This window comes from Nuphar pumila, chromosome 6 (genome assembly GCF_984573655.1).
Source record: "Nuphar pumila chromosome 6, dmNupPumi1.hap1.1, whole genome shotgun sequence".
NCBI classification, from domain to species: Eukaryota; Viridiplantae; Streptophyta; class Magnoliopsida; order Nymphaeales; family Nymphaeaceae; genus Nuphar; species Nuphar pumila.
The window spans coordinates 9,804,415-9,876,503 of record NC_143254.1 but is presented as its reverse complement, the minus strand read 5'-3'; the positions used below and the strand labels follow the sequence as shown (position 1 = coordinate 9,876,503).

The 72,089-nt window shown below is 37.3% G+C and overlaps 4 protein-coding genes across 4 annotated transcripts; 1 reads left to right on the top strand and 3 right to left on the bottom strand.

Annotated features, from left to right (window-relative positions):
• Positions 1-3,850: 3,850 nt before the first annotated feature.
• LOC149833902 (F-box/kelch-repeat protein At1g51550-like) lies at positions 3,851-7,624 on the bottom strand. Its single transcript, XM_090009891.1, has 2 exons — positions 7,150-7,624; positions 3,851-4,879 (listed from the first exon to the last, which is right to left on the bottom strand). The coding sequence occupies exons 1-2, from the start codon at positions 7,601-7,603 to the stop codon at positions 3,912-3,914; spliced, it is 1,422 nt and encodes a 473-aa protein (XP_089866017.1). The 5' UTR covers positions 7,604-7,624; the 3' UTR covers positions 3,851-3,911.
• Positions 7,625-19,986: 12,362 nt separating this feature from the next.
• LOC149833901 (protein PHR1-LIKE 3-like) lies at positions 19,987-23,792 on the top strand. The gene is made up of 6 exons (XM_090009231.1): positions 19,987-20,173; positions 21,084-21,160; positions 21,752-21,812; positions 21,934-22,018; positions 22,121-22,190; positions 23,119-23,792. The coding sequence occupies exons 1-6, from the start codon at positions 19,987-19,989 to the stop codon at positions 23,524-23,526; spliced, it is 888 nt and encodes a 295-aa protein (XP_089865357.1). The 3' UTR covers positions 23,527-23,792.
• Positions 23,793-27,888: 4,096 nt separating this feature from the next.
• Positions 27,889-41,499, bottom strand: LOC149833900 (mitotic checkpoint protein PRCC-carboxy-term protein). Its single transcript, XM_090011092.1, has 2 exons — positions 40,565-41,499; positions 27,889-28,405 (listed from the first exon to the last, which is right to left on the bottom strand). Exons 1-2 carry the CDS (start codon positions 41,456-41,458, stop codon positions 28,247-28,249), a joined length of 1,053 nt encoding a protein of 350 aa, XP_089867218.1. The 5' UTR covers positions 41,459-41,499; the 3' UTR covers positions 27,889-28,246.
• Positions 41,500-45,342: 3,843 nt separating this feature from the next.
• On the bottom strand, positions 45,343-62,999 carry LOC149833899 (vesicle transport v-SNARE 13-like). The gene is made up of 7 exons (XM_090011091.1): positions 62,800-62,999; positions 62,519-62,581; positions 61,250-61,418; positions 49,965-50,023; positions 49,678-49,863; positions 49,260-49,430; positions 45,343-45,666 (listed from the first exon to the last, which is right to left on the bottom strand). The coding sequence occupies exons 3-7, from the start codon at positions 61,341-61,343 to the stop codon at positions 45,514-45,516; spliced, it is 663 nt and encodes a 220-aa protein (XP_089867217.1). The 5' UTR covers positions 61,344-61,418; positions 62,519-62,581; positions 62,800-62,999; the 3' UTR covers positions 45,343-45,513.
• Between the last annotated feature and the right edge of the window lie 9,090 nt (positions 63,000-72,089).

Sequence of the window (72,089 nt, the reverse complement as noted above, 5' to 3'; positions counted from 1 at the left end):
TCCAAAAATATGTTATTCGTGATAATTCTGAAAGCGGACAATCACAGAGCTCCATTATCTAAACCAATGCTGTGGATCCATAAGGATATTGAATATTTGGTGGTTTTGAATTTGAGATCGTTCTTAATTTTACTTTCACTGTTGGTGGCTCTATTGAATGTGTTTTTCTCCTTTTTCTTCTATTTATTTATTATTATTATTTCTTTTTTCTTATTTGATGATGTCTGGAGCATGTGATATTCCTAATGAGCATAGATGTAACCATTGCATTGATTTAAACTTCTTTCTTTTGGCATTGAATATTCAGTATGTGATGATTATACTGAATGGAAGTGCGCCCATCGCACTTGGTGGAAATGAAGAGCCAGCTGCGTATGGGGAATTGATTTCCATTGGGGCCTTGGTCCAATTGTTAATGAAAAGCTCAGTTCAGTTGTCGCAGAAATTCTTGAAACTAAATTATCTATTGATGGTTCAAGATTTTATATAAAATTCTCTGACGGGAAGGTAAATATTAGGATTTTGTGTTTAATTCATTTTGTCATGTGCGGGAATCAATGACATAAAGGCGAAGGTTATTATATAAAGTATTTAGTGGTAAATGCTTTATAAAATAAACAGCAGATTGTTATGCAAAAAAGGCCCTTATGATCTTGTTTTTGGATAGACTTAATAGATGGTCTAGAAACACCATTAAAACAGCACTAGAGAGTTTTACATCTGACACAAGTTTTGTGCTACAGCTGCAATGACATTAGATGTGCTTAGAGCTATAACCAGGATACGTGTTTCATTATGCATCCATAGGAAATTGTTGAATGAATTAAATGTGGACAAAATTGTTTGATGGAACTAACAAAAAAATCAGATATATGCTCATGGTATCCTCATGGGAGAATGTTAAGAACTTAAGAATCCACTATCTTTTCGACCTTTCAGTGAGATACTTTCACGCAAATGTAGAATTACTTTGTTATAGAACGTGTTCAGATATGAACTAACCACCAGATAGATGATTATATTAGAATATTTAGTTTAGCAGTTCTTTTTTTGGAAATTTGTTTGGAAGAGACAGAAATCTAAGAGGACTCGGGTGCTCTTTTTTAGGCAAGATGGCACCATACATCGAAATTAGAGGTACATGAAGGTAGACATAGTATGAGCTCAAGGGAGGGAGCAACTGACAAGTTACAAATGCTGTGTTGCATTTGGAGATAGAACAGTTGTTGCTCACAGTAATATTCAATATTTCTGCAAACCTAATGGTATATCTATTGCCAATCTTAGAAATTGTTGTTAGGATGATGCATATTTATTACTGGTTATGCATTTACAGGGATAACCTAATCCTTACACGGGTAAGCATCATGAATAGAGGAAACTAACTTCACTGCATATGCAATTACAAATAAGCAAATTTTGGTCCTCTGCTACATGCACACTCAGCAAAAATCCTAGTGCCTATTTCCAGCTTTCACTGCTATTTATGTGCATCTTGTGTAGGTGGCATGTGTGACAAGGCCCTAGAGGATCTCTATAAAACCTATATGAGCGGCCTGTTAATTGGGAAGATAGGAGCCTTGTTATGCTTAGTTTTCCTGAGAGTGAGCCAGCCGAGCAATTCTCTGTGGGTGGCTCCCTAGACAACCTGGAGTTATAAGTTGAGTTCCTATATGTAGCTAATTTTTTCCTCTAGTACAATCCTACTTTTCATGCCAAAATCTGATGAACATGCAATTGGGCTAATTCATAACTCACCAATCTTCTTTTCTCTTCGTTTTAAAAAATAGGTGAGTTATTTGAGTACTAGTCCAGCTACCAGATTTTAGTTTCATGAATAAAATACAATTATAGAGCTGATTTAAATTGACTTATGAGTTCAGACAATGAACTTGGTGACTTGTGACAACCAAATGTCTGTATATGCCATGTTGCCCAAACATTTTGCTTGTTGATTCTATTGAAGTTGTCCAGATATCTTGCAAAGACTGTATTGATACGTTCAGGCCTTTGAATGCCTTCCAAATTGCAGTCCTCTTTGTGAAGACAGAAACTTAAGCAGAGTGTTCCGGCATGAACTGCCAAAACAGAGTAAGATCATGGTCTTATTTTTCAGTTCTCGGGGAGCTGAGATCAGTCTTAGTAGTTTCAGTAGATTTACAGATGACATTGACCAACTCAGTGCAGGTCTGAGCTTAGTGTTAGCTTAAGCTTGAAATCTCAAACAAAAAGCAATACTTCAATTAAAGCTCTGGACATGTAAGCCTTACATTGAATCCAATTTCTGAACAGCGTGATGTTGTAAGCTGAAAGATGGTTTTTAATATGGAAAGGGCAAGCCATAGTTATAATAATCTAACTGATTTTAGATGTTTCTTAAGCTCTGCATGCTTCACGAATAATTGCTCTCATGAGCACTGGTACTACTTCACCATTTCCTGGAAACACTCTTATTCCATGTATTTCTTGGCATTGCTTAGTGTTCTTTTATTTTTTCCTGTCATAAGTTTCTTGAAGGGAAGCTTCTTTGGATTCAATGGCTCCACATTTTAAGCATTTTGCTGGATGCACCCATCTGACCAATTTTCTAAAGATCTTCTTGTATATAACACCCAAATGAATTAATGTCCTTGTATTCTCTTTCTTGGATTAATCAGCTTGTATTCCCTTGGTAAACCATATCATATAAATCTGACAAGTATAACAGAATTCATTAGATTGTATCTAGTTTTCCATGTGCTTGGCAACTTCAGGTTTCTAAGGAATTTATCTCATATACTGACATTACCAAGATAATTAGTGATGGCAGTGATCAAACCACAAAATCTATTATTATAGGAAAATCAGTGTTGTGAAAAGCGTTGAGGCATAGCGAGGCACTCCACCAAAAACTGAAGTGAGGTGTACGCCTCAAATTTTTTTAAACTTAAAAAAAAAACTTTAAAAAATATCTAAAAATACAAATAAATAAAAGAAATACTTTATATTTTTGCAAGAAAAATAGTATAGAATCTATTATTTTTTTATTTATTATTATTTGAATTCTTTTTTCAAATTTTAATATTGTTGCTGACTAGGGTATAAGTATAAAAATCACTTTAACATGAGATATATTGTTACTAATGTTGCTCATAATTAGGAAACTCCTTTTCACGTTCACGAATTATGGCCTTCATATAAATGTTCATGTAGGAACAAAAAAATGCAATCTTACTCAAACAAAAGAGAGTACAGATAATAAGAACAACACTCCTTGTGTTGGCAGAAACCAAAAAAAAAAAAGAATGGCTAATATGAAAAAAAAAGACTAGCATGAAAAAAAGAATGGCAAAAAAAACTAGAACCAACTAGAGACGGAGAGAGAGAGAGAGAGAGAGAGAGAGAGAGAGAGAGAGAGAGAGAGAGAGCCAAAGTCTAGAGAGGGAGAGGGAGAGCGAGAGAAACAACAAAAGGGAGAGGCAGAGAGAGAGAGAAACGAGAGAGAGATAGGGAGAGAGAGACAGCGAGAGGGAGAGGCAGAGCGAGAGATGAGAGAGAGAGAGAAGGAGAGGCAGAGACGAGAGGGAAAGAGGGGAGAGTGCCCTAAGTATCGGGCCTCCCCTCATATTTAGGGTCAAATGGGGGCTTTGACCCCCATTTGACTGGGGCGCATGCCTAGCCCCTGAGGTGTACTCCTGGACCTACAGAAAAATATCAATAGATAGTCTTCTTGACAGCGGCATTAAAAATGGAATTAACGCTGTTACTGTAAAGTTGACCTGGGGAATATGCAAGATTTGGAATTAGTCATTCTTGTTAAGTTGGAAAGCAAGGGCATGATATAGCTTCACTCGACACATCAAATATTTTGAACAAGGCCGCAATACAGCTTCACTTGACACGTCAAATATTTTGAGTCTACAAAATTTTTTCTACAACTGAAGCACAAGCTCTGCAAGGTACAGGTCTGCGTCAAACCTCAATCCAGATGACTCTGCTGGATGAATAACACCATCCACCATGCCACCAAAAATGTAGATCCTGCATCTAGACCTGTCTGCACATGTCCTATGAAATGATCTGCTGTTTGGGAGATGACCCTCCACATTCAGTCTCTTCCACATTTTTCTTGATACCCTCTTTGCTTTTGATGATACTTCAGACTGAACACCTACAGTTGAGGCTGCACCAGGATCAAGAATCCAAAAGTCATTTTTTCTGTACCTGTATGAATCTTCACCTCCAAAAATCAGCACTCTTCCTCCTAGTAACCGGGTTGCGGAGTGACCAACTCGAGGAAGTGGCACATCATGTATGTTAGAAGGCACAGTCAGCTCAACCCAAACTGGATGTTCACTGGTCATATCTAAGAGCCACACATCATTCAGCACCTCATAACCCAACCCCCTTCCTCCAAACAGAACCATAAGAGAACCGCCAATGTATGTTAACGTGTGCCCTGAGCGAGCCAAAGGAGAAAGGGGCGCCACTACTTCTTGCCATGTCCCAGATCTACAATTATCAGATAGCTCCAGCAGCCAGGTATCTTTTAACCGGACTCCATCCAGACCAATCCCGCCATGGATCACCATCCTCCTTTTGCCTGCATAGCATCCTGCATGGGCTCCACGAAGTGGAGGCAAGGTGAGACCCGCTTCCAATGGACTCCAAGAGATTTTGAGGCCATGCAGTTCATCATGCATGACATGCCCGACCCACGTATCATTTTGGCGGATTCCATTGTCATTTATGCCACCAAAGAGGACTAGCACATCTGCAACAACAATGCAAGTCTGTCCAAATCGCCCGCTTGGGGTGCCTGAGCCAAGGTACTGCCACTTGACACCCCTACTTATTTCTTTTCCAGGGCAAGCAACCCATGTATCATCAAGATGGCATCCTACAAAGATAATACATACTCGACAAAGTTACATAAGATGCAGACTTTAAATTCAATGACCAGTTCAGTAGATTCATAAGACTTTTAGGTGCTAACAACTAACAAATTTTGGATTTATAAAGTTCCCCAACAACAATGAACACCACTTCAATACAACGAAGTTTCTCTGTTTTTTGCAGAATACTGGTTGTACCATGCTGGCAGTTGAGGTATTAAGTGTTTAATGCATCAAGGAAGACTGCTTTCATATGATGCAAATAGTAATGCCATCTGCTGCTAAAAAAATGAAAATGCTCATAAAAATGCTAGAAATTCCTAATGCAGACTAAGAAACAGAAACTGTCAACCATAAATATTTGGTGCTTTCAAGTTCGAACACGGAAACATGTGACATAGAATGACTCATTTAGGGAATCTAGAAGACTCTTCCTCATGATGATAAATGAAACAGCAGAGGCACACATTTGCAGTTGCAGTCACATCCTCAATGTGAAATTAGTTTAAATTCTATCGCCAAATAAATGGCATAGGACCTGGGAAAGAAGGTAGTAACCAAACCAAGCTACTGTAGACCTCCAGTACCATTATGCATTTTCATTTACCATGTAAAAGGAAGAGTAACCAAGAAAGGCATTGTAAGATGATGAACAAAGGTGATCAGTTATAGGAGATCTACAATTGTAAAAGTGTGTAATAATTGATAGGCATAAAGTCTGCCTTTCTCACAAGTAGTTCCTATGGTATTATCATCTTAGAAAGTTGGAATCATACTTTTGTCTGAAAAACAAGAAACCATAAAGGGTGTGAAGGGGAACACTAAACCACTAGTTTATTGTCTCTTTTGAAATAAGGGAAGAAATTTGAAGCCCCTTTTTGTAGTTATTGATAAAAAACAACTTAACCTCCAAATAGCAAGATAAACAACTAAAAGATAATTAATTATCATATACAAATCCAAACGTAATCATACCATATGAAGAAACCAGTCATGGCTGTTGTTGAACGGTTGAACCAGTGAATATTTGGTCAATGGTTTAATGATTAGCTTATCAAGCCAATCGTGGATGCTTAGTTGAGTCTATACAAAGAAAAACAAAGGCAGCCACAAGTATATCTCCTCAACAAAAGCACCTAGAGAAGAGACTTCCAAATTCATTACTTGGGTCCATTTCTAAGTGGAAGACTACAATAAAGGTAAAAGCACAAGTTGCATTTCTCTGTCATGATATCCTGTTCTCAACTAAAGGACCTATAACACACCAAGACACAGATGGGTAATGTTCCTGTGAAAGTGTGAAGTTTAACCCTTTGGATTAAGGATTTGGGACAATCAACCATGAGTAGTACTTGCACAATTTCGACTAACATTGTTTGTCCTGTAGGTTCTGCACACTTTTGGCTTTTGCTTCTTAAGATGGTAAAAGCAATCATCGGTTTCCAATTGTCTTGCTATATTTCAGGATCCACTACATTCCTAAAGGATAAATGCACGTCATTGCTAACCAACTTAATTAGTAACTCCATATAAATTTAAAATTGAGAAGCCGAATTGCAACCAGAAGGAATACCGTTCGTAACCCCCACTAAGGAAAAAGAGAAAAATCAAATCCTGACTTTCAATAATAAATAAATAAATAAAATAGATAAACAGAGAAGTTTGTAATTCTATTACATAAATTATAATTTAGGTCATCAGAACCAGTTTTGCAATAGTAAATCTTAGTTATTGTCACACAAACATAACTAAAGAGAAAAGACGAAGAAAAAGAAAAAGAAAAAAATCTATCTAAAAACCTCCAGTACTAATGATCATTATAGCACCAACAATTATTGGAATCATTATTAGTGCTACTGCTCTTATTCGTACCACTAATAGCTGTATCTGCAGCATTGTTTTTGTCAATACCACCATCATCACCATACTGCCACTACTGCTGCTGCTGCTACTACCACTCCTACGACTACTGTTGCTATTACTATTATTACGGTAATGAAATTTCTAGAGACAGATGAACATCAAGACAGAATAAGCTCAGCCCAAAAGATAAAGGTGGAAGCAGCCAAACCGAGAGTTTGTTAACAAACAACAGATAAGCATGGAAGAACAATAATAACGGCACCAATCTGAAACATAAAAGGAACCCATCAAAAAAGCAACACCAGCACTTTCAATTGTTCTTCAGAGAGAGAGAGAGAGAGAGAAAGAGAGAGAGAGAGAGAGAGAGAGAGAGAGAGAGAGAGAGAGAGAGAGAGAGAGAGAGAGGTCTGACCTCCTTCACATCCGCCTCCAAAGAGAACAAGAGAATTGCAGATGAAATTGAGGGAGTGGGAGGCCCTGGGGTGAGGGGCGGCTCCCCTCTGCGTCAACCTCATGGAAGAGAGGCAACTCATCTGCTGCACCTGCCCGTAAGCCCTCTTCCACGACCACCCACTCTTCCTCTTCTGCTCCCCTTCCGACGATGATGGCGGCGACGAAGACGACGATGATGGCAACGAAGAAGAAGAAGAAGAAGAAGAAGGACAAGAGTTGGTGAGCATGCCGTCCACGACGACGTTGCCCCAATCCCTCCTGCAGATGGACTCCCAGAGCCTGTCGGAGTAGCAGATGTCCCTGAACCTCCTGCACGTCATCCCAAATGCAAGCAGGGAGTCGAGAGGCAGCAGCTGCGATATGCTGATAACCTGGTCCGCATCCAAGAATGATATCCAGCAGCTCTTGTCCATCTCTCTCTCTCTCTCTCTCCAAGTTTCTTTGGTGGGGTGGCTATCAAAGTTTCTAATGGTTTTCACAGAGAGAGATTGGTGAGGATGGCTATCAAAGTTTAATGGTTTTCAGAGAGAGAGAGAGGGTTTGGTGAGGCTTCTCTGTAATTCTCTTTCTTGTCACGCAGGTAGTGGATTTGAGGAAGGGTGGGAATGAGACAGGTGAGGATGGGCCCCAACACCCAGGCCCTCTTAATGAGGGGTGACTTGACTCCCTTGTGTTCGGACCCATATCCTAGGATGAGACTTTGAGAGACCTACGACATGCGGGCCTGATAAGTAAACCTGTAGTTTGTGATAGGATCCAGATTGAATATCCAGTGAACTGATATACCGATAAGCTTTGATGATCCCCAACTCACCTGTCTTGTGTTGGGCCCTATCCCAAAACCATTCCATAGGATGCCAACATCTGGACATATTGCTTGGATTTTATGGGACTTGGATGTCCCAAACAAGGACCCTTAAAATAATTTGGCATGTGTTAAATTTTTTTTATTTTGGATTCAAATAAACGGTAGTATAAGAATCATTACTGAACATTCCTCTTGCACTCTTGCAATACTCCAAGAAGGCTTGTGTGCCAAAATTAAGAATAAAAGACAAGTGACGCCAGTTATAGTGGCAAGTTAGAAATTTTAATAAGACATATGACCTGGATCCGATCCATACTAAACCCTATAGGGTCAGGGTTTCGTGATAAATAAGAAGGCCCAATCAAAATCGGGTTGGACTTGAAAGGTCCGATTAATATAGAGCCGAGTACTGTTTATGAAATTTCATACCAGACCTGGGCCCGACCTGAGTTTCAATTAAGATCCATAATTTTTCAATCTAAAAATGGGAAAAAATTTATTTTACCGATCATGGATCGGGTCCAGTTCATGTAATCCTTATAGGATCCGAGTATGGTTTCTCTTATGATGAGTATGATTACACCCGATACCACCTGGCTCTTATGAAGAAATTGAGGTTGAATTAAGTGCATGATTAGACAAAAGGCAGCCACATAACTATAAAAGAGAATAAAGTGCTTATATAGGAAGTTATCTGTAAGCTACTTTAATTTGCCATTCTATATCAGTAAGATGTGATTATGAAGTCACAAAAGGCCCTGAATTTCTGTTTAAAGGTTGTTTTGGATGCACCCACTCACCGAGAAAAGTCGGCTGTGGACTCCTGCATGTTTTGCGCGTATTGAGGCAGAGGTTTGAGATGTTTGTTCTGACACTCGATGCTTGAGGAAATGATTGTACCAGTCCTGACAATTTGAAATTTTCTCAAACATCCAAAGATACCGTTGAATTTGATGGATTTGGTATTCAAAACCAAGCTTTTATTTGCTTTTCATTGCTACCCAAAGGGCACGTTTGGAAGGGAGAAAGAGGTAGGAAAAGTGATGCAAAATGAAAAATCCTTATGGATTTTCCAACCCTTCCAAAACAAGAGACTTTTTCTCTGAGAGTTTTTCCAAAAAATACACTTTTTGATAGAAAACATTCTTCCATAAAGGAGGAAGGAGGTGTAGGAATAATTCTTACCAAGAAAAAATTTATTTTTATACTTTCCACCACCCATCTCACCACCACCACCCTCCTCTTCCTTTCTCTCATTTTTTCATATTTTTCTCATGCTACACAACAAGAAAAAACTTAATTTTGGAAAACTTCTAGTATAAAAAACTCTCATAGCCAAAGCTTTTTTTTTTCTTACGAGAGTTTTTTCTCTCTTCCAAACATGCCCTAAGAAAACTCTCTCTCTCTCTCTCATATCCAGTGATCCCCCATTGCACAGTAAGCTGCTCCACTAAGCTCAACATCGGCTGTTGTGCGCCACATCTGGCAGGTTGTACCTCAAATATGATGGCACTCAAGTCCAACTGCGCACTAAAAGTGGACTCTGTGAATCTGTGATTCTGCCCACAGTGACAAACGTTTTAAACCGCAATTTCTCGTTTTTCAAAAACTCGCGAGAAATTGAAAATTTTTCATAAATCTCGTATTTTTTTGGGCAAAATCTCGGCAATAAAAAAAGAAATTAAAAAATATAAAATTTATTTTTTATAAGAAAATATTAATAAAAATTATTTAAAAATAAAAATACACATTTTTTGTGATAAATAGCCGTTTAAAACAGCGTTTAAATCACGGTATTTATGTTTTTTCATAAATCTCACGAGATTTTGAAAATCTCGGCAATAAAAAAAGAAATTAAAAAATATAAAATTTATTTTTTATAAGAAAATATTAATAAAAATTATTTAAAAATAAAAATACACATTTTTTGTGATAAATAGCCGTTTAAAACAGCGTTTAAATCACGGTATTTATGTTTTTTCATAAATCTCACGAGATTTTGAAAATCTCGCAAGAAATTGCCGTTTTTAACTTTCAGGCAATTTCTCGCGCTAGATTTTCATAAATCTCGCTATATTTGTCACTATGATTCTGCCCTCCAAAGTTTCAAATCATTCGCTAGGTTTTATCAAGTCGATCAGGTGGCTACAATCTAGTGAGTGGAACTTTTCTCAACCAAAAACAGAAAATGAGCGACGCAGTGATCTGCAGGATCACTCCTGAACCCCGTAAAATAGATACCCTAGCTAAAACCTTATTTTTTATGAAAGCATGAATTAATAAAAAATAAATCATTCATCAAGCTTTTATTCTCTTCTTTACAATATATATATATATATATACTACTACAGATTTGAGATAAATCAAATCCTAAACGATGATCTAAATATGACTCAAAACCAAATGTAGTTCTGAAATAGATCCTATATCAAATAATATCCAAAACATGATCCAAAGAATAATATCCAACAAAATAATGATAAAAAACACAAATAATGAATATGGACCAGATAGTGTCTCGGTCCCGCTCCTGTATCAATGAGATTCCCAAATATTTCTGGAAATTAAACTATAGAAAGTTGTTAATAACCTTAAGCTTTTGAAGCACTTTGTATTATGGATCAGCCTGTAAATATATGTTATAGGCCCGGCCCGATTACGCCCACAGGCCTAACGTGCAGGTTGTGCGCTGAGGTTTTCCCAACGGGCCAGCCTAAACCGAGTTCTTGGCCTGGCTCATCAATTGGCAGGCCGGGCATTGCCCACCCCTATTTAGAGGATTTATTACCAAGGTATTCCTTTTCTCTAATCAAAATAATGGAAGTCAGATATTTCAAACGACCTTCACAGTTTTTGGATGCATCCAATTATCCAGCAAAGTGAGATAAATTGGGATATAGCTATTTTATTTAAAAAAAATATATAGGTTATTGTTGGCATTGAAGAATTAGATCTACCGATGTTTTTTTTCTATTTTTCTTTTTCTTTTTTCTTGTTTGGTGGGATAGACAAGCTGGGGTTAGGCATAGGGGTGAAAGTGGGTCGGATATCTATCATAATCCAACCCAATCAAAGGAAATTTGAGCATATATTTTTTTTTTAAAGGCAAGCTAGGGTGAGGCAGACCCTACCAGTTAAATAACTATACCATTGGGTTTTGAACCTGCAGCTTCCCAACACAAGGTGACGTGCACTAACTGCTCCTACCAAATAAGCCAAGCCCCCGTTGGTATGGTCCATGAAAAATGGGCTCCATCCAGAACAAATGATTTCAGGTTCAGTGAGATCCAGGTCAGAATGAGATAAATAGGGATGGCAGTGGGGCGGGGCGGGGCTGGGGACAAGGTCTCCACCCCCGCCCCGCCTCAAGATTTTATCCTCCACCCTCGCCTTCATCCCCGTTTAATGTCCTCCATCCCCGGTTCAAACGGGGATGAGGCGGGGCGGGGATATTGTGGGGAAAAGTGGTCGGGGGCGGGGCGGGGAAAAGTGCACGTCCATCCCCGCCTCCACCCCGGACGGGGATGGATTTTAACCTTCGTCCCTGCCTCCATCCCCGTTTCACACCCTTCATCCCCGGTCCAAACGGGGCGAGGCGGGGCGGGGCCCCGCTTTCCCCCGGTCCACTGCCATCCCTAGATATAAATAAATAGAAAGCCTATATAGTTGACCTGTTTTCTGCGGATCCAGTCTCAGAGCAGGTTGGATGATATCTGGATCTGGAACACCGCCATGTGTTTTCAGTAAGATCCGAATCCGGAACAACACCCACTAATGGAAAGTCAGATCAAACATCAGGTCAGCCCCGATCCAACCTGTTTGCAGACCCCTAGCAATTACCTGTTTTCAGGCCCATAGCCCGAGATGTGTACAATTTTTTTTTTCAAAGTTTTATTGGAAAAGACATTTTTTAAACAACAAAGTTTTGCTAACTATTGTTACAAACTAAAATTTTTGAAGTTCAGAAATTTTCATAGGTTTACTAGTGTACGGATCCTTGGAAATTTAAAGTGAATCCCTCAAATTTATCCTTAGAGAATCCTCACAGTGGACCCCAACCCTCAAAATGAACGTCAACACTAATCAGACACAACAACAAAATCATAAATTTATAAGAATATTCCTCATCATTTCACTGTCCAGCACCTTTTTCTAATTTTTTTTTAAAGGATTTTTGGCAATAATGTGCACGAATTGAACCTAAGAATCTATGGTGAAGATGCCCCCCATCTCCATCATCCAACCATCATATTCAGCCCTACCGGGAAGAGCTCTCTCTCTCTCTCTCATACCTTTTTTTGGTTTTATAGTCATCTCTCTCATACCATTAATGCTTCCTATTATTTGATTAACCGGACCTCACGGATGTGTTTTAACTGTTTACCATGGTTCATTTAGTAGAAAATGCACTTTGAATTAAAAAAGGATTACTGTAAAAGCATGTTTTATAATATATATATATATATATATATATATATATATATATATATATTCAACAGAGAAAGCTGGGGCTAGGCAGACCCCTACCAGTTATACAACCAGAGCATTTGGGTTCGAACTTGCAAGTGAAGTTCACTAACTGTTCCTGCCAAGCGGAGCCCCCATTGGTGTATATATATATGTATATGGGGAAATTATTTAATACTAATGAAGGTAAGGAACTAATAAACTAGAAATCATAGGTGCAAGTTGTATCAACTCAATCTAACCACCGATGTGTTCAGCATGGTTTGTTTGTTGACGAATAGACCTTGGATGGTACTTTTCTGATGTAAAAATGTGATATTTTGAGTTGTGAAATTTTGGCACATTGTGGGCCATTGATTTTTTGACTACTTTAAAAACCTAATTACTTGTCATAAACACATGATTCAAAACAAGTTTCCTATTAAACAAACCATGCAGATCACATTAAAAAACATCTGATCTACAAAAAAATGATTTTTTTTGAAGAAAAGAGTGATTTCTACTCATTTGTTCCTCACATTCTTAGTAGCCAATATTTACCTGTATCATATGTATGTAATAGAGCTGCACTATAGAGAACTCTCTCTAGATGAAACTCATAGGTGCAAGTTTTCTTTATCGATTTGACCCTTTAGATGTATTCAGCATGATCCTCTTACTAAAGCATGTACTTTTGTTAGAGTAGTATCATAAAAACATAAAAGTTTCAGTAGTGAAATTTTTACACATTAATGTAGACCATTGAATTTTGATTCATTTAAAGAATCTGCTTATACAATGTGATAGGGAGATCTAACACATGTTTTTAATTAAAACAAATCATATAGATCATCTCTGTAGGGCTTCATCTACAAAAAAAAATTAAGAAAATATGATGAAACGTATGGAAAATATTGGCTATCGTTGAATTTATTGTACTTTCTAACCATATGAATCATATCTGTAGGGCTTCTTCATATTTTCTTGATTTTTTTTTTTTTTGAAGATGAAGCGCTGCATATATGATTTATAAGATTTCTTTAGTCAAAACATATTTTAGATCGTCTCTAGCTAGGGCCTCATCACCAACTACAAATAGGCAGGTCTCTAGTTCGTAAAACTTTTGAGGTCCCGGCCCATACCCAAGGGGGCGTCACACTGTTGACTATTTATAATTCTTAAGCATATCCAAATAACAAATTGCCTAATAAAAAAACATTTACATTACTAAATCAAAATCAGATTTGAAGGGTTCCATCCATAGTGACAAATATTGCAAGATTTACCAAAATCTCACGATAATATCGTGAGAAATTGCCTGAATTAAAGTTTAAAACGATAATTTCTCGTGAGATTTTCAAAATATCGTGAGATTTTCAAAATATCGCAAGATTTATGAAAAAAACATAAATACCATGATTTAAATGCGATATTTAGGTTTTAAATCGCTATTTATCACAAAAAAATCATATATTTTTCTTTTTAAATAATTTTTATTAATATTTTCTTATAAAAAATATTTTTTATATTTTTTAATTTATTTTTTTATTGTCAAGATTTTGCTCAAAAAAATGAGAGATTTATGGAATTTTTTCAATTTCTCACAAGTTTTTAAAAAATGAGAAATTGCCGATAAAAACGTTTGTCACTATGGTTCCATTGATAAGATATCAATACATTCTTAGAAAATTGATAAGATTTACCAGATGGGAACTTGCCATAGTTGGTGCTAACATGCATTTTGTTATGGTGATTTACAAATGTTGGAGTCTTTCACATATCCATAGTCAATATATTTATATGATAAAAGTTTGTATCTCTAATGTTTTTCCCTTCTTTTTTGTGTGTATCTATGACTCTTCAATAATAACAATTCAGTCCCCGGGGCAGGGGTACTAGCCTGAGAGTTTTATGCTGCCGGCATGACGACAGTAGCTATGGCAGGCTGAGCCCAGTGCAACTAGGTCTTAGTGCCGGTTACGGTTTCTTTGGGTTATTAACAGAATCTTCTTCTGCCCGAAGAAATGAAATAAAAAAAAAACATAATTCATAGTAATCCTTTCTCTCAGAATGAATTAATTCGACCTCTTTTCGTTGTATTATTTATTTTTTTAATAATGTTGATTGACTTCATTTCTCCATTTAGAGATGTTAGTATAGATCACTCGGTGCAGAGTAAATTAAATTGGACATAGCTCCTTAAAACATGCACATGCACACACACACACACAGCATTTATACCATATGGTATAAGTTGCATCTTTTCAATCAGACCACATGGATGTACTCAACTTATACCAAATTCTCAAGTCTGTATAAAATATTTGGGATCAGATTGGATCGCCCCAAATTGGGTGTGTGACCTCTAAAGATCCGTGTCTGGATCTTGGTCTGAATCCAACTGGGGTTCATGTTCTGATAGTGCCTTGTGGTCTGAAATTAGGCATATCCACAAGTAGAGGTCTAGTTTGAGAGTCCCCGTGCTGCTCTGCTTACCCGGACTTATAAGCTTAGTGGATCCACCGGTCAGATCTAGGTCCAACTAGTTAGGGACGCATCTTCCATACGATTGGCACTCACGTTTGGGAGAGAAAAACTCTCATAGGAAAAGAAGGTTTTGCCTATGAGAGTTTTTGATATGAGAAGTTTTCTAAATATTGAACATGGTCTAGATGAACAGATCACGACAAATGGAGATTTATGGGAAGCCTCCTCAATCTGATCGACCTCCTTGAATCAAGGACAAGAAGAGTTAGTTTTCCATTTGAGTATTCTTGTTATCTTTGTTATTTTTCTATTCCTTTTTGGATCCCTACAATCAAGTGAACAAGCCTGTCGTTGTAACTAGGGGTGGCAATCGGGTCGGGTTGGTGGGTCGTGTCGGCTGGTCAGCATACCTCAACACGAACCTGACCCGTTTATTAAATGGGTTGGTTGTGGCAAACACTAACCCGACCCAATATTTATTAAACGGGTAACCCGACACAACACGGTTAAGCCGTTTAATAAACGGGTCGGGTCGGGTAAATGGGTTGGCGGGCGGGTCGGGTAAATGGGTTGGAGGGCGGGTTGACGGGTCGGGTTAGGGTAAACGGGTTGACCCACCCGCCTAACCTGTTTATTAAACGGGTCAGCCGGGTTGGCGGGTTGGCATATCCCTAACACGAACCTGACCCGTTTAATAAACAGGTTAGGCAGGTCGACCCGTTTACGACACGAACCCGTTTAAGCCAAACCCGAACCCGGCTAAGAAGCGGGTTGGCAGGTCGTGTCAGATTTTGCCACCCCTAGTTGTAACCTTCATATACTCATTTGTACGTTTGTAACAAAATAAGATTTTACCTCGTACTTTTCTATCTCCTCAACACTAAAAGAAAGTTTTTTGCTTGTTTGTGTAGCATGCGAAAAATAAAGTGGAAAAATATAAAAAAATTAGAGAAGAAGAGGAGGGTGGTGGTGGGTGGTGGCGAGATGGATGGTGGTGAGATGTGCTGAGATGGGTGGTGGGGAGTGTAAAAATAAATTTTCTCTTTGTAGGAAACATTCCTCCGCTCTCACCAATGGGGGCTCAGCTTGTCTTGCAGGAGCAGTTAGTGCACGTCACCTTGTGTTGGAAGGTCGCAAGTTTGAACCCCAAATGGTTGGTTGTATAACTGGTAGGGGTCTGCCTAACCCCAGCTTTCTATGTGGGAAAAAACATTTCTCTACTCCCCTCATGAAGGAATGTTTCCTGTAATTTAAAAAAAAAGTGTTCTTTTTAGAAAAACTCTCTCAGCCAAAAAGTTTCTCTTGTTTGGAATGGTCTTAAATCCCTAGGGATTTTTCATTTTGCATCATTGTCCCTACATCTCTCTCGCTTCCAAACGTGCCCTGCTAGGGGAAAGTGTTTCAACCTCCAAATAAATGACACAGTGTATGCTTCTAGTGTAGTGTGAAATTGGGAATACACTTACTTTCCTCCAATTAATTTTGTGTGTAGATGAAGCCATGGGCCCACACAGCGAAGTTGACAGGCCATGAGAATATTCCTTTAAAAAACAAATCTGAGTCGTGAGGAAGAATCCTCCATCCTCCACTAGAAAAGAAATTCCACTTTTTTCTTCATTATCTTTTTCCTTTATTCTTTGTGTTCCCTTTGGTGTGTGGCCAAATATTTGAGCAATAATTGAAAAAAAAAAACAAATTCACATTTGATATTGATGATACTACTATAAAATTAGGTATGCCCTTTAAGATTGTTTTCACTCCTTAAGAGCATTTTTTTTAAATGGAGGGCTTAAACTAAACCGGGCTAAGCCTAGAAGCCAGTCACAAATTTTAAGCCATCTAGGCACCTCTCTACCTAAGTCCATGCTTGGACCTAAGATATCTTGAATTGGTGTAAACTTCAAACATATTAATATTCTAAAAAATATACAATTAAAGAAAAATGAAATAACATGAGTTCTACCAAAGTTGGTCAAAACATATACAGATGCATGTGCCCGCCTGCACATATCCCAACAAGAATACCTGAAAATGAGTCTAAGGATGATGCTAACTTCAAGTAGCAAGCTAGAAGGCATTATTCTCCTGCACTTTTCATGGTCTGACAAGTTCCCAATATTTGTTTAGATCCCAGATGACTGCAGGTTGAGATTTGTGAATGGCATTGACAGGTTGAGAAGGCCATTAGGTATTGTACCAATCTTTTGGCAGACCAAGAGCATCAGCCTGGCAAAGTGGGCTGGCCTAGTCCAGAGTCCATCATTACCTTGCTTTGATGGGCATGCTAGGCGCTCGCGAAAAGAGAAAAAGCACCAGCGTTATGTCGTGCCGCTCCTGTGAAGCAAATGAAGGGATGCTCGAAGCTAGGTATGGTGACATGTTGGGTGTAAGAAGAGGAGGTGAGAGAATTCAAATAAAGAAAACGTGGGCACTTTTTCTTTTTAGAATAAGTTTGGAATTGATGATGTAGAATAGTCCCATATTGATGAGTTTCAAGGATGTTATAGGCTTTATAACATATATGAAAACTCTTATACTTGTTTCTAAGAACAAGAGGATGAGATGACTACCACATGCGCATGTGCACTGGCCTGTTGAGCCGGTTCGGGTAATTGGCCCTTTAGGGCCATATCCAATCAAGACCAATGGTCTTTTTGCCACGATTTTTTGTGCTATTTGGATAAAATAATGGGTTATGAGAAATGGATAATGGGTCACGACTCCTCGTAGTCCGTGTCCATTAACAGGTCTTGACTCCTCGAATTCCATAATGGGTCTCTTCCACGTTTTTGTAACGGTTCGTGGGTTATAAAAACGTGGTTAGGGCTGGGGTTACGGATATATGATACACACAGAATTCAAAGGATATTTGACTCTGCGTTCTCTCTCTCTCTCTCTCTCTCTCTCCTCTCTCTCTCTCTTGAGTTTTTCTGGAAAGGGGTTTTCTGCAAGGCGGTTCAGAGAGGTTGTCTTCGAAAGGCCGATCCGTCGGAGTGCACCAATCCTGATCGTCGAGGCTATTGTATCCTGGGAGAAGGATGTCAGCCCATGTTTGCACTGTATGTGGGGGTGAATCTTCTCTAAGGAGAGTACTTTTGTACGCCTTAGCGTATTACATGATATTAATGTGCTTTGGTTGTTTTTATTGTGTTCTATGCAATTGTTTGTTGTTTTGCCTCTGTCTGGATTTTGGTGTGACCGACATATTTACTCTCCGTTCATGTTTCGATCAACTGTCTATCATGATTTCTATGTTGATTTTATATATCATGCTGATGATTGTGAAAATGATACGATCTGAAATATGAGTCAACGTGACCAGCCTTGCAAAAATTGGCTGCACCTTATTTGCATGTAAAGTAATTAAGGCCATGTATTCATGTGAAAATTGAACATCTTCACGTGGCACCAGGCATATATACGCTAATAGCATTTTGCATATGTTGAGCCTGACTCATATCAGGAGAAAAGTTTACCTTTTCTAGTATGAAAAATAATGTTCCTGTTTTGTAAGGAGTTGCTGAAACATGACGCAGCGTTTGAAAGATGATCCTTCCTCGTGGTGCTAATTCTTTTCTCCAATTAATACTTTTGATTATCTTCAAAGTTTGTATATAGAAAATTAAATAGGAGAGGGCATTTTCTCTGTATTCCAGTGACCATATTTGAATAACTGAACAGTAGTCCATATCTGGATCTTTTTCCATAGATGGTGTATTAAGAATATTTTGAAATATTCAGGATAACTTTAATCATATGAGAGAGAGGGAGAGAGAAGGGAATCTTTCCTTTAGGGAAAGTCAATAGATTGATTGGCCCTATTTGGCTCCCTTGTCATAGTATGATAACACTTGAAGATAAAAAGATATTGTCAATGTTACTTCAAATCATGTGGTTTTTGTCATGAAGATACAGCTGTAGCATAAAGTATTTCAACCTTGGTTTAGATGCGACTAGACATGTATGAGGTGACTCGGTAAAGATTCCTTGGTTCCCAAATTCCCCATCGCTAGTGTTTAAAATGCCCCCTTTAACCACACCATCATAACATGCTTTCACTTATAATTATCCTGGAGTTCAAGGGCCATTCTAATCAAGTGATCCATTTTCATACTCTTTTCACATTATGGTCTCCGAGATGAGGAACAAATGAGAGTAAAATACTCTCTCTCTCTCTCTCTCTCTCTCTCTCTCTCTCTCTCTCTCTCTCTCTCTCTCTCTCTCTCTGTGTGTGTGTGTGTGAATTAAAAACCATTGTTTTTATTAATGGCATCTAATCTGTTGCCTACCAAGTGAGCTAAAATTCTTCACTCGATATGCCAGGTACTATAATTCAGAGAAAAAAGTTGACAGCTGCATGGATTATATGGCTCGTATGTGACATGCTCACTAACCTATGCTGAACCTTCTGCATGGGCAATAACGTAGGCTGTTAAATGTTTTAATAAGCTATTAGGACAAGGGGGGTCAAAGCAAGAGTGTTGCTCAAGGCAATATGACAAGCCTCAAGTTAAATAACCAATTAGGACAAGGTAATCCGAGCAAGAAGATCCTCCAAAGGTAATGAACAATGCTATTTCTTGATAGCTTTGGAAAATGGCTTGAAAATTCATGCTATTGCCTCTAAGGCCTATGAATAAGTGAATCATGTTCACTGGATCTGCTCCTCGAGCTCACTATTTGGAATGGTTAAATAATCATGTCAGGTGCACTGAAAGCATGCTCTTGCTGTCACCGAGAGATTAGGCATATTAATTCAGTGGCAAGTACGCAAACATACTGTACTTTTGGTAGTGTCTATACACGTGTTTGTGTGTGTGTGGAGAGAGCGAGAGAGAGGTGGGAATGGAATAAAGTCAATGGCATGAAAAAGATGTCGAAGGCACTGGGAAAAAAGAAAAAAAATTGAGTTGGAGAGAGAGAGAGAGACTGTTTGTTGTAGTTATTTTGTTGGTCCAATAGAATAAAAGGGGGATGGATGAGAGTTGGTGCAGCTTCTCATGAACAAGCAAAAATAGAAAATATTTGTTGGATAAGCCACAAAAGAGAGAGAGAATGTATGAAGGCATAAGAAACTCTAATGCAAATTCCGATCCGGACAGAGGCAAAAACCAGAAGCTGCAGCAATCCCAAGAATCATCTAGCTTGATCCTGTCCACTGATCCTCGACCAAGGCTAAGATGGACGGTAGATCTCCACCAGCGATTCGTTGATGCTGTCAACCAACTTGGTGGTTCAGATAGTAAGAAGCCTTCTCATTAAATTACATGATAACCGAAAAGAATTCATGTTCTTGTAGTTTCAATATTCTTTCCTTATCTGATAGTTTGCCTTAGATGGATTTTCCTACAATTTTTGAAACCATGTATCAACAAGTTTGAAAACTGATAAATTCATAACAAGTCAGCATTTTGTTGTAACACAGAATTTTTTCTGTTTGTTCCTTTTTTTCTCAATTGATTCTTTTAGCCCTTACTGGCCTCAAGAAAAATATGCAAACCAATCCGGTATAATTTATATATGAGTTAACTTGTGAATGTCTTTTAATGAATAGAAAAAAGAAAATATAACGTTGCTTCAAAATTAGTTGCTTGTTTTCATCTATCATAGAACTATGAGCAATAATCGCTAGGAAAATGCTTTCCATGTAAGTATGAGTTCAGCTTAGTCATAAGATTAAAATGTCACTTGGGTAGACCAGGAGTCAGGTTGGTTGTAGTAGGCTGATATGTTTCTGAATTTTATGTATTGCTTCTAATTAATTTCTTTAACAATGATAATAATTTTGTAAAGATCATGATAATCACGTGTAGCTGTTTTATTTGGTTTGAAATTGATCTCCTAAATCTAAGTTCTGATTTTTCTGCAAAGTATGAACCGCTCAGGCTCCTTGCTGGAGCTAGACATACTTGAAAACTGCCACCACAAATGCCCCAAATGTTGCTTCAATATATTCTCCAAGATATATAGTACAATTTATAATCGACGAGGTTTATATCAGAATTCTCATTATTGAGGCAGTTGGTACTTGAGAACCACAGATAAAAAAAGAAGAATTCTCCTTCTCTGTTTCTATGAATGGATTCAGTCTTCAACATACGCTAATTAATTTCCTTTCCCATTTTTGTTCGTTTTTGTTTTTTCTGTTTCAGAAGCGACTCCAAAATCAGTGATGAAAATTATGCGGGTGGATGGCCTTACCTTGTACCATCTGAAGAGCCATTTACAGGTCATATTATAATCCTGCTTTCTCTCTGTACTGTTTTATACGAACGCCAAAATATATATATATATATATAGAAGCCCGTAACAGTGGACGAGCCTGCGCGGATCAGCAGCGATGCGTGATGCGTATAACAGGAATTAGTGATGGTCATGACCACCGCAAATTCATGTTTTTTCACCTGTTACAGGCTTTTATATATATAGCCATTAGAATATGTGAACTGGAGTATGAACCGAGATTTTCATAGGTTCTTTTATTTATTTTTCTTAAATTTCACTGTCCGGATGTGATCTAGATGCTTGGTTTAATAGAAACAGACTCTTGGATCATCCGATTATGATGCATTAGAAGGATTTTTAAGGTTTCAAAATCAACGGCTTAGAGTTCTCGCAAATATTCAAGCATCCAAAAATTATATTTTTTATCGAAAATACATGATCCAACAGTCGATTCCGGACCACGTCGAATGCATCTGCTGGGTTGGATTTGTAAAAAAACATCGGAAATGCCTAGTTCAAACTCCAGTTAACATATTGTAGTAACCCTATGTGTATGTGAGAGGTACTGATCTTCAACAAAAAATTCATTAAACAGAAGTATAGGCTAGGAAAGCCCTCTCAGAAGGATGGTGATGGAGATTCTGGTGGTGGCGATGGTAATAGTTTTTTCCCTTTCTTTTTCTTTTACTTTCTATCAGAAGATACTTTTGTTCTATTGCTTGGCAATTTTTTTTATCTTTTTTGTTTTTTTGCCTTACTTTGGTTTCTTTTACTTAGTGCTTCGGGAAGAAGCAACAAGGACTTCAGATTCATCAGCCTGCTTGGCGTCAGAGAACCAACCCACCACAAGCTTCATGGCTGAGTAAGTAGACTAAGCGCTACATTTATTGTAAAAGTACTAGTAAAGCTCTCTCTCTCTCTCTCTCTCTCTCTGCATTATTTTGATGAACATAAACTTGCACAGGACTCTACAGATCTCTGAAGCTTTGAGACTGCAGATGGAGGTACAGAAGAGACTCCATGAACAATTAGAAGTAAGAAACTCGATGTGTTCTCTCCTCTCTTCTTATTTTGCAACCAGTAAGTCATGAAGTACACAAGGGAAGGGGATTGGTAGTTGAAACAGTCTGAAACCCACCACTACCTGGAGTCCCTATTGCCCGTGTTAGCCTTCCTATTTAAAAAACATTAAAAGGACAATAACATGTATCCATTACGGCACAATCTTTATAAATCTGACTATAACCGTGTGACTGTAGGATCCACTTTCAAATATTGCAGAAAAAATGCATAGCATAGACCCTGGGGGACGGGGTCCTAGCCTCGGAGTTTTACGCTGCCAGCATGACGACTGTAGGTATGGCAGACTGAGCCAACATGACCAGGTCTTCGTGCCGGGTGCGGATTCTTTGAGTCATAAATTTAAAAAAAAAAACGCAGGAAATCATTGTGAGTTTCAAAGAGTATTGATCAAGCTTAATAAACTTCAAGACTACCCTATCCACCTCGGACTTATCCTAATTTGGGTGCCAAATAGAACATACAGGTGAGCAAGTCTTAGCTTTGGCCACAGCATCCAGCTTGTATATATATCTACAAACTAGTTGGAAAATCATAGGTGCAGGTTGTATCAGCTCTATCTGACCTTATAGATGTGTTTAACATGGTTTGTTTGCTAGGGGCCACACTTAAAAATGTGCTTTTTTTTAGTCATGAAACTTCTGTACATTATGGGCCATTGATTTTTGAAGCACTTGGAAAATCAATTTACATGTTGCAAAACATGATCCAAAACATATTTTCTAATAAAGAAACAATGTAGATTAAATCTATAAGGTTCTGCCAAAAAAAAAAGAAATGTGGAAAGAATGTGAAAAGATTAAGAGATTTCTATTGTGTGTGTGTGTGAATTATGAAAGTATGAAAGTTGTATGATCGTGTTCCTGACCAAACATAACATAGGTACAAAAGCACTTGCAGCTTAGGATTGAAGCTCAAGGAAAATACCTGCAGTCCATACTCGAAAAGGCTAGGGAAACTTTAGCAAATCATCACAAAGGTTTCCTTGACCTTGAAGAGGCCCAGGCACAGTTATCAGCATTATCAACAAGGGTGATGAATGAATGCCTTAATCCAGCAATATCTTTATTGGACCTCACAACACCAACAGGGACTCCAGCACCACATGATCCAGTCCACCAGAAACCAAGCAAGAAACAGCGAACAGGATCCAGCAAAGAAAATTCAGACACTTGCCAACAGTCGGAAACCGGAGAGTCCGTTGCTTTTGACCTAAATTTGGAAGATGAACCAGCCACCACTGGCTTTAAAAGAGAGTTTGATCTTAATAGCTTTGAGCTGGGATTGTAATGTGCAGCAGCGCAGATAATAATGTGTGTTATTATTGATTGGAATGAACTTACAAATGTCTTGATGATTTCCAGATAAAACTAGGCCTATTTGGACCAAGGGCATGACTGAGCTTCTCTTGGATGGAAACTCTAAACAAAGAAGGCGGATTCTTATGGGACACATGCCCCATTCACCTAGGAATGGACCGTGCACCTTATGGTTTGTGGATCCCAGCATGACTAGTTACTTGAGGGCCCTGTACAAACCAATAGTTTCCTGCACTTTCTCACTGCAATATCTGGGGAGGTGGGGTAGGGGAAGGGAAGGGAAAAGCGACCACAGGATACCATCCCACTTTAACCAGCTTTTATTTAACATGTACTCGCATCACATGCATTTAAAAGTGCCTAAAACTATACACGAATGAAAAAAAAAAACAGGGAGAAATGTTTTTCAGTTAAAGAAGCATCCCGGCTAGTTTTGTGTCATGTTCCGACACCCTCTTTGTAAAACTCCAGGGGTAATCCCTTCCTGCCCATTGGGAAAGCCTTTCCTTATGATTTGGCTTGGAAATGGGATGTACACCCCTGGATTTAAACTCAAGATGTTCTTTCATCTCAAGACAAATCGAGCCACCCCATAGCCACATGTTCAGAGCCCGCATGGGCAAGAATCCCAGCTACTACTTGGTCATTGCTTTTCAGTTCCGGTTCCAGCCAATCGATCGATTATCCTAAACTCAGAGTTTACCAGCCATTCATTCGCAGATAACCAAGGGTATTGTCCTTGATCTCCCAAACAGGAGTTTGGGCTTCACAAGATTTCCGACTCGAGGTTCCATTGGTCTGCAACACAAAGAAGTCCAGAACTGTAGACAACAGATGCAAATGGTCTTATTTTCATAAGACATGTCCAACAGGAAAGAACATGAAAAATCACCTCGAGGAGTTTAATTCATGAAAGAAAGATGAAAATTTTTGGGACTTGAACTGTAGTTAACGCTCCATGCTGCATACACAGCAGCCATTTAACTATATAACTGTGACAATATTAAGAAAAAAAAGGAAGATGAATAGCCACATCCCCAGGTTTAAACATTCAAGTGAAGTATCACCGTTTGAATAGGATTCCCCAACTCATTTCCTACGCAACAAAACAACACATAGCTTTTGTGCAGAAGTTCTATATCATAACAAGAAATAGAAAGCAATTATTTTTTGTGACAGCACAAGCTAATTTAGTTTTACAAGCATATAATGATCTCCCTTTTGCTGGAGAGGTGTATTTCTAGAGTTGGCTGCAAGAAAAGAAACCATGGTGTTTAATCTTTACACTACCAAAACAAACAAAGGGGCATAAATAGACAACTAACTTTTATAAAGTAAATTTATTCTGGAGCCCTTGTTTAACAATTTTTGGAGTGCAGCCTTGGCTTCCTCGAGAGTTTCAACCTCATGGCCAGCTTCAAATGGTATCCTTTGGATGTTGAACTGTGCATAAAGGTGAGGTCAGATATGGCAGCAGAAACACATGGTTGTGTGCATCATTTTGTAAAGAGTCCACAAGTTGTGTGACACATGAACTTGTGCAACAACATGCATTTTTCTTTCATGATTCATCTCATGCATAACATCCAAACATGCATATAATCATGTTAATGAAACATTAATATAACTTAATAAATTACGTGTTCGTGCATGTTTATGACAACATAATATTCAATTTAATAAGCATATGCAAACAACAAACATTTTTGTCAATTCGGGCATACTCGGGATACAAATCATAACTATCGAGCCAAAGCTATGATACCTATTTTTTTTTTAAAGGTTATTAGCGGCAGTTTCGTCCGCCGCTAAAGACAAAAAAAACGAATAAGACGTGCAACACATGTTGGACCCTGCGTCAAGAATTGAACATTCGATGATATGTGTTTTCCTATATATACACTTGTGGATAAAAAACTCTCTAGTGAAAAAATATAATATTTTTTATTTTTTCAAACTTTTTACACATCTAACCCTTCTGGTGTGATCTACATATTAAGTTTACTAGAAATTGACCTTTGTATCATATTTCTCATATATATATATATAGAGAGAGAGAGAGAGAAAGAGAGAGAGAAAGAGATAGTAATTGGTAGTTGTGAAATACATAGGTACTAAATCTGCGGTCAAACCCGTTGATCGTCCATTGCGCATGTTGATGGATGACTAGTATAAAATAAAATAAAAATTATATTTTTGATGAGATTTTTTGCCAAAATGGCATTAGTGATGGCAAAATTATTGCTGCTAATGCTCCAAGTATTAGTAGCCACAATTGGGTTAACAGTCACTTTTAGACGAAAAGATATGAGTTCTTAACGTCTGATATTAAAGAGTGTTTCAATTCATGGATTCTCATCATACGTGATAAACTCCTAATTTTTTTTATTGAAAAATTTCATCTTATGCTGATAAATTTTTTTGAGTAAAGAAAGAATATCGTGCAACATATGTCAGGCATTGTGGTGTCGAATGTAAATGAAAAGCTCAAAGAGAAAGGCACAATTACTACGTGTACAAGTAGTACATTGCCACTGACATCGGTATTGAAGCCCGCGATCGATCTCACAACTACAGTGTTGATCTTCGAAAGCACTTGTTTTTATGAAAAATGACAAGTTAGCAGGATTCTTTATGAAGATGTGATCATAGAGATTTTGTATAAGGGCAAGCTGTCAGATGATTAATGTGACAAGTTCTTTACAATTAATTCATATCAAACTGCATATAATGAATATTCATTCTATGGGTAATGTCCCACACATTTGCTCCATCAACTCTTCCTATCAAACGGAATAAGCCCCCATCCCACTACACCAAACCCCTTGGGTCTAACAATTTGCAAGTTTTAACAATAGAATTTTCATATAAACATTTTCAATTCTTTCATAACAAATTCAATATCATATATACAAAATTCATGACGACAACCGTCATACTTGTTTAGGTTCCTCTTCAACCTCAGACTTAATTGGTCTGGTTCATTGTTTACTTAGATTTTGCTCTCTGCATATAAAAAAAAAACATGCAGAAGGTGATCTTCTGAAATCTAGGTAGCTGCATGATTAAGCACGTTTCAGGCACTGAGTGAACAGAGGAAGTTATGAACGATAATACTCCCACTCAACAATTGTTCTCTAGCAATTTTCTTGGTATCAAGTCTTGTAAGAGGTGGCGGTTTGGAGATTTCAGCAAAGACCATTTTTCTTGATTACACAGAGAAACCGCACTTGGGATCGCAGACCTGACCGTGTTGATTTTAGCCTGCCAACCCTACAGTCCCTGTCCTAGCGATGTTAAAACTCAGGGGACGGCCCCTTCGACCCCCCTCACTGTGGTCCCTGTTTACAAAGATGTTACAATAAAAGAAAAGCAGGCTGTTTGCCAAGGAATTAAGATTCCACTAGGGCGTTAAGAAAAAGAAAGAGAAAATCATATATGCATATGGTTTACCAGGATAATATATTTGTTACAATCGTTTATAGGTACAAACTACTTAGAAAAAATAAAATTTTTTCTGTTTTTTGGTAAATCTGACACATAGGTGCGAGCTACATGTTTCAAGTAAAGGTCGAGCTTTGGATCACTGAAATCTAATGTGTACATGTTTTTCTGGCGATACAAAAATCAAACAATCATAAATGCATTAAAATTCGTGGACTTAAAATTTTTTTTTTCTTTGGAAAGAACATGATCCAAGTTGTGTTGCTTTACAGTTTATGCATATATAAGCAGTAGCAGCAGAGCACAATTCAATCACAGTTCCCCCCTTGTAGAAATAAAATGAGTTTTTGATCATTCCAAACAAGCCTTCCGCCTGACCATAACCAGAATCACGTGATGAGCAAATCAAAGCCACCAACTTGAACCAAGCTACCAGAGCATACATTGAAACCCAAGGGCTTGTTTGGAATCCGTAGCTGGGATGGCGTTTATGAAGTTTATGCATTTGAGGCAGTGGCAGCTGCTTTGCCAGCTACTACCTCAAGGAGGTGGTAGCTGCCAAATCCACCCTTTAGTGTAAATACAAAGGAGAAAGGACCTCACTTTCCAACCCAAATGCATAAGCGCCCGCGCCCATACCAGCACCGAGATTACAAACAGGACCACCATGGGCGTTTGACCAACATTTTGCCTCGGGAACACCAAATTCATAAACGCCCATCCCAGCGCTGAGATTCCAAACAGGCCCTAAAAGGAATTGCTATTTGACTTTTGGTTTTAAAATAATTTTCGGCTCAAAACCTGACAGCCAACAGGTCCTGCCATGGCTCAGCAAACCTTCAGCTCATGGTATCAATTGTAGCCCATAAAAGATTCAGGAGCTTCTACATTCACTGGATGATGCTTCTGTATAAATAAATATCTTGGACAAGAAGCGGATTGATTGAATATCAGGACCAAATAGACATGAATCTTAATTGAAAATCCACACTGCATATAGATATGATGGCGCATATACAATTGGAGATTTTTCAATACTCCAGAAGAAAAGCTAAATTGAGTTCCTGCTCTTTTGTTCTCAGTTGGATTAGCTAAAAATGGCACCAAAAAAAAAAAGGTTACATCTATTAAGATTTTTCGTAATACAGTTTAGAAACAATTTTTAAAACCAATGCAAACTCCTTTCAACAACATAGAAGCCCAAAGAAACTTTGCCCTGTGGAGGAAGTAATATATGCGCAGCCTTCTCACCAGCCGTATTTGGCCTGTGTTTGTGCTTTAGTGAGAAGACCCCGGGCTCGCCGTTCAGCAAGTTCTGTCTCTTTCTGCTTCATGTCAAAATACAATGACTGGATTTGGTGTTTCCTTCGGTGCAACTTTGAAGGCTTTAAGCCTGAAGGGACAGGCTGCAAACAGAAAAGCCATTAGTTGAAGTTGAAACCTATGCTTAGCAAACCTCTTGATACCAGCGAAAGGTCAAAATAATTGGGTTTTTTTTATGAATATGTGCCTTTTTTGTACATATGCCCTCTTTTTCATAAGTAAATCGTCAACAAGAATAAGTATATAAACACAGAACAGAGGAGCATTTAGCAATATGGAAAGTGGACGTCAGTAACATTCTCAGACAATTTTAACAGGAACTGACAAACAGAACATGTGTTTGTGTGTGTGCATGCATATGTTTGCGTGTGTGAATCTTCTGGATGTGAAGTATAAACATAACAAAATTTTTATAAAATAGCACATGCAGATTAACGGATACATGAGCTTAAAGATAACCACCAGGAAGTAATTATGACCAAAAATATTTTGAGACCAAATGCCTCTAGTGTTAAGATCTAAGTCTTTCAAAGAGCAATGTCAATGTGATATCAACTGTTCAGTTGTGTCACTTTGCGGACATCTAAATATTTAGATTATAAAGTTAATAACTGCAATGGGTCTTGCCATAGTTTCCAAATTGAAATGTTTGATATATTACAATTTTTTCATGAAAAATATCATATTTTATAGTTTGAATTTTGAACAACTATTTTTCTCAGTTTCTTATGTTTAACATTTTCCATCTTTCCATCTGCCATTTGAGAAAACATCAAGTCTTGTAATTTTCTTGTTTTGTCTTAATTTATGGAAGTATTTGAGATATTATCAAAGAAATTACAGTTGTTCTTAAATTCACCAGAACAAAATGACTTCTTCAGGAATTGCATGCTGATATAGTAAAAACACACACATGTGCACACATACACAAGTATTTGGTGCTGATGTGCATCCCGTATTAACGAGTAGATCCTCGCCTACTTGTGCATTATTAAGTAGATCAGACCATATGCATGGGTTTATCATAATTCATCTTGAATGCATTGTATCTTCAAGCAATGTGTGTGAAGTCATTTTTTTATAGTGATCTTTTAAGCAATTTAGACCATCCATTTTTATCTCCTCTTTTTTGGAGAGCAATTTTTTCCTTCAAAATATAGTTTAAAATTTCTAATCCAAAGCATAATCTATGGTAAAAGGACCATAATAAACTCACCTTTACAGTCGGATATACTTAAAACTTTCTCAACAATACCAACTTGTGGGTGTGTGTAACACCAAATTTTACACTGAAACAACTCAACCTAAAAACTAATTCAAAAGAAATGAATCATATTGAAGACACCTCTTGAAAAAGGTGAACAGTGTTTCGGGTTTGGATCCTGTACCAGACCCGAGTTCATTCATGTATAAGTCCTATGTATTTTTACTTGTATTTTTACTTTTGCTTCGGGTTCGGATATTACACCAGACCTGACCCAACCCAAAATGTAAACTTAAGCATATTAATACAGCCATTAGGTCACGATTTCATGAAGAAAATCGTGACAACCACAATCGCCACTTTGGGTTTCTCTCTCTCTCTCTCTCTCTCTCTCTCTCTCTCTCTCTCTCTCTCTCAATACAGGTTCAGATGAAAAACTTTCATGGTATCAGAGCCTAAATCCCCTAAAGGCTGAAAAAGAATTCCGGCAGAGTCGACGATCTGAAATCCAAGGTTTTTCGTTTCTCTCTTACTCCCCTTTTGTCCTTCTTCATCTCTTTCCTTCCTTATCTATTCTTTTTTTTTCTGAAGTCCCCTGTGATCTCACATCTCGCGTGGGACTACTTCTGTCAATCTTTGATTCACGTGAAATCCATTCACGTGAACCCAGATCATGCAAAAAAAGAGAGGGGGCTACAGGATTTCACGTGAACCGATTCACGTGAACCGATTCACGTGAACCGATTCACGTGAACCCATTCACGAGAATTACTTTTATTCATTGTTTGATCATCTTTGGGCCTACCTTTCCAAATCTATCTTTGCACATTCGAATGCTACAGTTTTTCCCATGATTTCTCATTGCCTTGTTGTGCAATCTATCCTTTGATTACTCGTTTCTACACTTGTCAAAAGGGAGAGGTATATTTAACGTGTGAAGGTGCTTTTCACATGTTGAATATCAGTTTTCACAAGTTGAATATTAGTTCCTGCATCCTCCGATTCTGATGATTTACGACCCTCTGTTCCGCAAAAAAAAAAAGGAAAGAGGGTTGAAATTTTTCGTGGATACTCCTGTTGATTCTCATTCTCAATGGATTCTTATCACTGTCAATCAAACCATTCTTCAAGTTTTCTCAACTAGCTTGTTTCTGAAAAGTTAAACACCTCAAATTTCTTGATTTGGAAGAGACAAATTATTCCTTTCATAAGGAGTCAAGGTCTCTTAGGTCACCTGGATGGAACCACTTCAGTCCCACCAGAATTTGTCCCGAGAGGAGAAAAAGATGATCAAGGGGTGAGTTCAATCGTGTATGTCAAAAATGTTAAATTTCTCAATTGGGAAAGGAAAGATCAATCAGTTGTTGCATACATCACATCAAATCTGTCTCAAGAGATTCTCGTTGTCATTCCTAACAACTGTACAATGCTACAACTCTGGGAACGACTGGTTCAGATGTATTCGCAGGTTTCTCAAGCAAAGGTGGTTTTTCTAAAAAGGGAATTTCAATTGCTAAGAAAAGATTCTATGACCATCATGAAATATTTGAACAAGATAAAGATCATCACAGACCAGCTTGCAGTTATAGGGTGTGCCGTTAGTGATAATGACATGGTGCAACAAACTCTGAGTGGATTGGGATCTGACTACAATATGATAGTCACTTCACTATTGTGCCTTCCTGTTCTTCCTACCTTCGATGAGCTACGAGCCAAATTGATCCAGTATGAAATGACTCTGAAGGGATTCTCTGAAGAAACTCATAATCATCCAAATACTCAAGAAGTTTTGACCACAAGAGTGACTTATGGTAGAGGACGGGGACGAGGAGGACAAGGGCGAAGTGGACACGGAGGGCGTGGTCAGTTTCCCACTCCAAACATGTTAGCTCATGCGCAGGGACCAAAATTCATTCCTACTTGCTTCCTTTGTAACAAGAAGGGGTATATCAAGGTGAATTGTTGGCATAATCCAGAGAATAAAGAAAATGGTCCACAGACAGAAACCAAAAGAAAGTTCACAAATACCAGAGACAGTGGAGAGATTAAAGATTTGCTAATATCCGCCTTGTCAGAGTTAAAATTGAAGCAGAGTGATGAAGGCACATGGTTTGTCGATTCAGGGGCAGCAACTCATGTAACCGGCGATGCAGGTAAAATTTCTAACCCTATTCCTTATTTCGAAAAAAGTAAGATTGTCACTGGAGATGGATCCCACCATCCTGTTTCTCATGTTGGAAAGACGGTCATTCGCATGTCACATTCCACTCTTACTCTTTTTGACGTTTTTTATGCTCCTGACATTAAAAAAAATATTGTCTTTGTCTCCAAACTTATTGATGATAATAATGTTTCAGTTGAATTCACTCCCTTTTCTATGCAGGTCAAGGACCTACGCATGAGGGAAACATTCGTTGAAGGAAAGAGACGAGGCAACATGTATGTCTTTGAAGAAGCTCCATGTCATGTTGTTCGCCCTGCTCACCTTATTTCGAAGCCTTCATTAGAGTCGTGTTCATCCTCTTCTGCCAGTGTTTTTAGCATCTCTGAATGTAATAAGTCATTCTTATGGCATAGTCGGTTAGGACATTGTGGGAGTCATTTTATTGAGAAACTTGTCTCTAATAATCTCATTCCAAAAGAAAGTCTTAATGAGGATGAGAGCAGTCATAAATGTTCTAGTTGTCTTTTATGCAAGAGTCATGTATTGCCTTTCCATTCCATTAATAAGAGAGCTTCAAAACCTTTTGAGATTATTTGTTCTGATGTGTGGGGACCCGCCCCAATTGTCTCTAGGTCTGGAAGCAGATATTATCTAATCTTTGTTGATAGTTATTCTCGATACACTTGGATATATTTCATAAAATATAAGTCAGAAGTCTTTTCTTTGTTTCAAAATTTCCTTTCCTTGGTCAAAAATCAATTTTCTAAGTCCATTCAATTTTTCCAATGTGATGGAGGTGGGGAATTCTCGTCCCGTGATTTTATTTCTTTTCTTCGAAATAACAGAATAGGAAGAAGGGTGTCATGCCCTCACACTCCTCAACAAAATGAGATTGTTGAACGAAAACATAGACATATCGTTGAAAGTGTTATGAGTATACTTCATGACAGTAATCTTCCCAGCAACCTATGGACAGAAGCCTTTCATTCTGCCGTGCATGTGATAAATAGATTGCCCATGGTCGTTATAGAAAACAAGTTTCCTTATCACTGTCTCTTTAGAGCTCATCCTAGTTATCATGATATGCGTGTTTTTGGATGTGTTTGATATGTGCATATTGATCAGTCCCTGAGAAACAAGTTTCAGAACAAGGCCCAGAAGTGTAGGTTTATGGGATACGCAAATGACTACAAAGGATATAGGTGTTATGATCCCACCAACAAACGTATCAGAATCTCAAGAAATGTTGTCTTTGATGAACAAAATTTTGATGACAGAGCTGATGCAACGAATATGCCAACTGAAGTTTACTATCCTTGGTTGAGTTCAGAACTTTTGGTTGGCTCCAATGAAGCATGTTCATCAGATTGCGTGCAACGAGAAGAAGAGATGTTTGAGAACACTGGGACATCGGGGCCACAGAATTCAGAGAAAGTACCGGGCAGATACAAAGGCATTGTCTATTCCAAACAAAGACCGATGACATCAAGCCATTCAGATCATGCTTCAGTCAGCAATCCGACCCCTTCTCACACTCCTGAGATCAGAAAATCAAGCTGCATACGACATCCCATTGACAGGTGGGTTAGCTATAACAACTTCTCCTTAGATCTTCATCTCTTTTTAACTGCTATCAATAAGGAAGATGAGCCAACTATGTACTACCAGGCAGCCACTTCTACCAAGTGGGTAGAAGCCATGAATGATGAAATGCAAGCCTTGCATGAATGTGGAACCTGGGAAGTTGTTCCCAAACCACCTGACAAAAATGTTGTCGGATGTAAATGAGTCTACAAGATAAAGTACAAGCCAGATGGAACCATTGAACGATACAAGGCAAGGCTCGTGGCAAAAAGATTCACTCAAGAAGCAGGGCAAGACTATGATGAGACTTTTAGTCTAGTTGTAAGAATGGGAACAATTCAAATTATTATTTCTCTGGTTGTTGAACATAGATGGAAGTTGAGTCAGCTTGATGTAAAAAATGCTTTCTTGCATGGGGACTTGAAGGATGAAGTGTACATGGAGCAACCCCCTGGATATCAAGAACAAAATTGTAAAACTCATGTGTGCAGGTTAAAAAGAGCTATCTATGGTCTGAAGCAAGCATCTCGCTCTTTGTTTGATAGCTTCTCGCTAGAGATTCAGAAACATGGATTTTCACGTTCCATGCTGGACCACTCATTGTTTATTTTCAGAAGTCAAACTGTGACCACTCTGTTATTAATTTATGTCGATGATATTGTTATCACAAGAAACTCTGCGGCCCACATCCAAGAAGTAAAAGACTTACTAGGTCAGAGGTTCAAAATGAAAGATCTTGGAGTTCTACGTTATTTTCTTGGTGTAGAAGTTGATAATCAGGCTCATGGCTTGACACTCACTCAGCACAAGTACATCGTAGATGTTCTCAGCAAGGCAGGCATTAAAGACTGCAAACCTCTGGGAACTCCGAGTGTGCTTCATCAAAAACTTAGCGCTCATCATGGAGATTTGTGTGATGACCCCACCAGGTATCGAAGCATAATAGGAATGTTACAGTACCTCACATTCACTAGACGTGATATCGTTTATTCAGTCAATCAAGTGTCTCAATTTATGCATGTGCCACGTACTGGATATATGGAAGTCGTCAAGAGGATCCTTAGATATCTGAAAGAGACTATTGGGGATTGATTGATATACTCACCACAGCCATATGGCAAAGATGAGCACAGACTCATTGTATATTGTGATGCAGACTGGGCAGGAGATCCTGATGAACGAAGATCTACATCAGGATATTGTGCCTTCATTGGAAGAAATTTAGTCTCTTGGAGCGGTAGAAAACAAAAGGCTATCGCTAGATCAAGTACTGAGACTGAGTATAGATCTATGACTGCTGCTACTGCTGAAGCCACATGAATCAGGCATCTACTAACTGAAGTAGGAGAAAAGATCTCTCACACTATCTTGCTATGTGACAACCAAAGTGCTATAAACATGTCATTCAATCCAAGCACATTGAAATTGACCAACACTTTGTGAGACAAAAAGTTGAAGAAAAAGAGATTGATCCTGAGTTCGTCAATACTGAAAGACAAGTTGCAGACCTATTTACCAAAGGGTTAACAAAGGATCGTTTTTGGATGCTTAAAGGCAAGTTGTTCATGGTCCATAACCATGATCAACTTGAGGGGGGGTGAAAAAGGTGAACAGTGTTTCGGGCCTGGATCCTGTACCAGACCCGAGTTCATTCATGTATAAGTCCTCTGTATTTTTACTTGTATTTTTACTTTTGCTCTGGGTTCAGATATTACACCAGACCCGACCCGACCCACAATGTAAACTTAAGCATATTAATACAGTCATTAGGTCACGAATTCATGAAGAAAATCATGACAACCGCAATCACCACTTTGGGTTCCTCTCTCTCTCTCAATCTCTCTCAATACAGGTACAGATGAAAAACTTTCACCTCTAAGACAGGTTGGACAGGTAAAGCTCATTCATATGATTTTGCAGGATAATACAGTAGAATCCACCAATTCTAACTTTTTTTAATGTTTTGTGGGTCAAGAACAATAGATATGATCTACGTGATTAAATTAGTAAAAACCATGTTTTGGTTCATCAATTTTGATGTATAAACAAGTTTTTAAAAGCTTCAACAATCAACAATCCACAATGCACCAAAAAATTCACACCATAAGAAAATTGAGTTTTGCATTTCAAGAAAAGATAGAAGTGTGAACCCTAATAAGTAACCAAGTTGAACACATCTATGGGATCAAGTTGAGGGTATGAACCCAATGGCCATGCCTATGCTCTTCTACTAGATAGTATGATACTAACAATAGTGGCAAATATACATACACACATACATATAATAATAATAATAACAATAATCATCATCAACATCATAACCATAATAATAATAATTTACAAACGCAGCCTAACCTATCGGCCATTTACAAAAATCAGCTTAACATTTCAAGTATTACATTTAGCTGCCTCCTTTCGTAGTTTATGTTTCAAAGACACGCTTGGTCCTGACATCATTCAACTGACCTTTGTTTAGTCAATCAAAGTGGCTAAAATGCCCTCACTGTTGATTTGCTTAATGACAGCTTAAAATGAAGTAAAACGAGTTCTTCTACAAGAAAAGCACAAAAATGTCATTTAGTATCTTAAGCAGGTATTTGAGATGCATTCAGATAAAGTAGGTGGTTGATTGTAATAAACAAAATGTTGAGTGGCTTACTGTACACAGCAGTTAGGTGGCACCTCCTATCAGCTATTTAAATAAACCACTCAATTTTTTGGTTATTACACAATATATATATATATATATATATATATATATATATATATATATATATATATCAGTATGTGTATGTTAGTGTAGGGATGTAAACGGTTCGGATTCGGATCAGATGTGGCCAATACCATATTCTTTTAACAGGATGTTGGATAAACGGATTCAAATTCAGATTCGGATGGCTATGTCACATGGGTACGGGTGCGGGTACGGAGAGTATGACATGGCAATTTCAAAGAATGAAGGTACGGGAACACAGCTATATATATATATATATATATTCTGGATCATGTGTGATCTATATTAGGGTCCATATCAAAAACTAAAAAAAGGTCCCTCTAAGGTGGTTGAATGCAATTTTTGAAAAGAATGGGGGCGATGGGAATGAAAAAATATTTAATAAAAGGAGGGTGAGTTGAGCAGAGAGGGTGGAACAAAAGGGGGGCTTTCATCCCACACCAGCCCTCTCTCTCTCTCTCTCTCTCTCTCTCTCTCTCTCTCTCTCTCTCTCTCTCTCTCTCTATATATATATATATATATATATATATATATATATATATATATATATATATATATATATATATATATATATATATATATATATATACTCTTCTAGTTTTTCTTCTCTTCCTCTTCCTCCTTCCCTCTCCTCTTTCTTCTTCTTCTTCTTCTTCTTCCCTGCCCTTTCACCCCAGGTGAAACGTAAAAAAAAAGGTTATTTGGATTAGGTTAGAGTTTAGATAAATACGAGAAATTCAAAGGAATTCTCAGTTGGGGGATAGGAATGAAAATTTTCAATTCAGTATTGGATAAAAGGTCTTCCTATGTTATACTTCTTAAGACTTGACAATAAATTGATTTGATAGATCAGATATTGTTATTTATGAATATCCACCATTCTTTTCTTCAATTTCTTCCATTTATACTTTAACATCTAGTTAATTTATTATTAGAAAAAAAGAGGACTTTGTTTTTGGAACATACTGCCACAACATGATCTTTTCCCCAACAGGCACGCTTGAATAAAAAAGGCTTTGATGACTCATGGTTCAAATTAGGCAAAGAAGAGTGAGGGAAAGAGGGGCTGCCCATGGCCTAATTGTCCAATTCACTGCATATGACTACCTTTCGCCTAAATGTCCAATTCAGTTCATATGACAAGCATGGTTCCATAGTCAAAGTAATTTCATCAATTCTATTAAAGGCTAACATCAGCATACTGCAATATGTCATGTTCTCAGTATTTTCTCCGTCATTTTTTTCAAGCTTTTTTGGTCTTCTTGATATACTTTTCTGTTGTTAATAAATTGATATACTAAAGTTTCTTTTGATCATTCATGGCTTCTGCTCCGCTTCAATCCTCTTTTATGAATAAACTTGTGTCTGAGAAGCTTTATTCTTTTAACTTAATCACTTGGAAGTAGCAAATATTCTTTTCTTATCTAGTCATAATCTCATGGATCGAATGAGACATCTTGACAGGTCAATTATCAAACTTCATGCATTTATTAGTATAGTAAAATTGAAAAGTGAAATTTGTAATGTTAAGATGGGTAAAATCACCCATTATGGACTATATGAAGTGCTTCAAAGTTGTTATCCATCAATTGGCTACCATAGGCTTTCCAATTAGTGATGATAGTTTTGTTCAAACTCTAAAAGGTCTAGATGTTATATGATGTTTACTGTGCTTCCAAAACAATCCCATTGGCAACTTTTTATCAACTGCCCACTTTTTGTTTGATATAATGCTATGTTTGGATTAGTGCCAAGCATAGTCGCAGATATTGGTGATATTTTCAAATTATAGCAATATTATCACCATAAAATAAAAAATGATTTTACAGGTAAAATTGCGTGATATATTGAAAATATTGAGAATTTAAATGTATCATGATGATATCAGGAAATATGGGGAATTTATACCTACGTTTTATGTGTTGGCCTGAGTTAGGCCCTTATACCCATCATATATATATATATATATATATATATATATATATATATATATATATATATATATAAAGAGAGAGAGAATCACTAGAATATGAGAACTGGAAATATGAGAACTAATGTGTGAATCTTGATTTTCATGGATTTTTTGTTCTTTTCTCTTGAATCTAACCGTATGGATGTGATCTACATGCTTGGTTTTATAAGAACCCAATCTTGAATCATCCGATTTTGATGCATAAACGAGATTTTTTTAAGGCTTTAAAATCAATGGCTCATAATCTTCATATATATTCAAGCAGTCAAAAATCATAATTTTTTCATCAAAAATACACGATCCAATGGTTGATTCCTAGAAAATTCACCATGACAAGCACATCTACATGGTTGGATTTGTAGTTCTCATATTCGAATGACTATATATATATATATATATATATATATATATATATATATATATATATATATATATATATATATATATAAAAACCCGTTTGGTAGAGAAGAATGAGCAAGAACTCTCTCCACACAATCGATAAAGTCTCACATGATCACACTGTTTGATGCAAAACCTTTCTTCGTCAATTTCTTAACATCATTTTTTTTATTAGACATTGTTACCAAAGACTATAGTTGGAAAGTTGTGAGGTGTGCCTCCATGAATAAAAAATCAATGCATAGAAGGGTGTGCATGGTGAGGGTTTTATGCATAGAAGGATGTGCACAATGAAAGTTTAATCCTATATCATTCACGTGGAGGAATTTCTCACCCGTTCTTCTTTATAAAAGTTGAAGCTCGCCTTCTTAATGCTATATGATGTGCCAACTATAGTTGTAATCTACTATTGATTTAAACAATCCAGATTCAGCCCCTTCAGATACAGATTGGGTGTGTTTTCTGAAATGTATTTCAAAATTATAAACTTTTGGTTTTTCAGAACTAGGTCAAAACTGGGTTTGATTCAACCTCAACCTGACCCATTGGTTTTGACCCGCATAGCCCACTTGACCAGCTCGATGCAGATCATGAGGGCAGGTACCAAGCAGGACTTCAGTACTCGAGCCTGAAAGGACTTAGGCCAAGCCCGAGCTCGACAAGAGTCATGTTGGGTTCTTGACGGGCCTGGGTATGATTTAAGCCTATTAGGCCTTTACGGGCCTCGGCCTATCACGACCCAATGTCCACCCCATACACACTATGTGACTGGTGATGTAGGTAAGAATTTTAATGACATACCATGTCCAGGAAATAATATTATAATAACAGGGAGTGGATCAGATAACCCTACTATGCATATAGGAGAAGCTATCTTTTCTACCTCATATGGCCTCATTACTTGTCAAATATATTTCTTGCTCCCAATATTTGTCATGATTTACTATAAATTTCTCCATTTGTTGATCAAACTATTGATGTATTTCTTTCTCACCTTCGTTTGTTTTTGCAAAAGAAGAAGAATTCCGTTGAAGGAAAGAGATGTGAAAATCTTTACAATGTAAAAATCTTTACATACTTGATGAAGCTCATGACAAGTCTTTTACCTAGTTCCTGTTGAGTTGCTTATTCTCAATTGAAATCATTTCAAATTTTCATTGTGATATCTGTTTCAAGTCTAGAAACTGTTCTGAATTAAATTTCCTTGCATTTGGGTGGCATTGAAGTGATCTATTGGGTGAAGTTAGGAAAGCTGGAACATGTTCTATCACGGTCAGGTTTCAGGTGATCTAAGGGGGACAACCCTTTTTACTTTTATGACAGTATATGTCCGTAACTAGTAGCAGAAAAGGGAATTCTGGGCCAACTCCCTTACAAGATGGGACTTAATGAATTGTATTTGGTTCAAATGCCTTTGATTGGGTCCGACATTCAATTCAGATCCCAGCCATTTGCAGCCCTACCAACTACAACAACCACAGTCAAATGTAGCCTGGGAGAGTTGCCAATGCAATATGTGAATTTCTCACTCTTCAAAAGAGTCTCATGCAGGCCGATGTGGAGCAGAGACCATGTGATGACGAAGCTTTAAAGATGGAAAGCCAACTTCCTTCCTTTGTTGGTGCAGGTAACTCTGATCAAGCACATTTTACCCTCAATTCCTTCTTATTTAACGTTGATTTTCTATCCACTTAGGAATATAAAAGAGCAATTAACAAGGTATTCAAGGATTTCCCATGGAAGGGTAGGCAAGGATTCAGGGGTCAAGTCTCCTTGACAAGACCTCAAAATACTACACTCATATGCAAATTTTGTGGAAACTCTATGGCTTTAATGACTGGTGGGCAAAATTACTGAGGTAAAATACAAGCTAGAAGGGGTTAGCCTTGGCAAAGGAGGGAGCCTAGTAGATGGAATGAACAAATACAGTGTGGAAGAGAGAGAGAGAGAGAGAGACAGAGACAGAAGCATGCCCTGTTGTAAAAGTTCAAAATTCCTGAGCCATTCTGCCACATACAATCAATTACATTACTGAATGCATTGCTTACTATTCAAGAACAAATTGCATAGACATAATTGAACCAAAACAAAAAATCAAATCCAATTTCACAAAGATCAGTGAGGGTCTAAAACCATGATTAACAGTAAGTATACAAACAATAGAACCAGAAGCGAGAATGCAAACCTGATGGGTCTGTCCGAACGCAATCCCGGTCAATTTGACTTGGTCCTGCCTAGGCCTGTTACTGATCAATTGATCCTGTTTCACCTCAATTATGTTCGCGGGAATCTCGTTCCTTCCCCTCTTCCTATCCATCATACTGACGGCCTCAACCAACGATTCTGACTGATCTCCAGCCGCGGAAGACCCATCCGACCAATTCGCGTATCCCCCACTTCCATCCCAGAGCTGCTGATTTCCATACTCCCCATAATTTTCCTGGTACTGTATCCCGTTGTCGCTCAACATGCTACTGCCATCACCATAAACCCAATTAGGGTTTTCGATTCCCTGCTCCGGAAACGAACCCTGCAAGGGGTTATCCACATTCGAAGGAGCGCCCACCTCGATTGGACCCTCGGTGTGATCGGTTTCGATAACCGATCTTCGAGAGAACGAAGATTGCCCAAGGGAATTCTTGGGTGGGGGAAGAAGGGCGCTGAGATTCGACAATGAGGAGCCTTTTGAGCTGAAATCTGCTTCTTTTTTTCTGGGTACCTTCTGTTCGGGTTCGTCGTCGTCGTCTCCGAATTCGGGTTTCAAGAAATCGGTGTTAATGGGGGGCCTGAACTGGACCACCCTTTTGGGGGCAGGGCCTGAAGATGAGGGTTTGGTGGCCTTGGGTGGGGGGAGGGAGGTGAAAAGGGAAGAAGAAGAAGAAGACTTAGGAGGGGGTAGGGAACCAAAGAGGCTTGTGGATTGAGGCTGGTGACCACTGTTACTGTTGTTATTGGAGAAGGGTTTTGGAAGAGAAGATGGTGCAAAAGATCTGGACGGAGGGGTGGAGGGTTTTAGGGTTTCTCCTGCTGGTTGGTCTTCTTCATCAGAAGATGCATAGTTGGCCAGCAGTGAATCCATGGGGAAGGGAGGCCTTTGGGGATTGAGGGTGTTCCCAATGGTAATCATGAAATGCCTGGAATTTGGGGGTAGAAATTGGGTTGAACTGGACTGTTCTGGATCGGATCTTGGATCTATTTGGATGCATCATCGGATCTAGATTGGATCCAGTCATATTTCCTTATGGGAATTGATATCCAGTTTGGAAATTGGAAATGGAAATCCTCTTCTTAAACTGGTGGCATATATTCAATCTCAATTGATTAAGTTTTAAGCAAATTGTGATTAATCGACAAATAAAATCATAATTAATGGATTCAATCAACCTTAATCTTTATTTTTCATGATTAGCTTTTCTTAGACCTTAAGTTTGAAATTTTTAATAAAATAATATGAATAAATTCAAATCATTTTTTAGTTTTTCTTTTAAATTGAACATCAAATTCTTACTTATGAAAAATGAAAATAATCGTTATATTTAAATGAACTTAAAACCTTAAAAATAAAAAATGAAGAATTGAAAATGTTTTGGCTCTGCCACTGTCCTGACAACTTAAAACTCTGTGGGAGAGTCGCCACGCTTAGGCTTGCCAAGGGATGATGCCCATTGTTTGGGAACTTGAATATAACAAATTTTATAAAAAAAAAAACTTGAATATGACAAATTTAAAAAAAAAAAACTTGAATATGACAAATCCCAAGAACAAGGATGGGACTTTGCTTGCCTCGAATATCTTCCATCTCCTAAATCTGGTTGCAACCTCTGTGGATTGCAGTCAGTAACTCCAACGTTGGACACTCTTGTTTTCTCCCTTCTCATCCCATTGTTTGTTTAGGAGTTAGCAATTGGCAAGGAAATGCCAAGTCTTTCTAATTGCCAAATACCAACTCACAAAAAATGATTGGGGTCGGCAAATTTGAAGGCTCCAAAATCCTACATGTGGGATATCTAAGATTGGGCATTTTGTCCCCAAATATAGGCTTTAAACATAGCTTATTTTCATCATAGTAAGAGGCACCATGTCATTGAAAATAAATATGGGTTACTCATGTGCCTATACTTAGACCATCATGCTTTTTTCTATTTCTAGTTCTAGACACCAGCCTAACATCAATCCGACTCATTTATGCTAATTCAAAGACAGATGTGGACCTTATTTTTCATCCAGATGCAGCAATCTCTTTTAGACCTATGTTGAACCTTTGATGCAAGTTTACATGTGGGAATAAATGATTTGAGAATAGCAACTGGAGTTTGAAGTCAACTATAGCTAGGATTGATAAGTAAAATAAGTTGCTCATATTCGGCTTTATTTAGCTTCTATAGGAGTTTGTTCTGCCTCACAGAATGAACTGAGGCAAGCTACAAATTGCCCATGTAGATTACTGAGCCAAGCATGAGCAAAGATTGTTTCTCATTTCATGTAAGTAAAAAATATTGGTTTTTTGGCCAATCAAATTCAACCACTGAAAATATAAGTAAAAATGTTAATCTCTATCAGTTTTTGTCATTGGCTAATGAATGAAAACTACTAAGAACAAGTGTTTATTTTTGTAAATTATCTAACACAATGAATAGCCAAAAAGGTATAAAATTTAAAACCATGAGAAAAAGTTTCATGTGTCCATGAATGAATATACCTGATACAATATAATAAATAACACAAAAAATACATATATACAATTAAAACCCAAGAGGAAAAGGTGACTATGCATTTGTTAAAAATATACTTAGAAGTAAATATGGTTTACTTGACTAAAAATGTTGATTACTAATTATGTTTCATGTAAATCAAGCAAGATAATCAACTAACATATATTTAGATATTTATTAATTGAATAATTAAAAAAGATTTTCATTATTTAACTAATAAAATATAAGGATTCTTCTAATAATAGCTTTATTTTTCTAGCATGCAATAGGTGGCATACTCTTATTTGCATCTATCTTATTTTTATTAACAATATAATATAATAAAAGATATATAAAAGACAAAAAAATTCCAAGAAGAATTCCTGGACCAAGAAGGAGGTGGACCTTGTAACTTGTATTTGAGCTTGCTCAACTTCCAAATTTGTTTTTTTGAAAGGCAAGCTGGGGTTTGGCAGACCCCTACCAGTTATACAACTATGCCATTGGGTTTTGAACCTGCACCATCCCAACACAAGGTGATGTGCACTAGCTGCTCCTATACCAGACAAGCGGAGCCCCGACTGCCTTCCGATTACGTTTTCGACTTCTGAAACCCATTCCAAAGAAAATGTTTTAAATTTATCAATTCTGGTTTCTATTTTCTTTGGCATATGAAAATTGGAAAGCTGATACAGTGGCAAACAACAAAACACATGATGAATAAGGGTGACCCTTTCGGGTTTTGATAGGTATTGGGCAGTCCCAGATTCGACCCTTGCTTGAACTTTCTGCACGAGGGATTCCCAAAGAGCTTGATCGGTGTGGCCTTTCACTATTTTTAGTCCCAAGTAATTCATTGGAACCTCAGAAGCTCGACAACCAAAAAGAGATTCTGCAAACGTGGTTTCATAGGTTGGAGAGATGAGTAAGACCAGACTACATTTAGCTTCACTTACCATGAGGCCAACACGACCTCGAATTATTACACAACCTATAAAAATGGTTGACATGATACAATTAAAAGGAATTAGAAAAGAAAAGAAAAACATGAAGACTAAAATCAATCTCTCGTAGTTGAGATAAGGCGATGATAATGATAAGAGACTATTGGCCAAATGTAGATTAGAGGCACACTTTAATGGACTGCACACATACACCTGTGTGCCATGATAGGCTGCATGTACAATAAACCTGAGGTCTCAAAATGAGAGTTATAACTCAATTTGACTTCATAGATGGTTTCGGCATGGCTGAATGTTAGGAATCAACTTTTAGATAGTCTTTTTTCTATAAAAAAATTTATCTTTTGATTTTCATGAGTGCCGCCCCTCTGCGCAAGCCAACAGGTAGTATAGACCCCAGGGGCAGGGATGCTTCGGAGTTTTACGCTGTTGGCACGACAACCGTAGGTATGGCAGGCTGAGCCATCGCGACCAGGTCCCCCTGCCGAGTGTGGTTTATTCGGGGTATAAATCCAAAAAAAAAACATGATGCATATAACAGCTGTTGATTTCTACCTTGCTAAAAAGCCTCAGACAAACACTAGAATTTAGAACGCCAATCCGCATAAAATGGAACATGTAGATTTTAGAGACAATGAAAAAAAATCAACAAATGCTAGGTCAGTCACACATGGTCGAAGAGAAAGAGAGAGATTTTATGCTTGTCATGAGCTCAGGCAGTCGGGCTCCACTCGGCTCAGCTCGCCACAAGCTTGAACTCGAACTGAGCTAAAGTTTAGCCTAAACTAGCCAAGCTTAAACAGCCCAAATTTGGCATGTTACCAGCCCTATCAGCAGGATCTCCCTTTCAAGCCACGTCCTCGGTGCTTTTGAATTCAGGGGGCTAGTCAATTCCTTTCATATACGTATATATTGTGATAATCACGGGATTTCAACCACTGGCTGCAAGTTTGAGACGGTGCTCAGGTGTGTGTTTGTTATAGTGCTTCCAATCTCATGCATCCTTGCTAGCTTACTACACAATGGCTTTCCGAGAAGCTATCTAATGATAAACTGTTACCGCTTGAGAGCTCCATCTTCTTGGTTAGGGGTGGTTTGTCATATGACACGAGACAACCACTGTGGCGTCTCTTGCCACAAGGTCATCGAAGCTGGGTGTGCTCTCCGGTGGGCAGGGGGGCCTCGAGGCTCTTATCAACCAGCACCTGCCAATGTGCAGAGAACAGAAAAAAAAAGACTGGTGATACAGGTTCAACCATAACTACAAAGAGATCAGAACCAAAAAGATCAACACAAACATGATCCAAAGCTTTAGGGAAACAATAATGGTATTGGACGTTTTAACATTGGTTATCATGGCAGAGCCAAGTTTACATTGGGCTAATAATACAGCAGCTGAAGTTTGTAACATATCATGTACACGCATCAGAAAGCTCAAACCTGCAGAGAAAGCCAAGTTCTGTGGTGATGCCACAGGCTGCCTAATGGGCCATCTTAAAATACAGAACCAAAACAATAGCGACAACAAGAACAGCAATTATGGTGCCAATAATCCACTTGTTCTTGTCAAATCTTCTGGACATGGAAGTCAGGATTTTTCTGCTCTTGGCAATGCCGTCGTCCACACCATGAAGCTGTGATTTTGTAAAAAAGAACAAATCAGGAGCTGAGTTTAAACACAACAAAGAGAAGAAAACAAACAAATAAATAGCAAAATCTCAAAGCAGTGAGGTATCTTTGAACTGAGAAAACAATGAATAAGGGAAAATCTCAATGGCCAGTAACAGAGGAAATATGGACATTTTATATTGGTATTCATCAACTATTTTCTACCGATGAATTCATGTGCCAGAATTTCTTTTGTTTTGTGCGACGCCATCAGTGTTCTGGATTATGTGCTAGAAACCCAGATGAACATAAGTAACGGCATGAGGTTTCTGGATACAAGTTTCTATTCAAATCGATGTCATATGTAGTGCTACCTCAATGCACTCGTGTTAAAATATAAAGATAACACATGGAAGACCATTTTCTTTGTAGGAGTAGAGGGGCTTGGACATACTTACAAAAGCAGCTATTGAGAGCAACCTGAATGGGACAATGTTAGTCAGAAACTGGGAACTTTGGACCATTTGTTCAATTAAAATGCCAAATTTCATCTTCAGTGAAATCCCGAGCCACATCTAAGCTCCTGTAGAAGCCTACTCAATTCCAAGGCCAAAACCTTAGTTATCAAAGGCGCTAGGCGGAGGCTAGGCAGTGAGCCTCTAAAAAGACTAGTTGAGGCCTAGGCGGACTAGGTGGTACCCCAAATAAAAATTTTTAAAAAAACATACAAAATATGTAAACAAACTACTAAAATTAATAACAAACATGTATACAACATAAAATTAATCAACAATAAGCAATAGACAAATAATAACATGTTGTCGAACACTGTAAAGCAATTATATTACATAAAAACAGTCAAATAGATAACTCATATGCTTATAGATTATATATGAATTAAGTACACAGATATGTATATATATATAATTATATATAATATAAACACATTATATTATAAATTTATAATATATGTTTATCATATGTTAATATGTATAATTATATACAATTACACAGAAAACATATATATATATATATATATATATATATATGTGTGTGTGTGTGTGTGTGTGTGTGTGTGTGTGTGTGTGTGCAACTGCGAACCGAGAGACTACCTCGGCTAAGCCGCCTTTGACAACCAAGCGAAGGGGTGAAAGGAGGAAAAAGAAAAAAAAAGGTAAAAAGAAAAAATAAAAGAAGAAAAGGAGAGAATAAAAAAAGTAAGCTTTTGGGGCGGGAGGAAGAAGAAAAAGAAAAAAAGAAAGAGACAAAAAAAATTTAAAAAAACATGACAACTATGTCCCTACGGCTTAGGCATGGACAGCCTAGGTAAAAAACAAGGCCCTACCACTTAGACCCATAAGCCTAGGCGGTGGCCCTACACCTAGCCAGCCTAGGCGCAACTTTTGACAACTAAGGCCAAAACAGCTAGTGGCCTCCCTGATCCTCCTTTTAAGGTTCTTGTTTGGGTAGCCTAGCAGCTAAATCTCCCCAAAAGAATAGTTGGCTACCTAGGATCCATGTATCTCGTGTTTCTTATAATACTGGGTATAGAGATCCATATCACCAAAAAGTGGAGAATTATGAGCCTGCATATTTTCTCATCCCTTTCTTCTTTTTTGATAACGGAACACCACCCTTTGAAAAGCCTCTGTGGGGACCTAGGAATGTACAAAGCCTCTGGGAGTTTTGGACATTTCCAACATTCACAGGTCCCAACAAAGGCTTGGCAGGGAGGACGTTCCAGGTGTGTTAGTGGGGCTTGAACTATAATCAAATCAAACTTGGAATCCTTTTTCCTTTTCTGATGAGGAACTTGCATAGGAATGTGGGTCAATGCTCCTAGATAGTAAACCCCATGTGAAGGCCCACCAAGGACCCACTGTGCGAGCCATTGTATGATCATGGGCAAGACGAAGTTCCACCATCTTCAAAATCCCAAGTTCCCAACTGCCCTAAATGCTTGGCTATGTTGCCAGGACACGCCACTTTAGGTGGCGTACCCGTATCGACAATGATCCAATGTGAAATTAATCCTGGGCAAGACGAAGTTTCACCATCTTCAAAATCCCAAGAACTGCCCTAAATGCTTGGCTATGTTGCTGGGACACCTGAGCTTAAGTGGTGTACCCGTGTCGACATGTGTCAACACGGATCGGGTATGGGTACCAGACACGCCATTTTGTGTGTCCTATATTATATTATATTATATATTTTTAGTATATAATATATATTTTCAGTATATAATATATTATATTCAGTTTATTTTGAATTTATGTGATATTTAATATATATATAGACATATATATAGCCATGTCCCCGTACCCACATTTTTTGGAATTGACGTATCGTACCCTCCATACCCATACCCGCACCCATACCCGTACCCAGGTGACATAGCTGCTTGGCAATACCCGACGGGCCATAAACTTAGAATCCTCTTAAAAGTATTATGGTAAAAATTGAGGTGACAACAGATCTCAGTTAAGAGGGTGAAAATCTAATCAGCACAGCTATGTGATCAACCAGAACCAGAAGAGATTTATGTGCCACACAAAATGGGTATGATATTTAGTGTTGAATAATGTCCCAAGATGTGAATCCCTTTACTTGTCAACAAGATGCATTCATCCTTGTCTTGATATGGATATCCAAGGTCCAAACAATCTCTGTAAAAATTGCAACTCCAAAGAAAATATAAAACATCCCCCCTCAAAACAGTACAATCATATACTAGACAACTTCCATGACCTATACCATCCTAATCAAGAATGCGCCTAACAAAGCCATCAATTCTCCAAAAAGGATGTCAAAATGCAGTGTGCACATTCAGAAACCAAAAAACCCCAGGATAAGACTGCATCTAAATCTCATTCTTCCAGAGTTTCATAAGCAATCAAGGCAGGTTAGTGACTGTTGCAGGGCAATTTCTTACAGAATAAAAACATCAGGCAAATCAGTAACAAAAGATGATCATGACAGCGGTAAAAAGAACCTGAAAACAGAATATTCAGAAACTGCAGTTGTGGCACGTTATAATTGGCAACAAGAAAGCAAAATTGATCCACAACAAGACAGATTAAGAAATACTTGGCTGTTCCTTTAAGAGCATAAGCAATGAAACAGTGATGAAGAGAAATGAAACAAAGACATTGAATGTAGTCACTTCCCAAGCATAACCAGGAAAACGCAGCATAGATGGTTCTTTAGTAGCTTATGTCCTGACAAAACTCTCAAAAGTGTCACCAGAGAACTCAAACATTATTTCAATTCTACCAAATTTTGCCAAATTATGAGCAGAAACAAATATCTAGAAAGAGTCGAGAGGCATCAAAGCTAACAATTTTAAATTGGCAGCACATGGAAAATGCAAAAGTAGGTGCAGGAGCATGATTCACTTGATCATGCTTCCAGGATTTGAAAATCATAACTAGGAAACAAAGTTTGGAATATGCACAAATATGAACCTCTTGTCCAAGAAAATGACAAACAATTGGATGGAAGAACCCTGAATAACAGTAAGATAAGCAGATCAAGTATTGTGCATCGTGAGGCTGTTTTCCAGTTAGATCTGATAAACATCAATCAATTGAGAATAAAAATATCATATGAAACAGTATACCGTGTTGTTAGCATGTAAAAGGGACTGGCGCTGTTGATGAAGGTCTTGCAGAATTGAAACACCAAGCTCCTCAGTCTCTAGCACCGTCCGCCTGCTTTCCTTTATCCGTTCACTAGACTGGTTTAATCTCTCTGTTGACATCAGCAGGTGACTTCTTTGATCAGTTGACACCTGTGTCATCCAATCTCAACCAATGATGTTTAATTAGTGGTTAAATTATTTTAAGATATTTCAATTCAAACTGCTATAATATAGGTTCCAAAGAAAGGAGAATACGAAGAAACATGCAAACCCTCCACAGAGGAGAAAGGATTAAAGTAGATAGGGTTAGATTAATTCTGGATCCAATACTCTAAAATTTAGCAGAAGCACTGGCAGAAGTTCTGAATGAGGAAAAGAAAATGCCTGGATGCATTACCATCAGAGTATCTGCCATTCCTGACTCCAGAAGTTCATCTCTTGCTGCCTGAGCATCAGATGATGTGAGCTTTTTAACTTCACCTTTGAGATTGTTTAAATCAGATTTATATTCCCTCAACTTGTGAAGAAGATTAACCTTCACACTTGGCTGCAAACTTCTAGCCTCAAGGTCCATCTTCCGGATCTACACAGATTCATTCAGTCAGAAAGCCATGGCACAAATACAAATATATAGCTTAAATAACCACATGCAGCTAGAGGAATAGAACTTGATTCATAGAATACCAAGCTCTCTGCTTCATCCAGGCCAGTTTTTATCTCAGAAACTTTCTGCTTCTTTTGTTCTGCAAAATCACACAGAATATGTCAAAATAATGGACAGAAAAATAAAAAGCAATTATTGAAGAACTCAACAATTTGGCACACATTTATCATCTTAATATATTTTGATTAAATTAGACCTAAAGTAAGAACTAAGAAGGCTTCAAACTTTGCCAGTTTGTCTCTTCTTTTCATACATTAAAGATGTTATCATGAATTACTGTGTTCTTTGCTCTTTCAGTTCCTAAATGCTCACAAATATGTGTGAGTGCAAGGAAAAAGAGTTATTTGTTACAGTTAACTGGTCTTAATTTAATTGATAAAGGTTTGCAAAAGGCTTGGTACCATTAGGCTATCTCATGAATAAGAGGTCCTCTAATTCAGAAAAAAAGGATAACACTAGCAGACATGGAATCAAATGTCAACAACAGCTAAATGAGGAAGATACAGAAACTGATACAACCAGAGATGATAAAAAATGTGTCAATCATGCTTCTAACTATACCCAAGCTCCAAAGTATTTTGCATCCAGCATTCTGTATTCCCGCATCATACCAGGATCCTTGTGTATGTCACATGGGTGCGGGTGCGGGGATGCGGCACTTCCAAAAAACCCGGGTGCGGGGGTGCGGCAAAATATATATATATATATATATATATATATGACTTATAACCAGTTTTTTTTACTGGTGTGTTTGTTTGAAGACTTGTTACCCACGTTCTGCTTGTTGCGTACTTTGGCGCAACGGGACAAAATTGATGAACCGAAAGGATTGGCAATCTGATCGACCCAGCCTGCTGCGTTCTGCTGACTGTCATGATTCAATCATGTCTGAAACTCCCTGGTCTTCACGAAAAAAATATAAGTGAAAGGTTTGATGTGGTTTGTTGGAGAGAGAGTCTTCACGAGGCCTACGGCTCCACCGCCACTGCCTAGGGTTCTTCAAATTTCATTTTATATACAGTTGCACACAGATCTCCAGTCTGGACTCTGGATGACAGCTAAAAGAAATTTATTGGATTTGACATGTGGAAAAGAGAGGTCTACACCAGGCTACGGCTAGAGCACCCATCTCGTCAGGAGAAAAGTAAATACTAATAGCCACCAAGGCTACCACCACCATTATCATTTATTATGGAGAGAGAAAATCCTTGACGAAGAAAGATTTGGATGGTTGAAGGATAAAGACTTCAAAAGGCTCTTGAATTTTGGTTTTAATTTTTGAGGAAGATGGATCATCATTTCCAAGTTAACAGTATGTTTTTCAACGCTGCGAATTCATTGTTTGGAGGCAGGAATAGCATGGGATGCCAACAAAGCTCGTCAGATGTTGTGGACGCAAGTGCCCCTTTATAAAACAAGAGCAGCTGCAGCAAGCAGGCATCGGTTGTTCCATCCTTTCATTCTCTTATCACTACCTGCAGGGATCCAGCAAGGGGTGGGGAGAGGTGAAGAATCTGGAAGTCCTCGTCAAGGAATAGGCAACTCTAAAGAGACCGAAGCTATCAAGGCCAAAATCAAAATCAAAATCCAGCAAGGGGCGGGTCCCGCTTGTAAGAAAGTGAAAAATACACTACAACAAATGTCTCTCAACAAGTTCTCACAAATACATCATAAGAACCACAAAGGTTCACAAAGAGAACTTAAGAATACACACAACCCCAAACGGGTATAAAAATAAAAAATAAACAATTTTATTGATTTGAGATAAAAACCCAAAACAAGAGTAAGTATTAATAGCCCCATATTTATAGAGAGGTAGAGAGAAGCCTTAAGAAAGCTGTTGGACTCTCCAACGGCTCTAATAGAGCTGTTGGGGAGTCCAACAGCTCTTTTTGGATTTACCTTTTTGACTTGGTCAAAAAGGTACCTTTTTGACTAGTCAAAAAGGTAAAGGCTAATTCTAGTTGTATTTTAACTAGAATTAATTAAACGAAAAATCTTAACTAGAAAGGAGATAAAACATTACATGTCTATGAGATTACATATGAGATATTATATGAGATTACATATTTTAACACTCCCCCTCAAACTTATGGTTGGATAACCGAAAGTTTGCCTAAGAGAAAGTGAAACCTAGGAGCAGCGAGAGGCTTTGTGAAGAAATCGGTCAGCTGATATTTTGAAGCAACATAGGGAAGATTGATGGTGCCACGCAAAAATTCCTCTCGAACATAATGGCAATCCATTTCTATATGCTTGGTGCGTTCATGAAATGTCTGATTGCTTGCAATATAAATAGAGCTCTTGTTGTCACAACACAGATTTGATGCTTTTGGACTTTCAACTCCCATATCGGAAAGTAGACGTCGAAGCCAGACTAATTCCATAGTAGTTGTAGTCAATGCCCTATATTCAGCTTCAGTTGATGAGAGAGAGACCTTTTGTTGCTTCTTACATCGCCAAGACACCAAGGATTCTCCTAAAAAGACACAAAAACCTGTAGTTGAGTGGCGGTCATTTGGATCACCACCCCAATCTGCATCAGTATAAGCAAGCAATTCTAAGTTAGAGGAAGCAGATAAAAATAATCCTCGAAAAATAGAATTTTTGATATATCTAATAATACGCAAAACTGCTCCCATATGAACAGAAGTTGGAGCATGTTGAAATTGACTGGGAGAGGGTGATTGAGTCTAGGTTGAGGAAGGTTGTCATGATATCGGAGAATCAATTTGGTTTTATGCCTGGAAGATCAACTATGGAAGCTATACATCTTCTTAGACAACTTATTGAAAGATATAGAGAGAGGAACAAAGATTTGCATATGGTTTTTATTGATTTAGAGAAGGCATACGATAGAGTACCTAGGGACGTTCTCTGGTGGACAATGATGAAGAAAGGTGTTTCTCTCAAGTACATTAGTATAATTAAAGATATGTATGAAGGAGTAGTAACCAATGTCCGCACTTGTGGAGGGGTGACAACCAATTTTCCGATAACGGTTGGGTTACATCAAGGATCTGCTTTAAGCCCTTTCCTATTTGCGATAGTGATGGATGAGCTTACGAGATCAATTCAAGAAAATGTACCGTGGTGTATGTTGTTTGCTGATGATATTGTTTTGATTGATGAGTCTAGAGCTGGGGTTAATGCTAAGTTAGAATTATGGAGACAGACATTGGAAGCTAGAGGTTTTAAGTTGAGTAAGAGTAAGACTGAATATATGGAATGTCGGTTTAGTAAGCAACGAAGTAGTGATGGGAGTGTAGTGAAGCTTGGTGAGCAAGATATATCGGTGAATGATTATTTCAAATATTTGGGATCCATCATTCAAAAGTATGGAGAAATTGATGGAGATGTAAATCATAGGATAAAGGTTGGGTGGATGAAATGGAAAAGTGCTACTGGAGTGCTGTGCGATCGTAGAATGCCATTGCGGTTGAAGGGAAAGTTTTATAGGACGACTATTAGACCCGCTTTACTATATGGTACGGAATGTTGGGCTGCCAAGAGACATCATATTCAAAAAATGAGTGTAGCTGAGATGCGGATGCTTAGATGGATGTGTGGAAATACAATAAAAGATAAGATTCGGAACGAAGAGATACGTAAGAAGGTAGGTGTTGCACCCATTGAGAATAAGATGCGAGAGAATCGTTTATGGTGGTTTGGACATATTCGGCGAAGGCCTAATGATGCTCCAGTTAGAAGGTTGGAGAAATGGGAAAATATATTAGTTAAAAGAGGTAGGGGTAGGCCTAGGAAGACTTGGATGGAGATGATAGGAAAGGATATGAATGCTTTGAACCTCACCGAGGACATGCCGTTGGATAGAAATGATTGGAGGAAAAGGATTCATGTGGAAGACCCAAAATGAATTTCTTTTTTGGTTCATATCGCTGACCCCAATTGTTTTGGGATGAAGGCGTAGTTGTTGTTGTTGTTGTTGTTGTAGACATTGGAAGCAAGAGGTTTTAAGTTGAGTAAGATTAAGACAGAATACATGGAATGTCGATTTAGTAAGCAACGAAATAGAGATGGGAGTGTAGTGAAGCTTGGTGAGCAAGAAATACCGGTGGATGATTCTTTCAAATATTTGGGATCTATCATTCAAAAGTATGGAGAAATTGATAGAGATGTAAATCATAGGATAAAGGTTGGGTGGATGAAATGGAAGAGTGCAACTAGAGTGTTGTGCGATCGTAGAATGCCATTGAGGTTGAAGGGAAAGTTTTATAGGACAACTATTAGGCCCGCTTTACTATATGGTACGGAATGTTGGGCTGCCAAGAGACATCATATTCAAAAAATGAGTGTAGCTCAGATGCGTATGCTGAGATGGATGTGTGGAAATACAATAAAAGATAAGATTCAGAACGAGGAGATACATAAGAAGGTAGCCGTTGCACCCATTGAAAATAAGATGAGAGAGAATCGTTTACGGTGGTTTGGACATATTCGACGAAGGCCTAATGATGCTCCAGTTAGAAGGATGGAGAAATGGGAAAATATATTAGTTAAAAGAGGTCGGGGTAGGCCTAGGAAGACATGGATGGAGGTGATAGGAAATGATATGAATGCTTTGAACCTCACCGAGGACATGGCATTGGATAGAAATGAATGGAGGAGAAGGATTCATGTGGAAGACCCAGAATGATTTTCTTTGTTGGTTCATATCGCCGACCCCAATTGTTTTGGGATGAAGGCGTAGTTGTTGTTGTTGTTGTTGTGTTGTTGTATAAACTCCCTGTTTATCACTTCCAGTGATGATCATGTCGTCAACATAGAGTAGAAGGATGATAATACCTGCATCAGAATTCTTAACAAACAAATTTGTGTCAGTAAGACAAAATCGAAAACCAAAATCAAGCATAACCTTACTAAACTTATCATACCAAGCTTTTGGAGCTTGCTTGAGACCATATAAAGCCTTTTTTATGCGAAGTGTTTTCCCTTTAGGTATATTCATTCCTGGTGGTGGGTCCATGTATATTTCTTCAGCTAAAGTTCCATTTAGAAAAACATTTTTAACATCCATTTGAAAGATATGCCATCCCTTTATTGATGCAAGAGCTATTAGGATTCTAGCAGTGGTCATTCTAGCTATTGGGGCAAAGGTCTCTTCATAGTCTATTACATATTCTTGATAATAGCCTTTTGCCACCAATCGGGCCTTGAATCTTTCAAGAGTGCCATCACTCTTGGTTTTCACCTTGTACACCCAGCGACAACCAATAGGTTTCTTGTTGTTTGGAGGATGGTCTTGAATGGTCCAAGTATTTGCTTTTTCTAAGGCTTCTAATTCGACTTTCATAGCCCTGACACATTCTGGTTGATCCTTGGCTATATTATAACTGGGAGGTTCTTCATAGGAATGAATTAGAGCAATAAAGGCTTGATGTTTTGGTGAAAAAGACTGATATGACACAAACTTTGCAGGAACCCTCGAGATCCTAGTGGATTTTCTAGATGAAGAGGCAGATTCATGTTCCCTTGTGTATTTATCCAGGGCACACTGTCTTTCTAAATTTCCTCGTCTAGAATATTGAATACAATCTTGACTATTTCTATGAGGATCAGAATCAATCACATACATCTGATCATCTAGATCAATTTCTCTTTCACTATCCTTTGGAACTAGATCCAACAAGAAGGAATACTCATCTATTTCAGTAGACTTTTTGTTTTCAAAAAAACTTTCATTTTCCAAAAAGGATACATTCCTTGAAACGTATAACTTGTTGTTTTTAGGGTCAAAACATCTGTATCCTTTTTTATTATTTACATATCCTAAAAAAGTACAGGGTATAGCACGGGGAGAGAATTTATCATTCTTATATGTAAAAACAAAGCACTTGCACCCAAACACCCTCAGTCTAGAATAATCAGGTTTTGGTTTATAAAGCTTTTCAGTAGGAGAAATATTCTTTATTGAGGATGAGGGCATCCTATTAATAAGATACACAACAGTTAAATTAATAAGATACACAGCAGTTAAAATAGCTTCGACCCAAAAAACTTTAGGAACTTGATGTGTGATAAGTAGTGTTCTAGTTGTTTCTATAATGTGTCTGTGTTTTCTCTCAGCTAACCCATTTTGTTGAGGGGTATAGGGACAAGATTTTTGGTGTGAAATTCCATGTGAGTTCAAATATTCTTTAAATTCAGTTGATAAAAATTCTCTCCCTGAATCAGTGCGAAATATTGAAATATCATTCTTAAATTGATTTTTGACCATATTATGAAATATTTGAAAAAAAGAGAACACTTCAAATTTGTGTTTGAGAAAGTAAATCCAGGTATATCGTGTAAAGTCATCCACGAAAATTACATAGTATAAAAACCCACCTTTTGACGTAACTGGTGCAGGACCCCAAACATCAGAGTGAATTAATTCAAGTGGTCGAGTGGAGACAAAAGTTCTTTCTTGAAATGCTAGTCGTTTCATTTTTCCAAGAATACATTTTTCACAAGTGAAAGTTTCAAAATTACAAATTTTTTCCATGTTTGGAAAGTACTGAAGCTTGGATATACAAGGGTGACCAAATCTTTGGTGTAAAAGATCCAAGCCTACTTTTTGAACATTGCAGCATAATGTTTTCTTGGGTAATTCCAAAAAATCCATGTAATATAAGTCTCCTTCTCTATGGCCTTCCCCAATCAGCTTCCCTGACTGGTGATCCTGTACTTGACAATCATGAGAAGAGAAGGAAACATTACACCCATGATCAGTCAATTGAGAAATAGATAAGAGATTTAGATTAAGTTTGGGGATATATCTAATCTTTGGAACACAAAATCCTTTTGAGTTTTGAGAGTTATTTTCGAAATTTCCTATTCCTTTTATCTTAAGGGATGTTCCATCCGCAGTAAAAACACTCGATTCACTTAAGTCATAACAATGCGACAGTAATTTTAAATTTGGTGTCATGTGAAAAGAAGCACCAGAGTCAAGAAGCCATAGGGGTTTACCTGGATCGGAGGTGCCAAGAGAAGAGATCGCAACTCTAGCTGAGGGAGAAGTTCCTTTAAGAAGAGGTTGTAGAGCCTCCACCAGCTGAGACAGGGACATGTTTCCAATGGATGTCTCATTTGATTCTTTTGATTCAACAACAGCTACCTTCTTCTCATAAGATTTTTTCAACTTTGGACAGTAAGTTTTAACATGTCCGGGTTCATGACAGTAATAACAAATAACTTTTCTCCTTTCAAAATTGCCTCCTTGCCTTTCATTGTTTATTCTCCCAATATGTGGAGGTTTGTATGTGCGAATGTGATTACCTGGTCTAGATACAGCTAAAATTGTATCATCGCTTTTGTCGACTCGTTTCTTGAGTCTATTTTCTTCCATACTTAGCTCTTCAATGGTATCTTCAATAGAGGGAACATTTCCCCGATGTAGAAGAGCGGACTTGGTTGATTCAAATTCGGGTCTCAACCCATTTATAAATTGAAAAAAATGCTCCGCATTTACTTGATTTTGGTGAAGCTCAATGTCTTGTGGACAATGCCACTTTGGTTCAAGAAGAGTCAACTCTTCCCATAGTTCGGATAAGCTATTGTAGTATTCTCTAATACTTCTCTCTCCTTGAACCATATTCCGAACCTTTTCTTGTAAGTTACATATATGAGCAATATCTTTAAGAGAATACATTCTCTTAAGATATTCTCACGCATCATTAGCATGTTCAAATTTTGCGAGACTTGAACACTTCTTTATGTCTACACTAGAAATTAGCCAAGACATGATCTTGGCGTGACCCATTCTCCATTCTTTCCATTCCTTTTCATATGTGGAGATGGCCTTAGTTTTTTCCACCTCCAAAAGAGGTGTTTCTCTTCCACCTTCTTCTTTAGTGAGCGTTAGTTTAGGTTCCTTATCGGTTCCATCAACTAAGCCCCATAGACCATTTCCCCAAATAAGATGCTTCATGATTGAAGCCCATGTTACATAGTTTGAATCGTTGAGTTTTATGGACTTAATGGTGACATTATCATTGTCATCCATTTTACAAGCTTGGGAATGAGAGGGGAAGAAGAAAAGCAAGTGGGAAGAGGAATATTTTAACCACAAAGATCGAAAATAAGTAGCCTTCCACGCCCTTCAAGGCTACACACGAGCACTCCTTCAAAGAGACTTTACTTTCTTGAAGAGTAGTTGCATGGCACGCTTCCCAATACACGTCCACCGACCTTGCTCTGATACCATGTAAGAAAGTGAAAAATACGCTACAACAAATGTCTCTCAACAAGTTCTCACAAATACATCATAAGAACCACAAAGGTTCACAAAGAGAACTTAAGAATACACACAACCCCAAACGGGTATAAAAATGAAAAATAAACAATTTTATTGATTTGAGATAAAAACCCAAAACAAGAGTAAGTATTTACAAGGGGAATAACCCCATATTTATAGAGAGGTAGAGAGAAGCCTTAAGAGAGCTGTTGGACTCTCCAACGGCTCTAATAGAGCTGTTGGGGAGTCCAACAACTCTTTTTGGATTTACCTTTTTGACTTGGTCAAAAAGGTACCTTTTTGACTAGTCAAAAAGGTAAAGGCCAAATCAGTCCAATGATGGACTGGTTTGGCTAATTCTAGTCGTATTTTAACTAGAATTAATTAAACGAAAAAATCCTAACTAGAAAGGAGATAAAACATTACATGTCTATGAGATTACATATGAGATATTATATGAGATTACATATTTTAACACCGCGGTGCGGTCAGCTGTCAGCAGAATTTTTTTTTAAATTCCGCAGCCCATTTCACAGGGAAAGTTTTAAGAAAAAAAATCAAAAAATTGGACCAAAATAACCCTGGGTGCTGTCAACGCACCCAGGGTCGGGTTGACCGCACCCGCATCGCATCAACGCGGGTGCGGCACCTGTCTGGCCGAATCCCTGTGACATAGCAAGTAGACACCACTATCAAGATCAAAGCAGATCAATCTTGTAAGATGGTATCCTTATTTTTTGACAAAGGAAACATAAGACAAGAAAATAATAGCCCTCCAGAAGAGTATAGGCTTAGAAATCATATCCCTTTTCTCCTCATAATGAGATGTCTTGATCACATATCATTACTCAATCAATTATTCACAGTTCTTTTTCTGCTTCTCTATGTCAACCAATCCAAATTGAAATGAAAATTCTGCCTAGCAAAATGACAATATAGACTGGAGATTCATGTAGGACAGAACTCAAAAAATAACATCAATATGCCCATCTCATTGGAGAAGTAAACTAACATTCCTTGGTCTCTCAGACCTATTAGAAGAGTGCAAATATTACACAGTTAATGGATAGTCCCATCCTACTACATTTATATTCTTTATTAGTATTTTTTGTTTGACTTTTACTCATAGGTAATAACAAATAGTAATTTGGTACTAACAACATTGCATATACAACAAAATGTGTTTTCAGAGTTTGGTAAAGGCAAAGATTAAGAAGATTATAAAATTCAGAATATCTCACAGAATTTCTTCACTTATTACTTCAGCCAATCAATCCAGGTTTGCCAGGATTTTGTAGAAATATAAGCATGATGTAGATCTCAAAATAGTAAAAAGATCTAATAAACAGAAATAAGTATAGGGAAAGAGACGAACAAAACCACAACAACTGAAACAAGAGAACCCCTGGAACTTCTGAAAAGGAAATCAAGCAGATGTTTTGGGAGAAGTGGAAAATTTAATTTGAGAACAACTTGAGCATAACAAAATGTTAAATCTAAAAGCTCCCTAAATAGGCAGAAAGAAAATCTAATGTTCCACGTAAGGTTGGGAGTATGCACCTCTCAGGAAAGGGAACATCACAAGACCAATTCCTTGGTCTTAGAACATACATCTTATGTCAAAACAGTGTCTTTCACATGGAAACAGCAAAACAGCCATCCTAGATGGATAGAATACAAGGAAAAGTGATGGTTGTTCAAAGAGAGGTAATCAATGTCACCAGACCTAAGCTCATTTTTGTCCACCAAACCTTCTAGAATATGAAATTAGATTATATCCATTCAGCAAGTTATTCAATTTATCTACCCTGGAAAAAATTAAAATGGCACCAAAAGGTATACACTGAAACATGCCAATAGAACCGAAAATATAATGATAACTTAGTTCGTGAAAAATAAAATTGCATGGGATTTAATTCTTAAGATCAGTTAGTGGCCATAGACACGCCAAATTTTTACACCAGTTCTAGAATCCACAGTATCCCATTAGACCCAGTCCACCGTAGGATAGCACTGTGAGATTTGGGGAGTTGTGTGCCCTGAAATAATGTGAAGAGAGAAAGAGAGGAGACGCAGCAATGGGTCATTCATCTTGACTGCAATGAGGAGACGCCCTAGGTATCTTTATATTAATATACTGAGTGTACAAAAATGCCCTTACGACATATGACAATCTGAACAATGATCACATAAGACAATTGACCAAACCGCCCCTGATAATACACTCATAATACAAACATAAGATATCCTTTAACACTCCCCATCAAATTGTGCATGGGTTAAAACCATGGACAGTTTGTTTTTAAGCATCCAATGGTGAGACAAAGCTAATGGATTGTTAAAAAGATCCGCAACTTTATGCTCTCCAGAAATAAACAAAGGCTGAACCTCTTTGTCATCAACTCTTTCACGAACAAAATGTTGATCCAATTCAACATGCTTCAACTTTCCATGTTGAACAGGATTGGTAGCAATGATATAGCACTACGATTATCACAATATATCAGTGACTGATCTATCCGCTGATTCAAAGTAGTAAGAAGATGTCTAATCCATAGAATCTCTATTGTCACTGCCTTCATCGCCCTATACTCAGCCTCAATACTCAATCTTGCCACAGTCCTTTGCCTTTTGTTAGACCAAGAAACCAAATGTTTTCCCAAAAACACACCATAACTAGTCACTGATCTTCTATTTGATGGATCGCTTGCCCAATCTGCATCTGCATCTGAGTACGCTATCACTAATAAATTCATTTGAGGAGACTCAGGAGAGTTATTTACAGGTTTGGAATACACAAGGCCATCACTAATAGTACCTTTAATAATATATGAAGATTCTTTTGATGGCATCCATGTGACTACACCTGGAAGCATGCATAAATTGAGATACCTGATTGACAGCTAGATCTGGAGTCTGGACGCATAAAAGTAAGGTACTGAAGTGCACCATAGGCAATCCCAAATAGCTTGAACGTAATTGGAAAAAGAAAGAAAAAGACATGAAGAAAGATATTCTCTCAAGTTACTTCAGCAAATCATTTTACAAGAGTTAGGAGAACCTTACCTCCATCAACCATGACAGCAGAAGTGCATTTCCTAGAGAGATTTGCAGAAATCTCACAATATTGATGCTCATACTGTTCAAATACCACACTCATTATGCCTTAAAGATTTTTTACTGGATCTTGAATGTGCTGAATGTTCAATCAAGAAGCACCAGAAAATCAATTAACCTGAATAGACAATAAATATGGTCAAAATTTCATGCATACATGACACATCAAATGGAAATTAAAATATCTATCATTTGATAAAGCTACAGAAGCACCTTCATACATCTAACAAAAATTTACAGTCGACAAGAGAAAAAAAAGACCCATTTTTTGTATTACCCAATCAATCCTAATCTTAAGAAATAGATGGACAGTTGGATAATTGTACACAACCAATATATGTCTCAGATTTACATTTTTCAGCAAATGAAGAATGACACAAAAGGAAATAAGTATACACTATTGGGATGACACCCTTTTCATTTCCTTAATTGGGTTTACATCGCTGAGAAAAGAGCAATACTATTTTTGCCCTAGAGAATTCAAAACACGTGCATTTTCAACAATAGAATATGCAAGCATGGCAGGTTTCAAACCAAGCCACCCACAAGAAATTAGAGCAACAAACTTTCAGTTGCCATACGATTTCAATCAACAATGACACAGAGTTGTAACGATCAATAAATCAACTCTTATGACAAATCTATGAGATCAAAGCTGGTAAGATCTCTCAGTAGGGAACTGCTAAGTTTTTTAACTCCATGATCAACAAAAGCAACACTTTGCCCACCTCTAAAATAGCCCAGTCCTATTAAATTGTGTCAGCTACATATTCATTCAATTGTTCATGTTCTTGCAGGATTGGACCTAACGAACCCGCACTCCACAATCTTCCCAACAAAGCTCTGGAGTCAAACACCGACCCTTGCATTCAAATCAACACAAAAGAGGGCTAACTAAAAAATATCCCAGAAAGCCACCACTAGATAAAGAGGAACCACAGCCCAGCATTCCTACCATTAATTAAAATTCAGATAAACTGATGGAAAAAAAACAAACAATTTACAAAAGTCCATCATCTAATTCATCCAGCAAGGAATCAAAGTTCTGAATTAAATGCAAACGGAATTAAGATAAAAGGGGAAAGAAAAATCAGAGGGTTCCACAGCATCAAACGAGAATCGCTTCGAAAATCCAAAGATCATAGAATCAAAAACACTAAAGGATGAAGAGAAGTGAACGCCTTTGGAACCCTAGAAACCGAAGGAACCAAAACTCACCGGTTATCTCGCAGCAGCTTTCCACTCTGGCGAGCTTGTGTATATGCCGAGTTCAAAGTCCGCCTTTGCGAAGAAGATGGAATTCAATGAAAGTCCAGGAAACCACACCAACCAAAGGATCAAATATGCCAAATAAAAAAAAACACAAGAAATCAAGAAAAATCACGAAATCTGATACGAAAACGCAAATAAAACCAGAGATTTATCCAAATTTCCGAATTTTCTGGCACCGAAAGACCCCAACACGACTCCTGAAAGTTATCACGATCGCCCCCAAGTACCTGTCTATGTTCGCTCGATCCCGTCGGATCTTCCACCACCACCGGAAAACAGAGAAGAAGAAGAAGGAGGAGGAGGAGAAGAAGAAGAAGAAGAAGAAGAAGGTTTCTGCTATGGATTTTGAATTCGATCTGTTTGCGTGGAGTTTTACAAAGGCTCTCGTCCAGGCAGTTCTTGGAAGCTTCAGGAAAGCAAGTTCGCAGTGTGGAGCCAACCCAAACTGTGGAATGAAAAAGGTAAGTGGAAAATTCAATTCCGCGAATTGAAGGCCTGGTATCCAAACGCGTCAAGATTATGGAATTTGGATTTTGTCCCACAGGCTAAGACTGGTTAGATGAAATTAGTCAGGAGAGCCCTTATCGTCAGAGCTGCCTCTATGTCACAAAGATACGTGAACAATAAGATGCGTGACACGATTTTTTTTATGACAAATCAACCGCAGCTCACATGCACCGGCCCGATTTGATTCCCTTGTTTGAAATCTGTAGTTGGGATGGGCGTTTGAAGAAGTGGCAGCTGCCAAATTCATGATTTAGGCCTCCAAATGCATAAATGTTCATCCCATATCCCATGGCCAAGATTCCAAACAAGAGCACAAAGGTAGTTTGACCAAGATTTTACCTCGGGACTACCAAATGTATGAACACACATCCCAGTGCTGAGATTCCAAACAGTCCCCTAAGCCTTCATATGACCCCGTTGACCACATGGATAACCACTATGGTAGTATGCATGAAGTAGATTTGACGTGCAAGTTCAAATTGTTTTTGAAAAATAGGTCATGAGGACATGATTCATTTTTATTTTTAATCAATAAAAAACATTTCTTGATGGGGATGAACACGAAGACAAACCTGTTCTGCCATCCAGGACACAGGAGACAAACAAGATGGCACAACAGTTGCCATCTAGGACAAAATCGAGGATAGGAAGGGTGAAACAACACCCTTACCTGGAACAGGCCAGGACACCCTGTCCTAGGGCAGGACAACCTATCTCAAGGGGCAATGGCTGAGCTCTGAGGGACGATGGCTTGTTTTGGGGGACAATGGCCTGGACACGAGGACAACATGTAGTGTGCCATCCCAGGACAAAACTCAAGGTCAAGGTGACACCTCAGGCATACCGTCTCAGGATAGGAAAAGTTTTTGCATTTGAGCATCCTAGAAAAATTAAGTGTCTATAATATGCGAATTTAGAGAATTATTTGTTAAGTTACAATAAGTTTCAGTTACTGGAAGTTCACATATTTAGTTATGCGAACTTCATACTATATATGCAAATTTAGTGGAATATTTATGAAGTTTCAATAGTTATCCGTTACAAGAAATTTGAAGATTTGGTTATGTGAACTTCGTACTATATATGTGAATTTTGTGAAATATTTGTAAAGTTTAGACAGATTTTAGGAAGTTTGCAGATTTAGTTATGCAAACTTTATGTTATATATGTGAATTTAATAAAATATTTATGAAATTTTGATATGTTTTAGCTATAGAAAGTTCACAAATTCTGGTTATGCTAACTTTGTATTATATATACAAATTTAGTGGAATATTTGTGAAAATTTCACAGGTTTTAGTTACAAAAAGTTACCAAATATAGTTATGCATATTTCGTGAGGTACACAAAAAAAATGTGAATCTACCTTTTAAAGAGTTTACAATACTCAGAGAGTGTACCAATATGTTGTGTGAACTTCAAGAGGTTCGCTTGTACAAAGGGTAAAATGGTCTTAAAAAAGCCAAATATTTGTAAAATTTGAACATAGGGTGGGTTTTGAAAATTATAGGGCATTTAAGAAAATATGTCATTTTTGTTGTATAGTACCGTCAATTTTTAATTCAATACTTGTGTTGTTGTACTACATGAAGCACATTTCATTACATTGGACATGTCAGGAGTTGAATCTTGACAATGAAGTACATACACAAATTAAGGTCAACCCCAACCCAAACTAATCTGACCCATTAACAAATGTACGTAGAAAATCAGTTCAAAATGACTACTTTATAATATGGATCATTTAAAAAATTGTAACTCCAGTAGAATCGGGCTTCCATTTTAGATGGATTCCTTCCTCTTGTTTTCCATTAATGTGCACATTACATGCAGCTGTAGTGCCAGTTACCCTTTTAAGACATTGTACCTAATATATATATATAGAGAGAGAGAGAGAGTAATAGGTATATGCTAAATGGGTTTTTCTGCTCTTTCAGTATTTTGTTCGCAGTTCTGAACCCATAAATGTGTTGGGCATGGTCGATTTATGAGGAATCCACACCTAGATCATGTGTTTTCGATGAAAAAATGATATTTGGAGCCTCAAAAATTTATAAAGATTTTGGCCCATTGATTTTTCAAACATTATAAAAACTAGGGGTGGCAATCGTGTCGGGTTGGCGGGTCAGCATACCTCAACCCGAACCCGACCCGTTTATTAAACGGGTCGGCTGTGGCAAACACGAACCCGACCCGTTTAATAAACGGGTAACCCGACACGACCCGTCAACCCATTTAATAAATGGGTTGGGTCGAGTAAACGGGTTCTGAGGTTCGCGGGTCAGGTTGACGGGTCGAGGTTGGCGGGTCGACGGGTTGGCGGGTTGACCCACTCACCTAACCCGTTTATTAAACGGGTCAGCCGGGTTGGCATACCCCCAACCCGAACCCGACCTGTTTAATAAACGGGTTACGCGGGTCGACCCGTTTATTAAACGGGTTGGCTTAAGCCCAATCCAAACCCGCCTAAGAGGCGGGTTGGCGGGTCGGGTTGGCGGGTCGTGTCAGAAATTGCCACCCCTAATAAAAACTCACCCATGTGTTGGAACCGAACACTTCAAGAGCTGATCCCTATAAAATCAAGTACATAGATCACATATGTATGATCAGAATTTAAAAATAAAAAATAAATAAACCTAAAAAACTCATTTAGCACATACCCATTACTCTCTATATATATATACTAAAATATATTTTGTATGTAAACTGAAATACACTTGAGTATTTCAGTTGTTTTCTTATTGTAATAGGGGTCGGCCCATTAGGGACAACTTTTGTAATTTTTGTTTCATTTTTTTGTTTGTATTTATTAGGACAGCCCAACTAGTCATTGGGCTAGTCTCAAAGGTCATATTTATGATCGTTGGGGGCTAGTTCAATGACTAGTTGGGCTGCCTCTTTGCTCTCTCTTGTGCTTATAAATAGAGACCTCTATTCTGTAAGTTGTGATTTTCTAAGCATTTTATAATGAGAATACACTTATATTTTTACTTGTGACTCTTTGTGAGTTGTTAATGTGTGTCTCCATTATGAGAGTGTATTTAGTACATAAGTGATCACTTTGTAATTCATTGTTGCCTTAGTGACACTTTCTTGAGATTTTGTTGGTTTTATTACATGGTATCATAGCCATTGGTATTGAGAACCTTATGAAGGTTGTTTGTGTGGATGTGGGATCGTTAATTGTGTGATTGTGAGCTCATGGTGTCTAAAAAAACTTCGCTTTCATTATCTGTTGCTTCCTCTCTATCTCTCATCTCCTTTTGTATCTATGAAAGATGAACGAGAGGTTAGTGTTTTTATTTCTGTGAGACTCAATAACACCAACTATGTGTTGTAAACACCCAAAATTTCCCTTATTCATCCTCATACACCCCTTTTCAACAGATGTCAGTTCCCGTAGGAGTCTAGCCCTAGGTCGATCCCAGTTTATGTGTCATTTCACCCCATTTTGTCAGAAAATTTACCATTTTACCCTGGGTCACCTTAGATCTCAGTCAGTCAGAGTCGACCAAGCTCATTTTAAGTTCATAACAGTTAGAATGTTAGTCATTTTTAGCTCATTTGAGCTCACGATGAGCAAACACTATTCATTTCTGACCATTTTGGCTAAAATCAGTCTATTTCCTGAAAAATGAGCTCATTTCTAGCTCGAATTTCAGATAATTATTTCTGAGTCAGTTAATCTCAGTCGACCATATTCCTCTGAGTCTAACTTAAGCTCCCCAGGAGTTCAAGTGGCTCACTTTCAGTTTAATTCCATTTCCCGCAATCTAAGAACCTATTTTAGCCCATTTCAGCTGAAACTAAACAGAGTCCAGTCAGTTGAGCTATGTTTGAGCTTCAGATTTAGTTCATCTAAGTATTGCTCATCTTTATTCCAGCTCAAACCTAGTACTGTCGTGTTACCCATTTTACTCCAGTGTGCATTTCTCACAATTTCTCTAAGAATTTTACCATTTCTCGATCATCCAGTTTAGGAGTTTGTTTGAGTCAATGTCATTTTAGTTCACCTGAGTTCGGAAACCTTAGGATTCAGTTTAAACCAATCGAAACCAGTTCAAACCTCGTTCTTCAGTGTGACTCCATGCCCTGTAGGGGCAAAATCATTTCTCGATCATCTTGTCCTAAACTTCATCAGCTGGTATAATCAATAATCATAGCTCAGATCAGTTCTTTTCCTGAAAATTTTAGATATATCTGAGACCCATTTCACATTTGGATCGAATCCAATGTCGAATCTGATATTCATTTATCAATTTTCATCCCCGAACAGGAATGTTCAATTCTTTGTTTCTCCTAGGGGTCCGGGACATCAAATCCTTCATCCAGAGTTTGCATTTTGTAATCATTTTGTGTCATTTCATATCATTTTTTATCATTTTATATCATTTTATTGCATTTCATGTCATTACATGTCATTTTTGAGATTCAACACTCTTGTTTTTCAAAATCTTCAATCCAGATTTGAGTTTTAAAACCTTATTTCGAAATCAATTTCAAAAACCTGGGTTTTAGATCGATATTTGCCATTTGTCAACCCCCAGGATCTTATATTCCTTTATTTCAAAAAAAAAAAAATTAGAAAGCGATCTAGATTTGTTTTAAACTCAATTTTTAATTGATCTCAATTCTTGGATAGGACCCATCTAGGTGGTGTCGCTTCTGGATCACTTCTTTTATTCAGATTTCTCAAAATTTTAGTTATTTCAGAGTTTTAGTTGATTTAAGACTCTGTCTTTTTACCTTTTAAACCCTTTTCAAAATTTTATTTTGGTTTTAAATCAGAGGTAGCCTACCCCTTGCCCAGTTCTTTCATTTGGGCCAAAATTTTAGAGTTTTAGTCAGACTAGGACTCTATCCCGGAGTTTCAGTCGGACTAGGACTCTATCTTTTATTTCTATTTTTACTTATTTTTAAGAAAATCTTTCTAAAGAAATCAAAATTTTAGAGTTTCAGTCGGACTAGGACTATGTTTCAGAGTTTTAGTTGGATTAGGACTAAAACCCTAACTTCATTTTTGAGAAAAATTTTCAAAAACTTCTTTATTTATCTTTCAAATAATTAAATTTCAAAGTTCTAGGACTTTATCACAGAGTTTCAGTTGGTTTAGGACTTTGTCCCAGAGTTTCAGTCAGTTTAGAACTCTACTCTGATTACATTTTTTACTTTTATTGTTACTTATTTTTCGAAAACAGATCCAATTCTCAGAGTTCCAGTTAATCTAGGACTCTGCTCTAGAGTTTCAATTAATTAGGACTCTAACCCTAATTTCATCTTTTTATTTATTTTTATTAATTTTTGAGAAGATCTTTCAAAACCTCTTCGTTTGTCTTTCAAAACCTAAAATTTTAGAGTTTTAGTTGATTTAGGACTCTAATTTTCTCAATTTTATCCTTTGCCTTTATTTTCATCTATTTTAAAAACCCTTTTTAACCTTTATTTCAATCCTTTTCAAAACCCTAATGTGGGGCTCACATAGTTGGTGCCACATTCAGGAGAATTTTAACTCATTTAGAAGTCTAGTCGATTCAAAACTTTCAATTTCAAATTCATTTTTATTCTAACCTTTTTTGAAAACCTTTATTTTGAAGTTTTAAAACCATTTTCTAAAAATCAAATGGGGCCCACTTAGGTGGCGCCATATTGGAGATTTTTTTAATCCATTTTGGTCTTTTAGTTATTTTATGATTTCTATCTTAACCTTTAATTTCATTCTTTATTTTTAACGTTTTTAACCCTTGTTTTTAAAACCGTTCTTAAAACCAAATGGGGCGCACATAGGTGGAGCCACATTTGGGAGTCTTTCAAACCATTTAAAAGTTTTAATTAGGCTTAATTAAACAAAGTTTTAGTTGAATTAAAAGTATGAAAAGTCAACCCAATTAGGAAAAATCGCCCCCACCCCCATTTGTTCTGTCTTAATTAATTAAAGAAGTTTCAAAAAAATCCAACTCTTTAATTAAGAGTTGGAAAATTTTATAAAAGGGGCTCTAGGGGGGTCGACCCCCATTATCTCTCCTCTTCTCCTCCTTGCTCCCTCTCTCTCCTCTCAAAGCTTCTTCATTGTTGCGGCCCCAAGGTATGGTTTCTTCTATTATTTTTTATTTTTTAATACTTTATTTAGTATTTTAGACATTGTCGCCCCCTTTGGTATGAGATTCAAGCATGATATTCATTCAAGAACCATGAAATAAATTTAAGAAAGTGATCTAATACTGTATTAGAGTGATTTTCATGTTTTTGATCCATTGTAATAGCTTAGATTATTGTTCTTTACGTTTATGCCAAAGAAAAGATGAGATTCAATCCCTCTATGAATCGAATCCCTCTTTCAAAGGCTAAATCAAACTTTCAATCATGTATTCCTGAAATTTTTTATATATTCCATCATGATCATATTTATTTCAGTTATTTAAATATTAAATCATGATGTATGTACTTTTTACATATTTTTTTATGGTTTTTCATGCCTAGATTAGGGTATTTCATGTGTTTTATCAATAATATACGTATCTTAATTCTAGCTATGCGGAAACAACATTATTTTATATGCATTTTTCTGTCAATAAAATCTAATTTTTTTAGGGTTGAATTATGCGTGTGTCAGTGACTTTCAATAAAAAATTGAATTATTTTAATTCTGTAACTCTGCTAAAAAATCAGAAACCGAACTCTGATTCCTACACTGTGAAAATGCTATATGGAATCAAGGACGGATTGTCGAGGTGATATCTCCTTCATCAGAGGTCCGATTGATAATTCGTAAAATGCAGTGCGTTCGTTAGAATGTCTAGTATATTCTGTGAAAATTTAGATTTTTTTATGATCGTTTGCTATTTTTATTTTATCAAAAATCAGAATCTATTTCTCAAAGATCGTTATACATCGTTTAAGCCTTGGGTCAACTTATGTGGATCATATCTCCCTAATAAAAGATCATTTTTCTGATCCGCAAGAAACCACAAATTCAGCAGCATGTTTAGTTTTATCAGTGTAATTTTGGTAATTTTTAAACTCCGTTTGCTATTTTTATTTAAACTGAAATCAGAACTGCCTTTTCTGAAACCATTATGTGTTTGCTAGAATCAAGCATATATTGCCGGAATGATATCTCCCTAACCGAAGATGCGTTTTCTAATCTGTAAAATTGAGTATTTTTGTTCATCTGTCTAGTTTCTCCATGTGAAATATTATAGTTTTTCATTACTGTTTGATACCTGATTTGGGTCTAACAATGTGACAGGTACGTGCTTGTGGGCAAATCACATAATTTCATATTTTTATTTAATTTTTATATCAAAATAATACCAAAAATTATACTTTTAGATTGCATTTTAATTTTAGGGTTATTAAAAGTATCTATGTCAATTTTTATAAAATTTTGAATTCATTTGATGCATTGTTTGGTTAAATCATAAAAACAGGATGCTCGCGGAGTCCTGATTCGACTAAAACATGGGCAAAAGTTAACTTTTTTATAATATTTTATATATTTCATGAAACTTTTATATTTTTAGGGTTTGGTCATGTTCATAATCATATTAAGATGCCCTCCACTCGATTTGGTATTGTTTTGAATTCGTTCGATCCCCGGATTAAGCTTTTTATAAAAATACTTTATGAAAAAACCCTCTTTTGCAATAAAGGTCAATTTTCAAGGGTATTTTGGTTATTTTCTTAAAATTCTGAATTTTAAAGTTTTTTTATTATTTATTTAATTCTGAATTATCCTTTATTATGTTTATTTCATGAAAGCATAGAAAAAGGCTTATATTTGGATAAATCTTTCAATTTCAGATATTATTGGATAAATCTAGAAAAGCCGACATTTGTCCACTAACGAGTTTGCTAATTTTGCAAGGATATTCAAGATTGTATTTCCTTTATTTTTTTATCCTTATTTCAATTAAATTATTAATGTAAAATATAATTAAATATTGGAATAAGAATTTAATTTCTTGCTTAGATTAGGATTGTATTGCATGTAGTTTATTTTTTTAATAATGTCAATGCATGATGGATGATGATTCATGTATATTCAAACTCACAATGGTCTACACGAATGGCATGTGCACACGCTTCTAAGAAGTTAATAAACTCAATTGAGTTCGTATTTGTGGTCATAGTCAGAATACGAACAATATCTAGATTTATCATCTTCTTTTAAGCCACAAACGGCTTGTACTCTTAGACTATCTTAAAAAATTATTGTATATTTTCAAAACTTTTCTAAGTGTTTTCTACTTTTGAAATCAGATGAACTATATTCAATGCATATTCATGGCCATAGTCAGGAATATGTGCTGAATTTATTTTATCTAAATTCTATTAGGCACCAAGTCCTTTTATCAATGATTTCTCAAAAATTCTTTAGAAAAGATTTTCTCAAATTGCTTTCATGCATCATTTAGGTTTAGATAGCATCATGAAAAGAATTCATAGCTAGGACCACACACCCATCTCTGTTGAGTTATTTCATAAATTCACTTCAAAAAAAATAAATTTTCTCAAAGTCATTCTGGTTTTTTCTCAAAATTGATTTTCTCAAAATTTACTCAAGTTTTCTTCAAAAATCAATTTTTCTTTTCTTCAAAAATACTTCTCAGATGTGGCTCACAATTTTCAAGGTGTTATCTTTTCCAAGTATTTCAAATATTCGAAGCATACACCATGTTTTAAATCTGCATTTTTAAAAATTCATAGCACATGCCTGATTCTTTGTGCATTTAAGAATAGAACATTGATTTAGACAGTTGAGTAATACAAAGCACATGATTGATCCTTGGTTTGATTACCCTTGGTTATGGCGTCAGGAACGGTTGAACCTCGTATCGACAGGCGAGTCCCATTCTTTAGAATTTTTCAGCATTTTAAAATGGAGGTGAGTTATTTTCAAAAACTTTTTCAAAGGTTAGTTTGACTTGCAAAAGTAAAATTTTGCAATGCTAACATGTGAGCATCCATAGTGAAACATAAAATTTAGAAAAAAGATCCATGGGGTTTGGTG

Coding starts and splice junctions, on each gene's coding strand:
- LOC149833902 (XM_090009891.1), bottom strand. CDS start 7,603: ATGGACAAGAGCTGCTGGATATCATTCTTGGATGCGGACCAGGTTATC. Junction 4,880..7,149: donor TGGAGGCGGATGTGAAGGAG/GTCAGACCTCTC, acceptor TTATCTTTGTAG/GATGCCATCTTGATGATACA.
- LOC149833901 (XM_090009231.1), top strand. CDS start 19,987: ATGTATGAAGGCATAAGAAACTCTAATGCAAATTCCGATCCGGACAGA. Junction 21,161..21,751: donor ATCTGAAGAGCCATTTACAG/GTCATATTATAA, acceptor TTCATTAAACAG/AAGTATAGGCTAGGAAAGCC. Junction 22,191..23,118: donor GACTCCATGAACAATTAGAA/GTAAGAAACTCG, acceptor AACATAACATAG/GTACAAAAGCACTTGCAGCT.
- LOC149833900 (XM_090011092.1), bottom strand. CDS start 41,458: ATGGATTCACTGCTGGCCAACTATGCATCTTCTGATGAAGAAGACCAA. Junction 28,406..40,564: donor CGTTCGGACAGACCCATCAG/GTTTGCATTCTC, acceptor TTCTGTTTGCAG/CCTGTCCCTTCAGGCTTAAA.
- LOC149833899 (XM_090011091.1), bottom strand. CDS start 61,343: ATGAGTGTGGTATTTGAACAGTATGAGCATCAATATTGTGAGATTTCT. Junction 49,864..49,964: donor TGGATGAAGCAGAGAGCTTG/GTATTCTATGAA, acceptor GAATCTGTGTAG/ATCCGGAAGATGGACCTTGA. Junction 45,667..49,259: donor TTTTACATGCTAACAACACG/GTATACTGTTTC, acceptor ACAAAATCACAG/CTTCATGGTGTGGACGACGG.